The 72,089-nt window shown below is 39.5% G+C and overlaps 4 protein-coding genes and 1 long non-coding RNA gene across 6 annotated transcripts; 4 read left to right on the top strand and 1 right to left on the bottom strand.

Annotated features, from left to right (window-relative positions):
• Nucleotides 1-365: 365 nt before the first annotated feature.
• Nucleotides 366-1,013, top strand: LOC117279353 (uncharacterized). The gene has a single exon (XM_033658838.1). The coding sequence runs from the start codon at nucleotides 366-368 to the stop codon at nucleotides 1,011-1,013; it is 648 nt and encodes a 215-aa protein (XP_033514729.1).
• A 7,641-nt stretch (nucleotides 1,014-8,654) lies between these two features.
• LOC138899947 (uncharacterized) lies at nucleotides 8,655-23,495 on the top strand. Its single transcript, XM_070186649.1, has 7 exons — nucleotides 8,655-8,823; nucleotides 9,833-10,174; nucleotides 10,469-10,528; nucleotides 10,637-10,778; nucleotides 16,591-16,878; nucleotides 19,629-19,697; nucleotides 22,856-23,495. The coding sequence occupies exons 1-7, from the start codon at nucleotides 8,655-8,657 to the stop codon at nucleotides 23,493-23,495; spliced, it is 1,710 nt and encodes a 569-aa protein (XP_070042750.1).
• A 1,657-nt stretch (nucleotides 23,496-25,152) lies between these two features.
• On the top strand, nucleotides 25,153-26,984 carry LOC104106931 (uncharacterized). The gene is made up of 3 exons (XR_004509766.2): nucleotides 25,153-25,405; nucleotides 25,920-25,975; nucleotides 26,834-26,984. It is a non-coding gene; the product is annotated as an uncharacterized lncRNA (long non-coding RNA).
• Nucleotides 26,985-27,725: 741 nt separating this feature from the next.
• LOC104106930 (phosphoglycerate mutase-like protein AT74H) lies at nucleotides 27,726-33,691 on the bottom strand. 2 transcript variants are annotated; one of them, XM_033658837.2, is made up of 3 exons: nucleotides 32,295-33,691; nucleotides 29,721-29,786; nucleotides 27,726-28,389 (listed from the first exon to the last, which is right to left on the bottom strand). In XM_033658837.2, exons 1-3 carry the CDS (start codon nucleotides 32,839-32,841, stop codon nucleotides 27,974-27,976), a joined length of 1,029 nt encoding a protein of 342 aa, XP_033514728.1. In that variant the 5' UTR covers nucleotides 32,842-33,691; the 3' UTR covers nucleotides 27,726-27,973. The 2 variants fall into 2 exon arrangements, with proteins under 2 accessions (XP_033514728.1, XP_009613887.1); XM_009615592.4 differs by lacking the exon at nucleotides 29,721-29,786 and having other exon boundaries at nucleotides 32,295-33,267.
• Nucleotides 33,692-35,338: 1,647 nt separating this feature from the next.
• On the top strand, nucleotides 35,339-37,579 carry LOC138899948 (uncharacterized). The gene is made up of 5 exons (XM_070186650.1): nucleotides 35,339-35,612; nucleotides 35,970-36,515; nucleotides 36,730-36,798; nucleotides 37,050-37,120; nucleotides 37,226-37,579. Exons 1-5 carry the CDS (start codon nucleotides 35,339-35,341, stop codon nucleotides 37,577-37,579), a joined length of 1,314 nt encoding a protein of 437 aa, XP_070042751.1.
• The last annotated feature ends 34,510 nt before the right edge of the window (nucleotides 37,580-72,089 follow it).

Consider the following 72,089-nt stretch of genomic DNA (forward strand, 5'->3'; position numbering starts at 1 on the left):
ACTATATCAATTGGCAGAATATGGTGAACACGTGTGGCAGTAATATGAATCGGGAAGCTGCTCCTATACCCGATGCGGCTTCGGGAGGGGTACCCGCTAGACCTAGGGACCGACCTCTAAAGTCTACAAGAGCACGAACTGTGCCAGTTCCAATGTCTCTAAGGATGGTCCAGGAGCTCGAAGAAGAAGTTGATGAGGCACCTGCTCCACTTTCAGAGCCAAATCACTTGGAGAAGAGCCTCACTAATATTAGGAAAGCTATGGATGTTTTTGCTGACCTCATGGCTATGCAGATCTAACAGAACCTTCGAGTGGGTATTTAGGAACTCCAGCAAGGAGGGATGAGAGCACCAGCGGTTGAGAACATGGCGCAGTTGGCGATGAAATTTGTGAGACATGGGCTGCTAGTTTTAACTGGTACAGATCCTACTGTAGACCTTCAGGACTTCTTGGAAGAAGTTGAGAAGGCTACTACTTTGCTGGGAGTTAAAGACAACTGGGTGGTTCAGTTGGCATCCCACCAGTTGAAATACATTGCTGACCGCTGGTTCAAAAGGGTAGAGAAAAGTCGACCGGAGGATGCACCTCCAATGATTTGGGCGGAGTTTAAGAAGATCTTCATTAAGAAGTGGTTACCACCGGGAGTGAGAGCCGCCCTTGTGATATTGTTTGAGATCTTAAAGAACGATAACATGACCGTCTTAGAGTATAGCATCAAATTCGAGAAGTTATCCCATTATGCACCCCACCTCATCCTCATTGAGGATGAGAAGATTGATCGTTTTGCTCGTGGCTTGATTTTGGGAATCGGGAAAGATACATCTAGTGGGAGAAGAAACACTACCTTTACTGACTTTGTGGATCTTGCAATGGATCTCGAGAGGATTTATCAGGAGGAGAGGTCCAATAGGGATCAGGACAAAAAGGCCCGGACATTGGACACTTTCAGTGTAATGCCTAGTTCAGGCAAGGGGCAGAGCAGCAGAGGGCCATGGAGCCCACAGTGGGAGTAGTGCAGGAAAGGTGCCACAGTCAGCTGCTACTTCTCAGGGGACTCATCCTCGTTTCTATGCCATGCCTACTCTCCCTATTGCAGAGGCTTCTGATGATGTCATCATAGGTATACTTGTTGTTTTTGCTCTAGATGCTTATGCTCTTATGGATCCCGAATCTACTTTTTCCTATGTTACTCCGTACTTTGCTTTGGATTTTGGGATAGAACCAGGACATATACTTGAACCATTTTTTGTGTGTGTCGACTTCGGTGGGAGATTCAGTTATATCCTCTCGCGTCTATAGGAGTTGTGTGATTATAATTCAAGATCTAGAGACTACGACAAACCTCATTGAGCTAGAAATGGTTGACTTTGATGTGATCATGGGGATGGATTGGTTATACAAGTGCTATGCCATTCTTGATTGTCGTGCTAAAGGGGTCAGGTTTGAGTTTCCCCATGAATCGGTTCACGAGTGGAAGTGTAATATTACCGAGCCTCGAGGTAAGTTTATTTCTTACCTTAAGGCAAGGAGGATGATCACGAAGGGATGTCTCTATCATTTATTCAGAGTCACTGACACGGCTGTTGAGGTACCAAGCATTTAGTCTTTGCCAGTTGTTAATGACTTTCCTAATATTTTTCCTGATGAGCTTTCGGGTATCCCACCAGATCGGGTCATCGACTTTGGGATAGATGTGGTGCCAAATACTCAACCGATATCTATTCCCCCATACCGAATGGGCCTAGTTGAGTTGAGAGAATTGAAGGATCAATTGAAATATTTATTGGATAAATTATTTATTAGACCTAGTGTATCGCCTTGAGGTGCGCCAGTATTATTTGTGAAAAATAAAGATGGTTCTTTGAGGATGTGTATTGACTACAGGCAACTTAACAAAGTGACCATCAAGAATAGGTACCCACTACCTCGGATAGACGATTTGTTTGACCAGTTGCAAGGGGAGAAGTACTTCTCGAAGATTGATTTAAGGTCGGCGTATCATCAATTGAAAATTCGAGATAAGGATATTCCCAAAACATATTTTTGGACCCGCTACGAGCATTATGAATTTTTGGTGATGTCATTTGGGCTAACAAATGCACCCGCAGCCTTTATGGATCTAATGAAACGTGTTTTCAAACCATTTCTTGAAAGGTTCATGATTGTTTTCATTGATGACATATTAGTCTAATCGCGAAGTCAAGAGGAGTGTCACGCCCCAAACTCGGGGAGCGCGACCGGCACTCAACCGAGTGAACCCGGCCGAGCAAGCCTGTTAGATTTTCTTCTACCCAAACTTATCCGTGAATAAAGAGAATACCTATTTTCATTAATAAAACAATAAAGTAATCATGTCTGCAATACCAATCCTTACCATTTGCTACTTCATTTTAAAGTGACAAATTTCAGACATATTTTTCATAATCTGAAGTGGAATAAGTAATTCAAACACAACATAACTAGTTTGACTTCCCCAGCACCAATATACAACCTACACTATGTCTACAGAGCCTTTTCAAATACAGAAGAGTACTAGGATAATGCCGGCGACAAGGCCCCGGCTATACCTCAACCACAAAGTACATGAGAAACAAAAGATACATGACCCCAAAGTGAAGTGGGGCTCACTAAGTCTGCTGGGAAGAGAGTGTACCACTATCACTGATCAATGACGCCTACTATGGAACCACCTACATTTTTTAAAAGATGCAGCGCCCCCGGCAAAAGGGACGTGAGTACATATGGAATAGTACTCATATGAAAGGCAGACAGAACAACATTTAAAAATACGGCAACTCAAATAAGAGGCATTTAAAGTACATCAAAAGACTACAAAACATCGCGTAGGTTCAAATATCAAACTTTATTATACTTGCATCATTCTAAACATCTTTTAGGGTCAACCGAGCCATATGATCTATACGTGGAACACATAATATAATGTAATTGAAATAACATGTACAAACGAGGACAACGAAAGTGGCACCTATTGTCTACATTACTAATGCGTCTCATTAAACCGTCCTTAGTGTTCACAAATCATATTATACACTTATGTGTTTCATAGATCTTCCATAGTGTTTATTCATACTGTATACCTATATATCTCATACACAATGCACCTATGCATTTTATAGACCATCCACAGGATTTCATAACATAATATACATATGCGTTTCATAGACTGTCCACAGGATTTCATAACATAATATACCTATGCATTTCATAGACCGTCCACAGGATTTCATAACACAATATACCTATGTGTTTCATAGACCGTCCATATGATTTCATAACACAATATACCTATGCATTTCATAGACCGTCCACAGGATTTGGACCGTCCACAGGATTTCATTCATTATTCCTCTTTTGGCAAATAGCCACAATTCATGTTCTTACTATCACTTACTTGTACTAGTTACGGGTGATCATAGAACATTAATGACTTTATTATATAAAGGAGCTAAAACTCATCTCATAATGTTCACACATTCTTTCATTTCATTGGCACTATTGGCCACATATGTAATTCTCATTCTGGGCACGATGGCCACATTTAGTATTCCATACTCACCCTTTTCACCTTTAAACATCATCATCATCAACAACAACAAGGCATTATAAATCAATGTTTTTAGTACACATGTGAGCAATTAAGAGTCTTAGGCACCTAGAGGTTTTTTCACAAAATTTGGCATAATATCCTTCGTTTGAACTTGACTTGAAGTTGCAATATTATTAACGCGCAGCCCATACTTTGAACATATTCTCAAATGATAACATAACATAGTAAAATCATCTTGGGATACATATTGTACATATACCTTTCATCACAAGCTTATTCGGAATAGCCACTTTCATAATGAACAACTCGGGACTTTACATAAATTGCATGAATATCGTGGGGTTTAGTTATAGGATAGGAGTTTAGCCAACATACCTCAATGGAGCTTCCTTAAACTCTAAAATGTTCCGGAATTCTTAGCAACTTCAATCTATTTTAGAAATATAACAAATTGAACCAAAATTAGGAAGATGATCATGGTTCTAGCTCATTTGAGCATTTTATCAAACACTATATGTGTATTAAGGTTTCAAGGTCCTTTTATGGAGGATTCCTTCATCCCACAACACATTCTTTACCATTTTTAGCTCAACAATCTTCCTACACCCTTTGATAACACATGCATATAAGATGGACAACTCTCATGCCCAAAATTATCTTGCTAATTACACAATTCTAGACAAAATTCGAAATTGAGGGTTAGGGTGTAGAATCTTACCTTAAGGATGAAGACCTAATGAGTTTTCCTTGTTAATCTTCCAAGATTTGAGCAAGAATTGAAGAACAATTATTGAGGAATACCTTCTCACTCTAGGGCACTCTCTCTCACTCTAAAATGTCAGATTTTTGCTCAAAAATGGCCCAAAGCGTGTATTTAACGAAGTAGGGTCGGGTTTTAAAAATCCAAAAATGAAACTCCGGAACAGGTTCAGCAATCGTATAATCGATATGCGGACCGCATATCGGCCGCATAATTCGAGTGACAAAACTGAAAAGGAACTGACCAGGTCTGCGGTTACTATGCGGCCCGCAGACCTGTTCTGCGGTGGCATAATGCACCGCATAACTATTCTTCGGTCGCATAGTGCACCGCAGAACCTCCCTCCAAGAAATCCCAAAGCTGGGTATGCGACAAGAATGCGGCCCGTGAAGTGGTTATGCGGTCGCATAATGGCCGCGAAATTGACACCAAAATGGCCCAGAAAACTGACTCACTCTGCGACCATTCTGCGGTCGCAGAATGGGCTGCAGAAATGCCTACTTCTGCCCAACATTTTCCTTCAACTCCCCAGCGCACTGTTCAATCCAAAAAGTCCGAACCGCGGCTCAAAAGCTCCCCGCGAAGAATTTATATAATCCTCAACACGTAAAACCAATTCGGTACCATAAAACATTATTTTCTTTTTGCAAAATTTTACGGGGTCTTACAAGGAGCATGCCAATCATTTAAGAATAGTGTTGCAGACGCTTTTGAAGAATGAGTTGTATGCCAAATTCTCAAGTGTGAATTATGGCTTGAATCCGTAGCATTCTTGGGTCATGTGGTAACTCGTTAAGCTATTAAGGTTGATCCTCAAAAGATTGAAGTGGTTAAGAGTTGGCCTAGACCAACTACACGGACAGAGATCCAAAGTTTCTTTGGATTAGCAGGCTATTATCGACGGTTTATTAAAGGATTTTCAACTCTTTTATCTCCGTTGACCAAGCTGACACAGAAAGTTGCTAAGTTTCAGTGGTCCAATACTTTTGAAAGAAGCTTTAATGAGTTGAAAGCTAGATTGACTACAGCACCGGTGTTGACCTTGCAAATAGGTTCAGATGGCTTTGTGGTGTATTGTGAAGCCTATAGAGTGGGTTTGGGTTGTGTCTTGATGCAGAAGGGCAAGGTTATCGCTTATGCTTCTAGACAGTTGAAGATCCATGAGAAGAACTATCCGACCCATGACTTGGAACTTGCCATTGTTGTGTTTGCTTTGAAGATTTGGCGGCATTATTTGTACGGTGTGCATTGTGAGGTGTACACCGATCACAAAAGCTTGCAATATATATTCAAGCAGAGAGAACTAAATTCGATGCAACGAAGGCAGTTAGAATTGTTAAAAGACTATGACTTGAGTATCCTTTACCATCCAGGAAAGGCGAATATTGTAGCCGATGCGCTAAGTCAAGAGTCAGGAGGTACTTTGGCACATTAACCTATAACTAAGGAAATTGTGGCTGGTGCAATAGCACGTTCCTCTCTTATTGTGATGACACAAAATGTCATCTTTAAATTTAATAATTAATTCTGTGTTCTAAGACCTTGAAAAGCACTATTTTTTATTTCTCAACTTGCGTGCGCAGTCCGTAAATTTTTTCGAAAAGTTTTTATGTGAAAATGGATTTAAAATGTGAATTAGAGCTTTAAAACTCAACTGAGTTGACTTTGGTCAACATTTTATGCAAACGGACTCGGATCAGTGTTTTGACAGTTCTGGTAGTTCCGTATCGTGATTTGGGACTTGGGCGTATGCCCGAAATCAAATTGCGAGGTCCCTAGCCCGAGATATGGAGTTTTGATAAAAAATTAAAAGTTTAACTTCAAATAGTGACCGGATGTCGAATTATGTGCAAACGACCCCGGAATAGAATTTAGATGATTCCAACAGCGCCGTATGGTGATTTTGGACTTAGGAGCATGATCGGAATTTTATTTGGAAGTCAGTAGTGAAATTAGGCTTAAAATGGCTAAAACAAGAATTTAAGTTTGGAAGTTTGACCGGGGAGTTGACCTTTTGATACCGGAGTCGGAATACAGTTCCAAAAATTTTCATAGCTCCGTTATCTTATTTATGACTTGTGTGCAAAATTTGAGGTTTGATAGGTTTAGACTTCGAATGTAGAAGTTGGAAATTTTAAGTTTCATTAAGCTTGAATTGGAGCATAATTTGTGATTTTAGCATCGTTTAATGTGATTTGAGGTTTTAAATAAATTCGTATGATATTTAGGACTTGTTGGTATATTTTGTTGAGGTCTCGAGGGCCTCGGGTGAGTTTCGGGTGGTTAACGAATCAAAAAGTGGACTAAAACAGCTGCTGCAATTTTTCTCTTTTGCTGGAAATTCTGGGTTGTGATCGAGCCCAAGATCGAGGCTCATGATCGAGCTCCCATGATCGAGCTCCCATGATCGAGCTCCCTGATCGAGCTCCCTGATCGGACTGGACATATCTGTAAGTTATAAAAAACAAGGGCATTCGTCCCATTTGCCATTTTTTACGAACTTGAGCTTGAGCAGAGGCGACTTTTGACAGATCTTCAAGGAAAGACATTGGGGTAAGTGATTCCAACTCGGATTTGGTCAATATACACGAATATATCATTATTTTTACCATTTAATTAGTGTTTTGAGATGGAAATTTGGGAAAATTTTAGAAATCTCATAGAAACGAATTTTTGAGATTTCGGTGTCGATCCGGAGTCGGATTTGAGTGAAATTGGTATGGTTGGACTCATAATTGAATGGGTTATCAGATTTCGTAACTTTTACCGGATTCCGAGATGTGAACTCCACGGGCGAATTTTTAATTAATTTTGGGATTTTTATTGAAAATATAGTATTTTCTTATAGAATTGATTGCGATAAATTTTAGTGATTGTATCAAATTATTTTTGGTTAGATTCGAGCCAATCAAAGTTGGATAATCGAGGAAAGGGCCTTCTAGTGGATTAAATTGGAGCAAATTGAGGTAAGTCTCCTGTCTAATCTTGTTAGGGGGAAATTTACCCCATAGGTGATTAAATTAAATAATTGTTGCTAATTGCGGGGGCTACATACGCACGAGGTGAAGAGAGTCTGTGCATAGCTACTATTAATGCTAAAGTCCGGGTAGTTTAGGACTCAAAGCATGAATTACTTGTGTAAATTATATTCTTTATTAATTAAATTATTTGATGTATATATTGTGAATTGTCATGAAAGGTAGTAAAAGATGAAATTTTCATATGCTTAAATTTTGTTTAGATTAATTAATTATCGAAATAAATTATTATCCTCTTGAATAAATTTTATAATAAATACTCTTATTCCGGAGGTACATAAGAAAATGTCTTATTTTCTTGTGGATCGGAGCGAACGCCTCGGTAGAATAGATGCATCTATGGATCGTGTCGCACGTCCCTCGGCAGTGTACACAATACTCTGGATCGGGTCGTACGACCTCGGCAGAAATCGTGCTTAATAATAATAATTACACGATAATTTGATAGTTTATTTCAGCTTGTGAAGCTAATTGATAAATTGAAAATTTATTGGAATTGAAGGAATTTAATTAATATATTGAGGATTGTTGCATTTAAAAGAATTTAATTATTTCTGCTGGTTAAATAAATTATTGTAAATTCTGTGAATCATGCTGATTTAGATATTCTAGTTTTATTTTAATTTTTATTATTGACCCATAGTGAGTGTCAAAGTCGTCCATCTCGTCTCTACCACTTCGAGATTAGGCTTGATACTTATTGGGCACATATTGTTTACGTACTCATACTACACTTGCTGCACTTTTTGTGCAGGATCTGAGACATGTATTAGTGGAGGACCTATCATCACATGTCCACGTCATCCCGAGGCATAGTGGTGAGCTGTCTTTCTGAGCCATTCTGCAGCTACCAGTGTCTCTTCTTATATTTACATTCTGTCTATTTCATTTTAGACAGTATTTGGAGTTTTGTATAATCTACTAGATGCTTATACACTTGTGACACCAGGTCTTGGCACGCACATTGGTAGAATTTGGTATTTTATTATTTTTCTTGGAATAAAATTTTAATCAATATATGTTTAATTTATTAGTTGGCTTGCCTAGCTGTAGTGTTGGGCGCCATCACGACCTATATGTGAAATTGGGTCGTGACAACATGGTTTCAGAGTACTAGGTTCACGTAGGTCTCACAAGATATGAGCAGACCTAATAGAGTCTTGCAGATCAGTACGGAGACGTCTGTACTTATCTTCGAGAGGCTATATGGTGTTAGGAAACTACCTTTCTTCATATTCCATCGTGCAATTAATGTAGTACTAAATATCCTTCTTTTAGTATCTCACAGATGGTGAGAACGCGCTCTAATGAGGTTCCAGACCAGGGAAGAGCTACTCACCCAGTTGTTAGAGGCCGAGGGAAGGCTCCAGCAAGTGGTAGAGGGAGAGGACGTCCCAGGACTGTTCCAGTTATGCTGCCAGTGGGTCCAGCAGAGAATCCCATTATTGAGGAGCAGGGTGAGTTGCCTGTGGCAGAGCTAGCTCCGGTGGATTTCACATCTACACCGGGATTTTCAAGATGTCATGGGTCGTATGCTGCAGTTCATGGACAATATGACTCAGGCTGGTTTATTTCTGGCAGACCCAGCCACATCTTAGGCGGGCGGGGGAGCACATACCCCTACCGCACAGGCTCATGGACAGGCAGTTGTTGTATATCAGACCCAGGGTGCACTACCTGTGGGTGGAGCCCAGCCAGTGGCAGCAGCTACACCTGAACCCAGGCCAGCTGTAGTCGCTGATCCGCAGAAACTATTGGACAGATGGACTAGACTACATCCTCATGTCTTTGGGGGTGAGCGACATGAGGATCCCCAGGATTTCATTGATCAGTGCAAGGATAGACTGTACAACATGAGGATATTGGAGTCTCATGGGGTAGACTTTGCTACTTTTCAGCTAGAGGGCAGAGCCCGTAGATGGTGGCAGTCTTATATTCTTGGCAGACAAGCAGATTCTCCTCCCATAACTTGGGACAAGTTCACCAGTATCTTCCTGGACAGGTATATTCCACCCTCCCAGAGGGAAGAATTGAGGTTTCAGTTTGAGCAGCTCCATTAGGGTCAGATGTCAGTGACCGATTATGAGGCGAGATTTTCTGAGTTATCTCGCCATGCACTTATGATAATCCCTACTGAGGCAGAGAGAGTGCAGAGGTTTTTTGCAGGTTTACATACTGGCATTCATGCCACTATGGCTCGAGAGGTTGAGATGGGTACTTCTTATGAGCTAGTCGTGGAGATAGCCCGTATGATTGAGGGTGTACGTCAGCAGAGCCGAGAGAAGGGTATGAGATATAAGCAGTTCAGGTATTCTGGAGAGTTCAGAGGTGCTCCGTCTGGGGGCAAAGCTCGGTTCGTGAGAGGGTAGTCCAGTAGGCCCCCATATCCAGCACCACCGCCTCCTCGAGGTGCTCCAGTACGACCTTATTTCAGTGCTATACCAGAGAGTTCTTATCACCCACCAGCTATTCAGGGTTCTTCCAGTGGGTATTCAGGTCCCCAGGGCCAGACTGTTAGTCAGCGGCTTATTGCACCGCAGAGTTGTTATGAGTGTGGGGTTCCCAGTCACATACGGAGATTCTGCCCCAGGCTGCAGGGTAGACCAGTGCAGCAGGGTCAGCAGCCTATGATTACCGCCCCAGTTACTCCACCAGCCATTCGACCACCTACAGGTGGAGGACAGGTGGGTAGAGGTCGTCCTAGAGGTGGAGGTCAGCCAGGTGGAGGCCAGCCAGTTGGCGCTCCAGCTCGATTCTATGCTTTTCTGGCCAGACCAGGTGCAGAGACCTCAGATGCTGTGATTACAGGTATTATTTCTGTTTGTGGCAAGGATGCCTCAGTATTATTTGATCTAGGATCCACGTATTCATATGTGTCATCTCCATTTGCTCCATTTTTAGGTGTTTCTTGTGAGTCCTTGAGTACTCCTATTTATGTGTCCACTCCTGTGGGCGATTCTGTTATTGTGAACCGGATCTACCGGTCCTGTATTATTACATTCTGTGGTTATGAAACTAGAGCAGATCTCCTATTTCTTGAGATGACCGATTTTGAAATTATTCTGTGCATGGAATGGTTATCTACATATCATGCTATTTTAGATTGTCATGTCAAGACTGTTACCTTGGCTATTCCAGCATTGCCTAAGCTGGAGTGGAAGGGTTCGTCAGTTAGTTCATTTAATATAGTTATTTCTTTTATAAAGGCTCAACACATGGTTGAGAAGGGTTGTTTGGCTTATCTAGCCTATGTTCGGGATACTACTGCAGAGACTCCGGCTATTGATTCAGTGCATGTAGTTCGGGAGTTCTCCGATGTATTTCCTTCAAATCTTCCAGGTATTCCATCTGCTCGTGATATTGACTTCTGTATTGACTTGGCTCCAGATACCCAGCCTATATCTATCCCATCGTATTGCATGGCTCCGAAAGAATTTAAAGAATTGAAGGAGTAGCTTGAGGAGTTACTAGCCAAAGGGTTCGTCAGACCGAGTGTATCGCCTTGGGGTGCACCAGTATTATTTGTGAAGAAGAAGGATGGAACAATGCGGATGTGTATTGATTATCGCCAATTGAAAAAAGTCACTATTAAGAACAAGTACCCGTTGCCGCATATTGATGATCTTTTTGACCAGTTACAGGGTGCTAGGGTGTTCAATAAGATCAACTTGAGGTCGGGGTACCATCAGTTAAAGATTCGGGATTTGGATGTTCTGAAGGCTACTTTTCGGACTAGATATGGTCATTATGAGTTTCTGGTGATGTCCTTCGGATTAACTAATGCCCCGGCAGCGTTTATGGATTTGATGAACAGGGTATTCAGGCCATATAGAGATTTGTTTGTCATTGTCTTCCTTGATGACATCTTGATCTACTCGCGCAGTAAGGAGGAGCACGAGCAACATATGAGAATGGTGCTTCAGACATTGCGGGAACAAAAGCTATATGCTAAGTTCTCTAAATGTGAGTTTTGGCTAGAGTCTGTAGCATTTTTGGGGAATATTGTATCGGGAGAGGGCATTAAGGTTGATCCCAAAAAGATTGAGGCAGTTCATAATTGGCATCGTCCTACTTCGGCGACTGAGATCAGGAGTTTTCTGGGTTTAGCAAGTTATTATCGTCGGTTCATGGAAAGTTTTTCATCTATTCCAGCACCTTTGACCAAATTAACCTAGAAGGGTGCTCCGTTCCGATGGTCCGATGATTGTGAGGTGAGATTTCAGAAGCTCAAGACATCATTGACTACAACACCAGTATTAGTGTTGCCTTCCGGTTCGGGGATGTATACATTGTATTGTGATGCTTCACGCGTTGGTTTGGGTTGTGTATTGATGCAGGAAAGGCGAGTTATTGCATATGCTTCACGTCAGCTGAAGCCCCATGAAAAGAATTATCCGATACATGATTTGGAGTTAGCTGTGATTGTTCACGCTGTTAAGATTTGGAGGCATTATCTTTATGGGGTGTCTTGTGAAGTTTACACCAATCATCGCAGTTTGCAGCATTTATTCAAGCAGAGGGACCTAAATTTGAGGCAGCGAAGATGGCTGGAGTTACTAAAAGATTATGATATTACTATCCTATATCATCCGGGCAAAGCAAATGTGGTTGCAGACGCCTTGAGTAGAAAGGCGGAAGAGTATGGGTAGTTTGCTTTCATTTCAGCAGAGGAGAGGCCGTTGGCTTCGGATATTTAGTCCTTGGCTAACAGACTTTGTGAGGCTGGATATTTCAGAGCCCAGCCGAGTTCTTGCATGTGTTGTGGCCCAATCTTCACTATTTGAGCAGATCAAGGCTCGCCAGTATGATGACCCAAACTTGATGGTTATTCGAGAAACAGTACTATGAGGTGGTGCCAAGGAAGTTACTATTGGTGCGGATGGTGTTCTGCGACTCCGGGGTCGTTTATGTGTTCCTAATGTGGATGGACTAAGGAAAAAGATCCTAGAGGAGGCACACAGTTTCAGGTATTCTATTCATCCGGGTGCTACGAAGATGTATAAATTGTCAGCAAGTTAAATATGAGCACCAGAGGCCAGGTGGCCTACTTCAGCAGATGATATACCGGAGTGGATATGGGAACACATCACTATGGACTTTGTAGTTGGGTTGCCGCGGACCTTGCGAAAGTTTGATGCAGTTTGGGTCATTGTCGATAGGTTGACCAAGTCAGCACATTTCATTCCGGTTGTGACTACGTATACTTCAGAGAAGTTAGCCCAAATTTATATTTAGGAGATAGTTCGGTTGCACGGTGTGCCAATTTCCATCATATCAGATAGAGGTTCTCAGTTTACTTCACATTTCTGGAGAGCAGTACAGAGTGAGTTGGGGACCCGTGTAGAGCTCAGCACAGCTTTTCATCCACAGACCGATGGGCAGTCAGAGCGGACAATTCAGATTTTGGAGGATATGCTCAGGGCATGTGTGATTGACTTTGGAGGTCAGTGGGATCGTTTCTTTCCTTTGGCCGAGTTTGCTTATAACAACAATTACCAATCCAACATCGAGATGGCTCCATTTGAGGCTTTGTATGGTTGGCGATGTCGTTCGCCCATCGGATGGTTTGAGCCCGGTGAGTCTAAGTTATATGGTACTAATTTGGTGAAAGATACCTTGGAAAAGGTAAAGTTGATTCAGGAGCGACTTTGTACAGCACAGTCCAAACAGAAGAGTTATGCGGATCAGAAAGCGCGAGATTTATCATTTATGATGGGTGAAAAAGTTCTCTTGAAGGTTTCACCGATGAAGGGAATCATGAGATTCGGGAAGAAGGGCAAGTTGAGCCCAAGGTTGATGGGCCCATTTGAGGTGTTGAGACGAGTTGGGGAGGTTGCTTATGAGCTTGCATTGCCTTCCAGCCTATCAGGAGTTCATCCGATTTTCCATGTATCTATGCTCCGGAAGTATCATGCCGACCTATCACACGTGTTAGACTTTAGTACAGTTCAGCTAGATAATAGCATGAGTTATGAAGAGGAGCCAGTTGCCATTGTTGATAAACAGGTTTGCCAGTTGAGGTCCAAGAGGGCTTCTGCAGTAAAAGTCCAGTGGAGGGGCCAACCAGTCGAGGAAGCGACTTAGGAGGCCGAGGAAAACATGCGGAGCAGATATCCACACTTATTCAGCAGTTCAGGTATAATTCTAAACTCGTTCAAGGACAAACGTTTGTTTTAGAGGTGAAGAATGTGATGACCCAAAATGTCATCTTAAAATTTAATAATTAATTCTGTGTTTTAAGACCTCAAAATCACTATTTATCATTACTCGACTTCCGTGCACAGTCTGTAAAATTTTTCGAAAAGTTTTTATGTGAAAATGGATTTAAAATGTGAATTAGAGCTTTAAAACTCAACTGAATTGACTTTGGTCAATGTTTTGAGCAAACGGACTCGGATCAGTGTTTTGATAGTTCTGATAGGTCCGTATCGTGATTTGGGACTTGGGCGTATGCCCGGAATCAATTTCTGAGGTCCCTAGCCCGAGATATGGAATTTTGATGAAAAATTAAAAGTTTAAGTTCAAATAGTGACCGGATGTCGAATTATGTGTAAACGACTCCGGAATAGAATTTTGATGATTTCAACAGCTCCGTATGGTGATTTTGGACTAAGGATCGTGATCGGAATTTTATTTCCGTAGTGAAATTAGGCTTAAAATGGCTAAAACAAGAATTTAAGTTTGGAAGTTTGACCGGGGAGTTGACCTTTTGATACCGGAGTCGGAATACAGTTCGGAAAATTTTCATAGCTCCGTTATCTTATTTATGACTTGTGTGCAAAATTTGAGGTTTGATAGGTTTCGACTTCGAATGTAGAAGTTGGAAATTTTAAGTTTCATTAAGCTAGAATTGGAGCATAATTTATAGTTTTAGCATTGTTTAATGTGATTTGAGATTTCAATTAAGTTCGTATGATGTTTTAGGACTTGTTGGTATATTTGGTTGAGGTTTCGAGGGCCTCGGGTGAGTTTCGGATGGTTAACGGATCAAAAAGTGGACCTAAACAGTTGCTGCAACTTTTCTCTTCTGTTGGAAATTTTGGATTGTGATCGAGCCCAGGATCGAGGTCCATGATCGGACTCCCAAAATCGGACTCCTCGATCGAGCTCCCATGATCGGGCTCCCATGATCGGACTCCCTGATCGAGCTCCCATGACCGGACTCCCTGATCGAGCTCCCTGATCGAGCTCCCTGATCGGACTCCCTGATCGAGCTCCCTAATCGGACTCCCTGATCGAGCTCCCTGATCGGACTCCCTGATCGAGCTCCCTGATCGGACTCCTTGATCGAGCTCCCTGATCGAGCTCCCTGATCGGACTCCCTGATCGAGCTCCCTGATCGGACTGGACAGATCTGTAAGTTATAAAAAAAATAGGGGCATTCGTCCCATTTATCATTTTTGACGAACTTGAGCTTGAGCAGAGGCAACTATTGACAGATTTTCAAGGAAAGACATTGGGGTAAGTGATTCCAACTCGGATTTGGTCAATATACACGAATATATCATTGTTTTCACCATTTAATTAGTGTTTTGAGATAAAAATTTGGGAAAATTTTGGAAATCTCATAGAAACAGATTTTTGAGATTTCGGTGTCAATCCGGAGTCGGATTTGAGTGAAATTGGTATGGTTGGACTCGTAATTGAATGTGTTATCGGATTTCGTAACTTTTGCCGGATTCCAAGAGGTGGGCCCCACAGACGAATTTTTAATTAATTTCGGGATTTTTATTGAAAATGTAGTATTTTCTTATAGAATTGATTCCGATAAATTTTAGTGATTGTATCGAATTATTTTTGGTTAGATTCGAGCCAATCAAAGTTGGATAATCGAGGAAAGGGCCTTCTAGTGGATTAAATTAGAGCAAATTGAGGTAAGTCTCTTGTCTAATCTTGTGAGGGAAAAATTTACCCCATAGGTGATTAAATTAAATAATTATTGCTAATTACGGGGGCTACGTACGCACGAGATGACGAGAGTCCGTACGTAGCTACTATTAATGCTAAAGTGCGGGTAGTTTAGGACTCAAAGCATGAATTACTTGTGTAAATTGTATTCTTTATTAATTAAATTATTTGATGTATATATTGTGAATTGTCATGAAAGGTAGTAAAAGATGAAATTTTCATATGCTTAAATTTTGTTTAGATTAATTAATTATCGAAATAAATTATTATCCTCTTGAATAAATTTTATAATAAATACTCTTATTCCGGAGGTACATAAGAAAATGTCTTATTTTCTTGTGGATCGGAGCGAACGCCTCGGTAGAATAGATGCATCTATGGATCGTGTCGCACGTCCCTCGGCAGTGTACACAATACTCTGGATCGGGTCGTACGACCTCGGCAGAAATCGTGCTTAATAATAATAATTACACGATAATTTGATAGTTTATTTCAGCTTGTGAAGCTAATTGATAAATTGAAAATTTATTGGAATTGAAGGAATTTAATTAATATATTGAGGATTGTTGCATTTAAAAGAATTTAATTATTTCTGCTGGTTAAATAAATTATTGTAAATTCTGTGAATCATGCTGATTTAGATATTCTAGTTTTATTTCAATTTTTATTATTGACCCATAGTGAGTGTCAAAGTCGTCCATCTCGTCTCTACCACTTCGAGATTAGGCTTGATACTTATTGGGCACACATTGTTTACGTACTCATACTACACTTGCTGCACTTTTTGTGCAGGATCTGAGACATGTATTAGTGGAGGACCTATCATCACATGTCCACGTCATCCCGAGGCATAGTGGTGAGCTGTCTTTCTGAGCCGTTCTGCAGCTACCTGTGTCTCTTCTTATATTTACATTCTGTCTATTTCATTTCAGACAGTATTTGGAGTTTTGTATAATCTACTAGATGCTTATACACTTGTGACACCAGGTCTTGGCACGCACATTGGTAGAATTTGGTATTTTATTATTTTTCTTGGAATAAAATTTTAATCAATATATGTTTAATTTATTAGTTGGCTTGCCTAGCTGTAGTGTTGGGCGCCATCACGACCTATATGTGAAATTGGGTCGTGACAACATGGTTTCAGAGCACTAGGTTCACGTAGGTCTCACAAGATATGAGCAGACCTAATAGAGTATTGCAGATCAGTACGGAGACGTCTGTACTTATCTTCGAGAGGCTATATGGTGTTAGGAAACTACCTTTCTTCATATTCCATCGTGCAATTAATGTAGTACTAAATATCCTTCTTTTAGTATCTCACAGATGGTGAGAACGCGCTCTAATGAGGTTCCAGACCAAGGAAGAGCTACTCACCCAGTTGTTAGAGGCCGAGGGAAGGCTCCAGCAAGTGGTAGAGGGAGAGGACGTCCCAGGACTGTTCCAGTTATGCTGCCAGTGGGTCCAGCAGAGAATCCCATTATTGAGGAGCAGGGTGAGTTGCCTGTTGCAGAGCTAGCTCCGGTGGATTTCACATCTACACCGGGATTTTCAAGATGTCATGGGTCGTATGCTGCAGTTCATGGACAATATGACTCAGGCTGGTTTATTTCTGGCAGACCCAGCCACATCTTAGGCGGGCGGGGGAGCACATACCCCTACCGCACAGGCTCATGGACAGGCAGTTGTTGTATATCAGACCCAGGGTGCACTACCTGTGGGTGGAGCCCAGCCAGTGGCAGCAGCTACACCTGAACCCAGGCCAGCTGTAGTCGCTGATCCGCAGAAACTATTGGACAGATGGACTAGACTACATCCTCATGTCTTTGGGGGTGAGCGACATGAGGATCCCCAGGATTTCATTGATCGGTGCAAGGATAGACTGTACAACATGAGGATATTGGAGTCTCATGGGGTAGACTTTGCTACTTTTCAGCTAGGGGGCAGAGCCCGTAGATGGTGGCAGTCTTATATTCTTGGCAGACAAGCAGATTCTCCTCCCATAACTTGGGACAAGTTCACCAGTATCTTCCTGGACAGGTATATTCCACCCTCCCAGAGGGAAGAATTGAGGTTTCAGTTTGAGCAGCTCCATTAGGGTCAGATGTCAGTGACCGATTATGAGGCGAGATTTTCTGAGTTATCTCGCCATGCACTTATGATAATCCCTACCAGTGTCTGAGCCGTTCTGCAGCTACCAGTGTCTTTTCTTATATTTACATTCTGTCTATTTCATTTCAGACAGTATTTGGAGTTTTGTATAATCTACTAGATGCTCATACAATTGTGACACCAGGTCTTGGCACACACATTGGTAGAATTTGGTATTTTATTATTTTTCTTGGATTAAAAGTTTAATCAATACATGTTTAATTTATTAGTTGGCTTGCCTAGCTGTAGTGTTGGGCGACATCACGACCTATAGGTAAAATTGGGTCGTGACACTTATTGAGCGTGTTAAGACTAAATAATTTGAAGATCCATGTTACATCCCGTACTTTAATATTAGGATAAGTCGTAGTAATCCATATAAGCTTGAAGGGACTAAAACCATTCATGAGATTGTAGAGGATTTGCGACTATGTTCTTATAAGACCCCGTAAGTTTAACAACCTTGATACCGTTATATATATATATATATTTGATATGATATTTTGAGTGGATCATTTTTGAAAAAAAAAAGGGTTGAAAAATATGTTTTTTATATAGTTATTAATATTACTTCTTTCGAATATGCTTTAAATTATATACATTATATGAGAAAGTTTATGAGATTTCTTAATTGTAAGAATAAATTTTATTTTCTTACAAGAAAAGAAGGTTATCTTTTTACCATTTTAAAAATTAAGCGTACGAAAATTTGTACTCCTTATATGAGATTAGAAAAATTATAAGTTGAGAAAATATATGTATTTTTACATAGATGTTTTAATGAAGTATTAGTGTATGTATTAATTTTATATGGTACCATGATTTATTATTTTAATAGTAGTACTTTTGGATAAGGGGAAGATACTTGGTAAAAGTGCCATATACGTGTATGTATATTAGTATCATTTTCTATGAATCATCCACTCCAAAGGGTTGTTAAATTAAGTGAATAAGGATGGTAAAGGGGTTGCCACATGGCATTAAGTTAGGCCAAGGGTGGCACCAATATGCACATGAGTCATAGCACTTGATGTGCTTTGCTTACACGTGAAAGGCAAGCCTTAAGCTTTCATGTTATTCTTTGGCAATTTGAGAGATAGAAAGGAGATTGCAATCTTTCCTTCTATTGTTGGAGTGGATAAGCATTTATGTGGCAGCCCAAAGAGGCATTAATAATGACTCTTAACTCTCATTACAAGGTGGCATTTTAAGAGAATATTTGATGCTTAGTCCCCTAAAGTAGGGCCCACAACCAAACGTCTTAAGACAATCTTCCTACATCATTATTTACTACATTATTATTATGGAGAATGGAGATATATGTGCTAGGAATGGATTGTAATTCAACATGGAATGGAAACGCTATTGCTTCAGCAAGGAAAGCCATACAAGAGTGTGATCAAATTCACCAAAATAGAGGTGTTCTACATTTACCAAGTAACGATCTTCAACAAGGAATTCATGTGAATTTATACGACATAATAGTAACGGGATTTGCGATTCTAAGGGAGTACGGTGCAATCTTTCTCAAGAGAATCGGCTTAGGTATGCTAAGGTTATCCCTTATTTTCTTTTGGCATGACCCAAGTAACGATACATAAACGTAATGTTATTCCATAAGTAGTTCTACTCTTAGATGTTAAGGATGTCTATGTTATTCATTCTTGTAAAGTTATATTCAAGTATGTCTAAGTACGTTCCTAAGTCTCTATTGAGGTATATGATAAAGATGTTAATGTTTAGAATATAGTGATACATGTATCTTCATGCATTTACCACTGTGCTACGGACGGTTGGGCAGACATGCATCTACATTTACCACCGAGCTACAGCCGGTTGGGCAGACATGCATATTCATTTACCACCGTACTACGACAGGTCGGGCAGTCATGCATTTACCATCGAGCTACGGCCATTTGGAAAGTTACACATTTACCACCGAGCTACGGCCAGTCGGACAGTCATGCATTTACCACTGTGCTACGGCCGGTTAGGCAGTCATATATTTACCACCGTACGATGGCCGGTCGGGCAGTTACCACTGATCAGTTGGGCATTCATGCATCATACGATATGGATAATAGTCTCAAAGAGAAGCATTATATATATAAGTATAATAAGTATGCAAATACGGTGACACTTCAGAGATTCAGGTTTATTCTTATATGTGTTTAATTAATGTTGACTTATGAATATGTTTCAGTACTGCCTTACATACTCAGTACATTATTCGTACTGACGTCCTTCTGTTGGGGACGCTGCATTCATGCCTGTAGGTATAGATAATCAGTTTGACGAGGCCTCATAATAGACGAGGTTAGCATTCAGCGAAGGATCGGTAAGACTCCATCTCATTCGGAGTGCAGTCGAGTCTATGAGTCATCGTGTCAGAGTTTTGCTACAGACTTATGGGTAGGCCGGTACCCTGTCCCATTTGATGTTGAATAATCTTAGAGGCTTTGTAGACAGGGGTTCATTTTGTAAAGTATGTCAGAGGCCTTGACGGCCCATATGTATTCATGTTTTAAGAATGATGGTTCATTGATATAGTGTTTGCTCACTTATAGTTATACATTACGAGTTGTGGCCATGTTGGCCCTTGATAGTTATAAGAAACAAAGTTACAGAGTGGTTCGCTCGGGCCAGTACGACACCGGGTGTCAGCCACGCCTCCCTAAGTTTGGGGCGTGACAAAGTGGTATCGGAGCAGGTCGTGTCCTAGGGAGTCTATAAAGTCGTGCCTAGTAGAGTCTCACTTATGGGTGTGTTGCGCGCCACATTTATAATTGAGAGGCTATAGGGCATTTAGGAAATGTTACCCTTCTTTTGTTTCGAGATCGTGCCATAGAGCTGAGTCGTAAGAAGTCAATATGAAGCTTTTGCCAGATTTTGTATGCACTAGAGGTGCAGGTATTATAGTAGAGCTTTACGGCGTAATTTCCACCTATGTTGAAGGGAGATTATGAAAGAAACAAAAGATACGATGCGAGATTGGAAGGTAAGTAAGGTAAAGGTGAAGAAGATACCATATATTCAAGTACAGAAGGTTGTGAATAGTCGAGACTTCATATATAGTTTGGGTTTTAGTTTAGTTTACAGAGGAGACCTTAGCAAAAGTTTTGTAAATCTCTAAGAGTTAACATTCGAGGACGAATGTTTCTAAAACGGGGAAGGATGTTGCATCCCGTACTTTAATATTAGGATAAGTCGTAGCAATCCATATGAGCTTGAAGGGACTAAGACCATTCATGAGATTATAGAGGATTTGCGACTATGTTCTTATAAGACCCCGTAAGTTTAACAACCTTGATACTGTTATATATATATATATATATATATATATATATATATATATATATATATATTTGATATGGTATTTTGAGTGGATCATTTTTGAAAAAAAAAAAAGGTTTGAAAAATATGATTTTTATATACTTATTAATATTACTACTTTCGAATATGCTTTAAATTATACACATAATATGAGAAAGTTTATGAGATTTCTTAATTGTAAGAATAGAAATCATTTTCTCACAAGAAAAGAAGGCTATCTTTTTACCATTTTAAGAATTAAATGTACGAAAAGTTGTACTCTTTATATGAGATTAGGAAAATTAGAAGTTGAGAAAATATATGTATTTTTACATGGATATTTTAATAAAGTATTAGTGTATGTATTAATTTTATATGGTACCATGATTTATTATTTTAATACTAGTACTTTTGGATAAGGGGAAGATACTTGGTAAAGGTGCCATATACGTGTATGTATATTAGTATCATTTCTTATGAGTCATCCACTCCAAAGGGTTGTTAAATTAAGTGGATAAGGATGGTAAAGGGGCTGCCGCCTTAAGTTACACATTTAACACCGAGCTACGGCCGGTCGGGCAGTCATGCATTTACCACCGTGCTACGGTCGGTTGGGCAGTCATACATTTACCACTGTGCGACGGCCGGTTGGGCAGTTATCACTGATCAGTTGGGCAGTCATGCATCATATTATATGGATAATAGTCTCAAAGAGAAGCATTATATGTATAAGTATAATAAGTATGCAAATACGGTGGCACTTCAGAGATTCAGGTTTATTCTTATATGTCTTTAATTAATGTTGACTTATGAATATGTTTCAGTTCTGCCTTACATACTCAGTACATTATTCGTACTGACGTCCTTTTGTTGGGGATGCTGCATTCATGCCTGCAGATATAGATAATCAGTTTGACGAGCCCTCATAGTAGACGAGGTTAGCATTCAGCGAAGAATCGGTAAGACTCCACCTCATTCGAAGTGCAGTCAAATCTATGAGTCATTGTGTCAGAGTTTTGCTACGGACTTATGGGTAGGCCGGTACCCTATCCCATTTGATGTCGAATAATCTTAGAAGCTTTGTAGACAGGGGTTCATTTTGTACAGTATGTCAGAGGCCTTGACGGCCCATATGTGACATGTTTTAAGAACGATGGTTCATTGATATAGTGTTTGCTCACTTATAGTTATACATTTCGAGTTGTGGCCATGTTGGCCCATGATAGTTATAAAACAAAGTTACAGAGTAGTTCGCTCCGGCCAGTACGGCACCGGGTGCTAGCCACGCCTCCCCAGGTTTTGGGCGTGACAATCCAAACATGGTGAATATTTGGAATGGTGTACAATCTAAATATATTCTTGCCTTTTCTCTTGATGAGGATGGAGTGTTAAAAATGAATGGTTGCTTGTGTGTACCATATGTTGATGGGCTTCGTGATGAGATTATGGTTGAGGCACACAGTTTGAGATATTCTATACATTCGGTATCTACAAAAATGTATAAAGACTTGCGGGAAATCTATTGGTGGAATAGAATGAAGGAAAGTATTTCTGACTTTGTGGCTAGGTGTTTAAATTGCCAACAGGTGAAAGCCGAGCATCAGAGGCCTGGTGGATTGGCTCAGAATATTGAGATTCCACTTTGAAAGTGGGAGATGATCAATATGGACTTTGTGGTGGGTTTGCCTCGCACTCGCTTGAAGCATGACTCTATTTGGGTGATTGTAGACCGACTTACGAAGTCGGCGCATTTCTTACCGGTAAAGATGACTGACATGGCACCACATTATGCTAAGTTGTACTTGAAATAAATCATCAGACTTCACGGTATTCCAGTTTCCATTATATCTGATAGAGGGGCCCAGTTTACTGCTCATTTTTGGCAGTCCTTTCAAGAAGGATTGGGTAAAAGTGTCAATTTGAGTACCGCTTTTCATCCACAGACTGACGGATAAGCTGAGAGAACTATTCATATGCTTGAGGATATGTTGTGGCTTGTGCCCTAGATTTTGGTGGGAATTGGGATAAACACTTACCTCTGATTGAATTTGCCTACAATAATGCTATCATGCTAGTATCCAGATGGCTCTATGAGGCTTTGTATGAATGACGTTGTAGATCACCTATTGGGTGGTTTGAGCCGACTGAAGTACAACTACTTGGTCCCAATCTTGTACATGATGCCTTAAAGAAGGTGGCTTTGATTCGACAACGGCTTAAGACTACTCAGAGCCGACAAAAAGGCTATACATATGTACATCGACGTAAGTTGGAGTTCAATGAGGGTGATCAAGTTTTCTTGAAAGTATCGCCAATGAAGGGCGTTATGAGATTTGGGAAGAAAGGCAAGCTAAGTCCTAGATTCATTGGTCCATATCGAATCTTGAAAAGGATTGGTGAAGTAGCCTACAAGCTAGAGTTACCTGCATCGATGACTTTGGCTCATCCTGTCTTTCATGTATCGATGCTACGGGAGTATGTGCCCGATCTTGCTCACATCATCTCACCGGAGGTAGTAGAAATAAATGACGATTTAACTCATGACGAAGAACCGGTTGAGATTCTTGATAGGCAAGTCCGTAGGTTGAGGACTAAAGACATAGCTTCAGTTAAAGTGTTATGGCCTAATCATGACGTCGAGGAGGCTATTTGGGAGGCCGAGGAGGATATGAAAATCCGATACCCCCACTTCACTACTAAAAATCTAATAAAAATCGACCAAAACAACCGACCAACTTTGGTCGGTAATGGCCAATAACCGACCAAACCGCGACCATTTACGTGTGGACGATATTTTAGGGGTCGGAAAGGCATACCGGTAAATGTTGGTCGAAAATTACCGACAAACTTTGGTCGGTCAATTAAATTCGAAAAAAAAAATATTGCAAAAAAAATCGATCAAAGTTGGTCGGTTTTTTCCGACCAAAGTTGGTCGATATTTTAATTATATAATCAAAAGATTCACCATCTGGGAATCGAACCGGGGTCTGTACTGTGGCAGGATACTATTCTACCACTAGACCATTGGCGCATTTTATTTTAAGACTGTCGTTTATTTGATTTATACTCTTTAATTATATTTTCGCACGAAAATAACCGACCAAAGTTGGTCCGTTTTATTAAAAAATAAAATTACCGACAAAAGTTGGTCGGTTTTTTAAAATGATCGGCCGAATTAACCGACCAATTTTGGTCGATTTGTTTAATATTAATTTTTATTTATTTTAATTGAAAAACCTACCAAAGTTGGTCGGTTTCTTGGAAAATAAATTTCGTGGGACTCAAAAATAGGTTCCCGCATTTTTGCGCTAAAGAAAACCGACCAAAGTTGGTCGGTTTTGTAAAAAAAAATTAAAAAAATAAAATATTTTGAAAAACCGACCAACTTTGGTCGGTTTTTTGGCCGATTTTTTGATCGACCAAAGTTGGTCGGTCGACCTTAGTCGATTTTTGCCGAATTTCTAGTAGTGCTTATTCACAACTTCAAGTATGATTGTTTCCTTGAAATTTCGAGTTTGGAGTTTATCATGCTTTAATTCCATGGAACGAGTGAGCAAATTATTTATCATACTTATAAGTTGGAATTCGGTACGATTTTCTGACATGATTGATTTATCTATTGCGCATGGTTGTTAGACTTGTCTTATGTTAATAAATTTTATTGTTGTGATGCCGGGAGAGGCTATGTAATGGTGTTTGGAGATATATGAAGTCGCGGATGCATTCATTGATGTAGTTGTGATGAGTAGAGTCATGTGGGACCTTTTATATTGTATTCTTATGGCTCACTGTCAGGTTAAACTTTTGGGATAAGCCTATTAATTATTAACAAAGGAACTCTGACGAAATTTTTTAAACATTTGGAGAGTTAGTCGAATTTCGGAGCCTTAAAGAGTTAAGGAGTAAGGAAAGACTCGGAGATTACGCTTTCAAATTTTAACACGACCAAGGATTTACATTCGAGAACGAATGTTTGTAAGTGGGGGAGAATGTAAAGCTCCGTGAATTTTTGTAATTAATTCGGTCTAATTTCGGACATAAGGATATAATTCAATTAAATCTAAGCTACATAATAATTCGAGTGAAACAAAGTTATTAGAATGCTTAGGGATAATATCAATAGTTAATCATTGAATTAGTGGAGGTTACAAGGTCATCAAATACATTTGGAGTATATCAAGTTTCTATGACACAAATGCTGAAATTATGAGAACTCAATGGCACGTAACTAACTTGAAGAATTGGAATTTAATAAGAAATAAGGATTTAAAATCCTAGCCTTCAGTTGGCAACGAATATGGAATTAGAAATTAGAAAAGTTATTGGCTAACAAGGAGACAAAGGGGACAAGGATATTAAATGGGGGAGACAAAGTCACAACACAGATTAAGTTGGGAACAATTTGAAAGAAGATCAACTAAACCAAAAATGCATGCTTTAGGGATTGATGCGGCAGTTGGTGCGTCGCATCCTCCCTCACATCCAATTATTTTGGAGCCCATCGTGAGGCAGTGAAGTGCAGCGAAGGCATCCAAGTTGGCATACGAAATTTAAAACCCACAACTAAAGCTTTTATAGGTCTTTCGTAGAGAGAAAAATTATATTATTTAAAACTTGTTCTTGGGGGTTAGAGAGAAGGATGATCTTTACCATTAATACATCTTCAAGGTAAGAATTAAATGCCTTTATTTTATAGATTTGGTTCATTTATTACATCTCTTAACCTTCCAACATCATGGAATTCATAAATGTTTGAAGAATATCTCAAGAACTCAAATCTTCAAAGTTCTAGGGTTTGACAAATAGGTAGTCTCTTCACTCCAAACTTATATATTATACTCCATGGACGTAGTAGAGTATACTTATGAAGATAGATTTGTATTTAAAATATCTATTTATGAAACCCTAAAAACTAGTCTTGAAATTGAAGAGTTGGTTGGTAGGGATGATGAATAGTGTTGGGTCTTACCTGAAGGTCTCTTTTTGAGATTCTAATGGAACACTTAGATACCATGATATGTTTAATGAAGGATTTAGAGTTAAAATTCAAGGGTTGACCTTCAAATGATGAATTGGGGATTTTTGCTAAATTTATGAAATTGGATCTAAGTGTTAGACACTTAGTTGGCTTAGTTGGTATTGTTGTGATGCATTATTGAGTTATGTGAATTCATATATGTAGATTGTGACTCATTGGCATTATTGGATCATTTGGGATAAGGTTGGAAGCAATTTGAGGTACGTTGAAACTTACTACCCTTGGAGCTTTTCTCCAAACTCATATTGAAACGCTATTAAATAGAAATTCTAAATGTGAGTCCTAACTTGTGGGGACGAGCGTGTTGGGATTGTACCACTTCTTGCATCATAAAAGATTTAAGTGCTATGAATATTATTTTCTTGAAATATTTTATTTTAATTTTAAAACTAAATGAAGGAGGAATAGCACTTGTAGTATTTTTTGAAAGGAAAATACATGAGTTGTGAAATATCTTAGTTTTAACTATTCTCAAATAGTTGATTTGGCTGTGAGCACCACTATTGATAAATGTAAAGGTTTTGGGAGTTAAGTTCACCGAGATTGACCTTGGATACTCTTCCTCATTAGGTCATGAAACTACACGTGCCGGTGTAAGCGTAGAACTTACCTTACGGTTGGGAACTACGACAGAGTACTTCCCATGGGTGGGGCAGATACTATTGTGCTACTTTATTAGCATGGCTGAGTCGATTCGTGCGGCACAACGATGAGACGGCCTAAGCAAGTAGAGTATATGATACTTGCCGCTAGGTACATAACCTAGTTAACTTTCTTCCGTGTCGGTGATGGTATAGTACTCCCGGCAAATGAAAAATCTAACATGATTTTGTAAAGGTTAATGCTAAAGGAAGACTTTGAAATATGTTTTACCTTATTATTTTATTTTATTTTTTAAATTGTTAATTGATATAAATTTTTCTTTCTTATATCAATTGTTATTGCATATCTTATATCTTTTTAAGTCTTGTCCTTTTTCTTTTTGGTAAGCGGTTCATGATTCGTACTAGGCATGTGGAGCTTAGGCCTTTCGGCCACATTTCCATTTCTGTTTTCAGGGACTGGACCTGAGCAGCTTGTGCCATATGGATAGGACAGCTCTACATTTTCTGTTGACGCTTTTTTTTGTGAGACTCCACACTTGTACTCGTTGAGGACTTTATTGTATTATTATTCTTTTGAGCCACTGGGTTTTGCCTTGATTGACTATTTCATTCTGTGTCATAGAGATTCCATAGACAATAGTAGTATTCATTTTTGGGTTCTAATCCTATGGCTACTCATATGGCATGCATGAATGAAACTCTCTTTTACCCTTACGAAATTCTCTTTCAAAGGAAAATATTTATTTAAAGATATTATTGATGTTTTGTTTTATATCTTAAAATGATTATATTTGAAGAGGCTTTCGCATCCCCGTATTAGGCATATAGATGAGTATTAATTTATGGGATGGTTCACTCGGGTCGGGGTAGAATACAGAGTGTCGGTCACGAAATTTTAAGGCGTGACAGATGGGGTGGGGTTAGGAGGGGATGCCGTAGGCGTAGGCCAAAGAGGGGGTGGTGGGGTGGTGGGGGGTGATGGGGGTTTGAAATAGAGTGGGGAAGGTTGAAAAATATTCTCCTTTTGGTAGGAAAAACAAGAGGAAAATGAGTTCATAGGAAAAATATTTTCCAAAACATTTAAGCCAACTAAACCTAGAAAAATTAAAAAATATTTTTGAGAAAATGTATTCCTTCGTAACAAACACACCCATAAAGGAAATTGTACGATTTTTGAAGGCTCCGATTTCTTAGTGTCTAGCATCAGACCTGTTCATACTAATAAAAGAAAAACTTTTGCGTAGCTAGGGAACATGATATCTTATAGAAGTGGTGAAAGAACAAGACCCCCCTGTGGTGTTTTGAGGACATCACGTGGAGGTTACGGTGGTTTCAATTTTGCAAGTTCTCTGTCAAAACAAACCACAGTTTGCTCATGATATAAGAGAATGATTTACAATTGTTTAAAATTTACAATGAACTCTTTAGTTGACGTTACTGAAAACGAATGCTAAACAAACGCTTTCTGGCCCCAAAAGTGGACTACCGCATGAAAGTAGAAAGGATCTTACCAAAAAAGATAACCAAACTAATCAATCATCTAGGCTATATAATGTAAAGAATCAGAACAAAAGCACACAAAGCAGCACTAAACTAGTCGGAGAAGTTTGATTTCACTTCGTCATAATCGTCATCATCTGAATTAGCTAGGTGGTCAAAGAAAGCATCAAGGTACCAAGGGCATTTGTCGTTCCATGAACTCCTGTTAGCATGAGCTCGCCATTTTTGGTCTGAAATCATTTCAGGTGATAGTCCCCATTCTAGCATCTCTTCTTCAGTATGGTGGACTGCTAAACTGTATTCGCCACCAAGTCCTAATTGTATAACTCGAAATTCACAATTCCCTAAATTGTTTAGGTACTCAAATTGCTCAACCGTCCACTTGAACCACTTCATCAGAAAGACACGACTAGCTAGCCCATGGGATATAATCACAAGATTCAAATCGTCATTAGGGTCATGGTGGAGTCTGTTCATATCAATGTCCCTCCAAAGAGATTCAAGAAAACCTGAAAGAAAAAGCTTTCAACATGCAATTGACAAAAATACTACCAAAAGTTCATAGAATTAACACTTCAAACTGAAGAATTGCATCTCAATTGAGAAAGTTCTCGCTCCTTTTCTCTTCTTTTTTTTTTTGTAAAAATATTTAAGCACGGTGCATTGAGCAAGTTGCCACACTCTGTTTCAAGTAAAAACTTAAAGAGATGACCCAACTATGACCAGAGTAGAAGGAATCTTTAGAGACACATAATATGATGGTACAGTATTCTTTACACCAAGTTCAGCATCATCATTAGCTGAGCCTATTTTATTTCGGGATCAAGGTATAATTAGTTTAGGCCAGATGATCCCTAATCCTTAATTCAAATTTAATCCAGTAAAACCAAAACAAGATCACAGATTGATTTCAACAAATAAGGATCTATTGCCAAACTTGGATTAGCAATTCAACTTGCTTGTACAATATGAAAATTAGTTCAGACACCAAATTATTGAATAAACTATCTCAAATGAAACACCAAATACAATAGCAAACAGATTGAAGAACCATCACACTCCGTATATATTAAAATAATAGATAATTTTTCATCAAATTAATTTTCATTTACCACCTAAAGAATATGCATATGTGCAGGATCCAAGGAATTTTCAGGTATTTGTGCACTAACAGTGTGTATAATATTCACTTCCAAAGGGATCAAAAATCTGTAAAGCTGTCTCTGCCATTTAGATCGTTTTGCCAAAATCTGATAATAAGGTAGTCAAGCGACTAGAACATCTTATCTCTGGCCAGAACATCTTATCTCTGGCCAGCAGTACCCCTTCGAGTAAATCTAGTAGTATGAATACCAGAACTACCGAAAATCTGTAAATAACATGATATGTATAGTGCACAAATGCAAATATACACATTTGAACACAATTAGTACGGTAAGATATATGAGGACTGCAAAACAAAACAAGACGCGCAACTCCCTGCATTTTTAGTGCTTGAAAAATTGATCATTCAGCTATAATCCTTTTCATCAAATACTGACCTCAAATTGAATATCTCAAAGCTGAAAAAGCTTCTTATCATTGTGATATTGCAATTTGCATGAAACAGTCAGTTCTCTTCAATAGATAGTTCAAGAGAGGTGAATGTCAAAGAAAGTGGACGAGCGGAGGGAGACGTTGAGTAACACAAGAAAAGGAGAACATTTGTTTAACCTTTTTAGGCAAGGAGAAAGCTCTGACCAGAATTTCATCTCTAGAAACAGCTTCACTTTTCACGCTGCTCCCCCCCCCCCCCCCCCCCAAAAAAAAAAAAAAAAGAAATGGAGAAACAGCCCTTTACCTGTACTATAATTGGCCTGGGAAATCCTAAGAGTGTTTTCTTCTTCTTTTTTTTTTTGGATAAAGCCTGGGAAATAATTATAGTAAATAAAAGAAGTATGACTACCATGAACATGATATGTGTGACATATCATAAGGTAAGAGTATGACATAATATTAAATTGAATTTCCCACACATGACATGATATGTGTGACATAAGGTAAGAGCGTTATCCCATAAAAGCAGGTCAAGAACCACTTTATCACATAATGGAACAACAAAAAGTATTATGTTACATGAAGACTAAAATTTTTTACAAGTGAAGATTATATTATTTATATCGTAGTATAGTCTAAAAGGCATCAGAAAGATGTAAGCAGTCCTGCTATCATATTCTTAGTTAAGAATGAAAAAGAATTCTTTGTATACCAAGCTCTCTTTCATCCTGGCCAATATGCTGGAAGGACCAAATCTTATATATTCAGCTTTACATCAAAAAAAGGCAGGAAACATCTTGTAGACAACAGCACTTCTTCTGGTTAATAACATCTAGTGTGTTGGATGAAATTAGCCATCTAATGGTTGCATATTTAAGGAGTAGCATGCTTTCAATCACGAAAAACATTGACATAAACCAATACACAACTGTAAGACAGACAGGATAATTTTGGTCACCAACAGATATGATAACAACCAGGAGCTCCAATAATAATTGAGAATACTGGACAGGATAAGTTTCAGGTAATTCCTCTGAACAGTCAAAACATTGAAATGCAATAACAAGGAAGAATCAAAGAGTAGAAAATCACAACCTGGCCATCTTTTCCCCACCTTACCCCTGATGGCTGTAATCAGTGGCTTACACTTACAACACTTTTCTTCTGCTTTTCTTTGTTTTCTGGTACTACTTATTATCAGGTTCAATGTTATGCTGAATTACGTTCACGCACGATATAAGGAACCCATTGCAATGTAAAATTACTATCATGAATATGTTTAACATGGGCATTACCTTAAGGGGTGGACATACTAGAACCTATACTGCCTCTTTGTGATCTCATATCAATATATGCCCATGCTGGTGATAGACCTCAGTCATGGTTTGATAATCTTTGGTGTAAAACTTAACTGGATAAGGTTACTCTAGGAAACGGCAGTTCTCCAGGAGATGGTGTCTAATCATTCCCAGATCAGCATAGCCATCACACACCTGCCTTTGCTACGGGTGGGAAAAAAAGCCTATGAAAATTATAGTTCCACTTTTATGTCTAATCGTATACACCACACGGAAGTGCAATGTTCCTAACTAATTTGAGAAAATCAGCTAAATATATTAAAAGCAGAGATCAAATTTGAGCCATCAACAAGGGTATTCATTCTCAAGTTAAAAATCAAAATAAAAGATAACAAACTCTATTACACCAGATCTAACAGTACTATCCAACAATCAAGTATCCAATTTCTACTGTGTTTGACTACAACAACAAACATGAACAGACAGCCTCTGAGACTCCAATCTGCAGGGCATTCACATGAATCAGCATTTGAGCCATAAAGAGTTTAAATCCACTGGGAAAAAGGAAGAAGGAGAACAAGAAGAGGAAATATGTCTGGAGCAAGAAGGAAAGAGAGAGGAGAGAAGAAGAGAGAACCAAATAAGAGTAGAGAAGGAAAGGGAGAGAGATTCAGAGAAGAAGTATATCAGAGATAGAGAAGAACAGAGGGGAAGAAGAAGCATCGAGAAAAAGATGCTCTCAGATTTTCCATCTTTTCTACACTATAGGTTCCTGGTATTTATACATGAATTGTATGGCATGTCGGTGGACGTAAAGGGAAATGCATGAGCTGTTGTGTTACTTTCTGTGTCCCATACTTTCTGTGTCCCAATTCAACTTGCATTGCCTCTCACCACTCCAAACTTCTGAATTTGTTTTCTAGGTACATATTGGGTTCAAAACAAAAAGAATTGCACCTGAACTTATCTATCTACTTAGTGTCTTAGAACATGGCGAAAAAAGTCCATAGGCTATGCAGTAATTCTTATATGAAGCCACTCCAAAATATAATTAATCCATCAAAGTTGAATCTCGATGAAGCTTAGTGACATTAATCTTGGTCAAAACTTGATCAAATGTGTCTTAGCAACCAAAAACAATTTTGTCACAAATACAACAGAACATCATACACTAAAATAACTAATTGAGTTTAACTTTTGTGCCCCGACATTAGCATTAGCCAAAACTCATTCTATTACCCGATCTTAGGCGGACGATTGTTTCTATTTTTTAATCTCTGTTTAGGGACTTGTATGGATATGCAGAAAGGGTGCTCCTCCGGGGTGGGGGGTGGGGGGGTTGTGAATTGTGTGTGTTCACAAGAAACATATCTTCAGGTTAAGGTGACATGCAACCACAACTAACTGTTTATAAGTAAGTGTCTATAGTAAGCCTAATTTGATAATTAACTTGCAATAACTTTTTTTAAAAAAGAAAAAAACTTTGGCCGGAGAGGTATACAAAGTTAAATCTAATTATATAAACATCGGATACACAGAATGAAAAAGATGGGGCGTGAAGGAGAGAAAAAGGATCTTACTGGAAACTCTGTCATAAACATCAGCAGCTGATTCTCCCTCAGGAAATCGATAAAAGAAGCGGCCAAATCTCTCGCGAGTCTCCTTAATGACTTTCATGCGCTCCGCCACCTGAAAATTCCCAAAATCTTGTTCTCTAATTCGGCATTCTTCCCTGACGCCAAGCACCCTCCGTCTCGAGAATGCCCTGCCCATCTCCCGTAGCGTTGAACGTGTTCGCACGTAAGGGGAAACGTAAAAGTAGACCTTCCAGTTATCGGACGTGCCATTATCAGAAATCACGTCAAAAATGCGGGACCCAGCTTCCTTGGCTTGACCAATTCCCTTGGGAGTTAACGGGATCCTATAATCGGGCGTGACGGTGTACATGGCGTCGTCCCTATTCCCTTCGCTCTCGCCGTGGCGCACCAAAATTATGCGCTTTGGTAGGCACTTGGGTATGGGTTTCTGCGGATTATTATTATGACTATCAAAATGGCAACAATGGCAGCGATGTTGGTGATCAGGAATTTGGGCGTGGCCGTTGTCATCAACGGTACTATTTATCATTATTCTTTCTATTACCTTTCAAAATCGGGTGAGATTATGAGAAAATGTGGACATTAAGATAGGGTTTTGGGGAGGGAAAAATGGCGGATTGGATATGGATCACTGCCAAATTGATTGATTTTGAAAGTCGTTATTTGGGAAGGAGGTGACTTGGATTTCTTGCTTACTTGGGAATATGGGGGATAGATCAAAACTGGTCATCCCCTATAACCTAATCTAGGGTGTTCGGTTCGATCTAAATTTTATTTTAAAAAGCAAGTATATACACCAAAATTAGATCGAAGAGTTAGTTATAACAAATGCAAATATAATTATTTTCATTCAATCACTAGAGTTACGATTGTAGATGTAAAATTATCTACGGTCAATTTAGGAGTAAGATATATAGCAATGTGAAAAAGATAGTCTAGGAGGTTCAACTACATGCGTCTGATTCTTCACTATTCATCCTTCTTTCGATATTTATAGTTGTCCATGCCCCTTGGAGTCCAAGTCTGCCTAAGATATTTGAGTAGTTCGTTGAACTGAATTAGCCATCAGGTTCGATATCCGCTCCATTAGATTCTCGAAGTCGGATGAGAAATTTATTAGATGTGCGCCTTATCCTCTTAGACTCGGTCAAAAGAGGGTAGACATGGGCGGTAGGTAGTGAGGTTGGATATATGGGGATGGCCTCCTGTAAGCCGCATTGCCTCATCCTGAACGTATAGATACAATTGGACGAGGAACGAACCATTAGCTGAGAGGTCATTTGTAGGGCTCGTTCTGAAGCACTGCAAGATCAGTCCGGAGATCGTTCCTCCAGGCATGCACCAGGCGCATATATTTTTTAACCGCTATAGTTAACTCCCTACTTGCTAAGGCCGAACATCTTTGCCTCTAAAAGTGAATACCCCCAAAAGCAAAAAGAGGTAATCACAACACTTGTAACTCATAAATGTGTATACATAGGATGTTTATGGGTTCTATTTGTGGTTGGAGTAAGTTTGGGTGAACCTTAGATGTGGGTCATTAGTGGAGGTGGTTAAAAAGTTGGAGAAGATAATGAATAATTGCTGGAAGTATTAAATGGGTCTTGTAGGATCCCAAATAAATTAGTAGGAGTGGTATGCGTGAATTTTGCCATATGGATTGAAATTGAAGGTTTGGGTAACTTAGGACCAATATCCAATACCACAGTGGATTGTCTTCAGTTTAAAATAACGTAAATTTGATTGTAATTGTGTAGCTGAACATTATTAGAGTTATTGATGTATTGGAATTTACGAAGGAATACCATAAGTACGTGGAAATCTAACCTTTCTTGGAGCTATTTTCTCAAATTCATATTTTCAAAAGTTTATGAATGTGGTTTTGATTGTGAGCATGTTTCGTGCTGACGAGATAACGTGTATTACACCATGTTTATGAATAAATAACATTATTTGCTATCTTGATTACAGAAATATATATTAGGTGATTTCACGCTCTATGAACTATTTTCTCAACATAGCACATGGTAATAAATATTGTGCATGTGTCTGCATGAAAATATTACACGGATACGTTTTTTGATATGATCATCGTGAATGTTATGAAAGTTATAGCTTAGATACTCGTATAGAAATTTTGTATTATGTTTAAGAACTTATATTATGTTTCCATAATAAAAATGATATGATGATGTCATGAGTATCAAGATTTATGGAAATAACCTATAAGGAAATCAATGCCAAGTTTGAAGTTATGAATGAGGTTGATAGTGCCACATATGATTGATGTGCCGAGAAATTACACTATTTTTTCTACCATTTGCATAAACTTTTTTAATGTCCTTTACGCACATATTATGTTATTTTGTGTCTTTAGCAATTTGGAGATAAAGTATCAAGAATTGCCAAAAGTGAGAAAAGACTACTTTTCTAAGGTTTTGCTGACTGTAGAATAATTTTATGGATTGCAAAATGGGTCACAAATTAGAACATAAAGTGTGAAAAATAATTCAGAATTTTGCTAAGACTTTTTGCTAACCACTGAATAATATTAATAATCGCAGAATGGTTTTGTTGACTGCGAAATATGTCGCGGATTTAATCGACTGAACGTAGATTGGTTTTACTGACCACATAATAGTTTTGCCGATCATAAAATAGTTTTGCCGATCATAAAATGGGTAGCGGATTGGATATGCTAGCCATGGAATGGATACGCATATAGCAAAATGGACAAGAAATTTAACTAAACAAAATTTAATAGAAGGGACTCCATCTCCCACCTAGGCAGCTAAAGGAGGGCAACCTGCAGCTACAGGTCGCCCTAGAGGAGGGGGCAGGTAGGTGGAGGTCAGACCGGTGGCGGTCAGGCTCGTTGCTATACCTTCCCGTGTAGACCCGAGGCAGTGGCCTCATAGGCTATGATCACATGTATGGTTTCAGTCTGTCATAGAGATGCTTATGTGTTATTTGATCCAGGGTCTACCTATTCATATGTATTATCACATTTTTCTCCTTATTTGGACATGTCTGATGGTTTTCTTGATATTCCTCTTCATGTATCTACATTTGTCGGTGATTCTGGTGGATCATGCATATTGTCTGGTGTGGTTACTATTGGGGGTTATGAGACGAGGGTTGATCTTCTATTTCTAGATATGGTAGATTTTGAGGTGATTTTGGATATGGATTGGCTATCTCCGTATTATAGTATTCTGGATTATCACACTAAGACTGTGACGTTGGCTATGCCGAAATTACCAAGGTTAGAATGGAAAGGTTATCTTGGTCATACCCCAGGTTAGAATGGAAAGGTTATCTTGGTCATACCCCTAGTAGACTGATTTCATTTCTGAAGGCTCAAATGATGGTTGATAAGGGGTGTTTGGCGTATCTAACTTTTATTAGAGATATTAGTGCTAAGACTACTACTATTGATTCAGTCCCAGTAGAGAGGGAGTTTCTAGATGTGTTCCCTGCAGACCTGCCGGGCATGCTACTCGATAGGGATATTGATTTTTGTATTGATTTGGTACGGCACGCTTAGCCCATATCTCTTCCACCGTATCGTATAGATCTGACTGAGTTGAAGGAATTGAAGGAGCAGTTGCAAGAGTTGTTGGATAAGGGATTCATTAGACTGAGTGTTTCTCCTAGGGTGCACTGGTGTTGTTTGTGAAGAAGATGGATGGTTCTATGAGGATGTTCATTGCTTACAACAGTTTAACAAGGTCACTATAAAGAATAAAAATACATTACGTCGTATTGATAATTTGTTTGATCAGCTTCTGGGTGTTATGGTGTTTAAGAAGATTGATTTGATATCGGGCTATCATCAGTTGAAGATTAGGACTTCAGACATCCCTAAGGTGGCTTTTAGGACTCATTATGGACATTATAAGTTCTTGGTGATATATTTTAGTTTGACTAATGGTCTAGCAACTTTCATGCATTTGATGAACAGTGTGTTCAAGCCATATTTTAATTCTTTTGTCATTGTATTCATTGATGATATCTTGGTATATTCCTGTAGTAGGGAGCATGAGCATCATTTGAGGATTGTGCTTCAGATTCTGAGGGCGAAGAAGTTGTATGCTAAGTTTTCAAAGTGCGCATTTTGGTTGGATACGGTAGCATTCTTGGGTCACGTGGTGTCTAGTGATAGTATCAAGGTTAATCCGAAGAAGATTGAGGCGGTTCAGGGTTGACCTAGACTCACTTCATCTACAGAGATTAGGAGTTTCTTGGGATTTGTTGGCTCCTATCTTCATTTTGTGGAGGAATTTTCATCTATTGCAGCCCCATTGACCAAGTTGACGAAAAAAAGGAATTCCTTTTAGATGGTCTGATGAGTGTGAAAAGAGCTTTCAGAAGCTCAGGACTACCTTGACTACAACTTTAGTGGTGTTGCTCACAGGTTCAGGGCCATACACGGTGTATTGTGATGCTTCACGCGTTGGTCTTAGCGCAGTGTTGATGCAGGATGGTTAGGTGATTGCTTATGCGTCACTGAAGTTGAATCCCCATAAGAAGAAATATTTTGTTCATGATTTGGAGTTGGTGACTATTATGCATGCACTTAAGATTTGGAGGCATTACTTGTATGTTGTGTCATGTGAGGTTATACTGGTCATTAAATTCTTCAACACTTGTCTAAACATAAGGATTTGAATTTTAGGCAGCAAATGTGGCTTGAGTTGCTTAAGAATTTTGATATCACTATCTTATATCATTCAGGTAAGGTGAATGTGGTGGTAGATGCCTTAAGTAGACAAGCGGAAAGTATGGGTAGCTTGGCATTTATTCTAGTAAAGAAGAGGCCTTTTTCTATGGATTTCAGGCCTTGGCTAATATATTTGGGACATTGGAAATTTTCAAGACTAGTAGAGTTTTTGCTTGTGTTGTTTGTGTAGTCATCCTTGAGTGAGCACAGTAAGGCTCGTCAGTATGATGATCCCCATTTGCTTGTCCTTAAAGATACAGTGTTACGACGTGGTACTAAGGAGGTGGTCATTAGAGATGCCAGTGTATTGCGACTTCAAGGTAGGATTTGTGTACCTAATGTCGATGGCTTGAGGGAGTTGATTCTTGAGGAGGCTCATAGTTTACGATATTCTATTCATCCGGGTGCTACAAAGATGTATCGTAATTTGAAGCAGTATTATTGGTGGCGGAGGATGAAGAAGGACATCGTTGGACATGTCTTGCGGTGTTTGAATTGTCCGCATGTCAAGTATGAGCATGAGAGACCTAGTTGTTTATTTTAGAAGATAGATATACTGGAGTGGAAGTGGGAGCTTATCACTGTAGATTTTGTGATAGGGTTGCCACAGACCTTGAGGAAGTTTGATGCTATTTGGGTCATTTTGGATAGATTGACTAAGTCTGCGCATTTCATTCCTGTGATGACTTCTTACACTTTAGAGAAGTTGGCTCAGATCTACATAAAAGAGATTGTCCATTTGCTGTTGTGCCTATTTTTATCATATCGGACCGGGGTACTCAGTTCACATCGCACTTTTGGAGAGCTATCAGTGAGACATGGGTACGCGGGTGTAGCTTTGTCACGACCCAATCTTCCCTATAGGCCGTGATGGCGCCCAACATCGTCGCTAGGCAAGCCAACGGTGAACTAGCCATGTATTTATTCTTTTTAATAATTTCAAAGTAGTTAATTTTTATTTATTAAGTAAATGAGAAGTGAAAAATTTAATAAAGTAAAGCGTAAACTAATAAAAGAGCAAATATGATGAAATAAACATTCAAAATCCATAAAGTATCTACTAGTGTATTCCCAAGACCCGGTGTCACATGTGTATGAGCAATTAGTATAATATACAAAACACCTATGCTACTGTCTGAAATAGGATAGATAGAAAGTAAATACAAAAGAAAGACTACGGGTGCTGCAGAACGGACTCAGAGAGTAGCTCACCACTATGCCTAAGGATAACAGGGGTGCACGCCTGAATGAACACCAGATGCACCTACCTCAGATCCTGCACGATTAGTGCAGAAGTGTAGCATGAGTACCTAAACAACATGTACCCAGTAAGTACCCAGTTTAACCTCGAAGAAGTAGTGACGAGGGGTCGACGTCGACACTTACTATGGGCCAGCAAATAAAATACAAAAATTCTAAATAGGCATGGAATATGTGAATAATAATAATAACACAATAACAAGCAGTGAATAAATGGTTCTTTAACTGATAGTAACTTTCAAAGTCTCCAACTAACACTTACTAGTTCCAAATCAATTTCGGTCATTAAATAAATTATAACCTCTCAAGCCAAAAAAAAAATATCAGGTGTAATCGGGATCCGAGCATTATCACGCACGATTTATGCCGAGGTCATACGGTCCGATCCAAAATAATGTGTGCACTACCGAGGGTCGAACGGTACAAACCATAGATGCATCTATTATACTGCCGAGGCGAACGTGACCGGGGAGCGCGACCGGCGCTCAACCGAGATACCCCGGTTAAGCAAGCCTGTTAGATGCCTTCTACCCAACCTTGCCCATTAACAATATAAGAACCAGTACAGGTGATAGACATGAGAAGAGTCAAGTGTTCCACAATATTTTCCATTACTAAAGGATATTTATTTTTGATTTCCAAAATATTACAAGTTTATAGATATGAGGAAAAACATATTTGCCCAAATACCAACACTTACTAGTTTAATTTCCAACATCATACACCACCCACAACCTGTCTACGGAGCCTCTAAGTACAACAGAAGAGTAGTATGGAAATGCCGGCGACAACGCCCCGGCTATACCTCAAAACATAAAGTACAACGTCAAATGACATGAAGCCCGAAACATAGTAGGACTCACCAAAATCTGCTGAATAGAGAGTAACTGCTAATGAGGATCAAAACCGCCCGCTGACGAACCACCTGCATCCATTGAAGATGCAACGCCCCCGGTAAAAGGGACGTTAGTATATATGGAATAGTACTAGTATGTAAAGCTAAATGTCCTCTTTCAAAATAGAATGCCAATATAAGAAAGGGAAACCATAGAAACAACAATTCACAATCAACAATATCCAAATGCCAGTTAAAACATAACAATTTTCAAATTATGACAATAATATATATTTTTGGTTGGGAGATCATTAACACCGATATACCACCGTGTTTTTAGCATGGAGTCCGATCATGCCCGATCGGCTAGGCCATCTCCCCATGAACAATGTGGTTTGACATGTGATGCGGAAAAAAGGTGTTGCCAAGAGTAGTACCACCATGTGCGCAACATGGCGTCCGATCACCACCCGACCAGCTAGGTCGTCTCCCCACATATGTCGTGTGAGTCGACATTAAATCTAAGGCTATCAACAATCTCATCCCAATTAAGGGGCATAATCACAATCACATCAATATTTCAATCTCATCCCAAATAAGGGAAATAATCACGATCCACTCCTACACCGGCACGTGTAGTTTCGGGTGTGGGCCTTACGACCCACCCTTCCTCGGTTTGCTAATGATACTCCCAAAAATATTTTTGTTTTGCACACAAGGGAAACAAAAGTACAAACATATGTTATATTCACGTCATTATCTTTCACACTATGAATACCTTCATTAGTACTTTCAACCATTCACAACATCATTATTTCCTTGTCTCTCTTGGCCATACTTATGATTCTTCATCCATGGAATGTTGGCCGTATTTCATATTCCATATATTCATTTCTTTAATTTCATGGATCATCATCATAAATATCAATAAATAGAATATTCCGAAAATCACAACTTTAGGTTTATTAGTAATGAAGATTTAAACACATTGGTATTCTTTCCAAGAAATGGAGTAAAATGATTGGCAATCGAAGTACAAGTTAAAATCATAAACGAGTAACGCATCATTTATTTTTGAAATGCTTTTCCCCCAAAAGGCAATACACAATTTAACTCATAAAGATATAAGAGCTTAAGACATATTGGCAATACTTACGAATCATAACATTAGTTAAAACAACCACAATTGGGCATAACTTGGGTACATAAGCTTTTAGGAAAATCTATTTTCGAAGTCAATTTGGAACAGTTGAATCAAGGCCTATTTCATAACCTTTCTCACATCATTTAATTTCCTCGGCACTATTGACCACAAGTATAACTTTCATTCTTGGCACGTTGGCCACACTTTATATCTCCAACCCATTTCTTTCACTTTCAAGCATCCTTATAGATTACCAACAACAAGGCATTTCTACTCAAGACTTTAAATACATATTTGAGAAACTAACCAAATTAAGGGTCTTAGGCACATGTGATTTCTTACACAATTCGGCATGCTAGTTTTCATTAGAATCACGTTTTCAAATCATAACATATTAACACACAACCCATGCTTAATCACCTTCTCAAATAGTAACTCAACATACAAGAGCGTTTGGAATACAAATTGAACGCATATATCTTTTGACATAAGGCTTATTCAGAATAATCAATCTACAATGAGCAACACGGGACTTACAAGGCCATTATGGGGGTCCAATTCTAAAAGAGGGGTTTAGCCAACATACCTTGTTTGAGCTTTCCTTAAGTTACTATAACGTCCCAACACTTCTAGCAATAACAATCTATAGGAAGATAGCGAAAATCGGATAATAATTAGAAGGATTCACATGGTATAACTCTCTTAGGAATTTTGTCAAACACCTAGTTTGCAAAATAGACTATAAAGCTCTACAATGGTAATCCCTTCCTCCCTCAACCAATTTCAACAAGAAACTACACAAACTATTTCATTAACCCCACATACTACAACCTATTGTCATATGCATGGCCTATTTCCAACCCTCACAATATACTTAAACTTATAACCTCTTGCATGAAAACTTAGGAGTAGGACTTACCCGGGTAGATGATAATCTAGTGATTGGCTTCCTTGATTCTTGAAGATTGGTGCAAGAATGGGTGATTAGAATGTTAGGTTTCCTCTTTCTCTCAATAAAATGCTCTTACCTCTCTCTAAAATCACCAGATAATCGCCCCAAAATAAGTCCCAAAGGCTATTTATCAAAATGGGGTCGGGTTATAAAATAGGGAAAATAGACCCTCCGAACTCAGGTATGCGGTCGTAGAATGGACCGTTTTAACAGATATGCAGTTCGCAAAATGGACCGCGAAACTGATGCCCAAAAATTAGAATAGTCTGGACCGGTCTGCGATAGGTCTGCGGTCCGCATACCACTTATGCGGCCGTAGAGTGGACCGTAGAATCGCCCAATAAAATTCTTCATGCCAAAATCTGCGATGGATGTGCGGACCGCAAAATGGATATGCGACCGTAGAATGGGCCGCAAAACGACCTTCAAAATTCAACCATTTTTCTGCCCAACTTTGCGACGGGTATGCGGCCCGCATAATGGATCTGCGATTGCGAATCTAACCGCATAACTGTCCCTTCAGCAAAATATTTCCACCAACACCTCGAAGACTTTCTACAATCCTCAAACACATAAGCTTATCTCGGCACCACGAAACCTTAAATTCCTTTATGGGGCCTTACATCCTCCCCCACTTAGGATCATTTGTCCTCGAATAAGGAGTAGAGTCCGCCCAGAACACTCAACATATTTCATTTTTTTCCATTCACACATCACAAGCCCCCAAATTTTACTAACTCCCAAATTTTTCAAAAATTTCGGTAGAGTCTCCCCTATAATTGGGCATAACCACCTGCTAGAGTAACACCAAAACCACCCTAACAAAACATCCACAACTCAACAAAGCATCACAATATTTATTAATACCATCGACCTCAACATTAAGGGCATTACATTAACAGAAGTAGTATCTTAACATGAATTGTACACATTTAAATCATAATACATAGAAAGTACCTTTTGAACCACAACCATTTGGCTCTACAAACGAGTGAGAATATTCCATTTCCAAAACACTCTCGGCCATTGAGGCGACCTCCTCGACTCACAGACTTAGCCATAGCACTTGACGGAAACATTCTCAACTTCCGGACTTATCTAACAAGGATGACAATTAGTTACCCCTCATAAGCCAATTACCCATTAGCTTTACCTTCTATAGCTTCCACCGGAACGATAGACAAACGATTCCCAACACATAAGCCTACCTCAGTACCACGAAATCTTAAATTCCTTGGTGAAATTTTATGGGGCCTTACAGAACGGCCCGCTCCCATGAGAGTAGAGAAGTTTACCTCGCTCGCGGAACTACTTGCAACGCGAGAGGACATGGGTTTCTCAGAGTTATTATGTATTTCCTCAATTCTTCCCAAAAATAAGAAATCTAAATTTAAAATTTGCAACTTTAAAATCCCTAGCCTCAGCTCTATTCAAAATAATTAATATGCATAATAAACACAATGGTACAATTAAGGCATGATGTGGATCTAAGACTACTCGAACATATCATGAAATATAGCTACGCACGGACTCTCATCACCTAGTGCGTAGGTAGCTCCCCACACAAGTAATACACAACAAGATACACCTAAGGGGCTGAGTTCCCTTTTACAAGGTTAGGAAAGAGACTTACCTCGTTTTCAAGCTCACTTCCGGTCCACAAGTCTGCTCTAAATCCTCAACTTGGTGCCAAACAACCCGAAACTAGCCAAATATTATATAAATTAATCAATATACACTCACAAGTTCATAATTTAACAATTAGAGTAATTACCCAACCCAAATTGGAAAATTCCTAAAATTCACCCCAGGACCACTTGCCCGGATTCCAGAAATTTTCGAAGATAAATGTTACTCATAACCTCACGAACTCAAATATATAATTTTCACTCAATTCCATAATCATTTTCGTGGTTAAATCCCATTTTTATCAAAATCTAGGTTTTTCAACTAAACCCATAATTTCTCCAATTTATATATTAAGAATCTACCCAAAAATGCATGTATTAAACTCATATTGTTTAGAAATTACTTACCTCAAAGTACTAGGTGAAAAACCCTCTTCAAAGAGCTCTAAAATCGCCCAACAAGTGAATGAAAATGATCCAAAAAGCCTAAGTCCCGATATTAAATGAACCTCACTATCCCAGCAATTTTCGCTTCTGCGGACGTTGGGGCGCACCTGTGACGCCGCACCTGCGGAAATATCTATTGCAGGTGCAGTCCTCACCCAGCTTGGCCAGCTCTGCTTCTGCAGAGAAGAATGAGCTCCTGCTCTTTCGCTTCTACGGAGCTGGTCCGCATCTGTGACATGCGCCTGCGGGAGGTCGCCCGCACCTGCGACTATTTTCCCCGCACCTGCGAGCTCGAAGGTGCGGTAAGGCCTCCACTTCTGTGACCACCAAGCAACTTGCTCTACGCTGCTTCTGCAGTTGATGGGCTGCTTCTGCGAAGTCTCACCTGCTGCCAAAACTTCGCAGGTGCGAACGCACCAAAACTGGGGTACCATCACTTCCCAATTTCAAAGTTCCAATCCGTTTTCGATCCAAATTCCACCCGAGGCCCCCTGGAACCCCGTCTGAGCATACCAACAAGTTAGTAAACATAATACGGACCTGCTCGAACTCTCGAAACATGAAAAACAATATCAAAACTAAGAATCATACCCCAAAACCAAATCGAATCAACCTATGAACTTCAAATTTTTCCAACTTACCCCGAACGCGCCAAATCATACTTAAACCACTCAGAATGACACCAAATTTTGTGTGCAAGTCAAAAATCACCATACGAAACTATTCCCAGGCTTGGAATCCCAATCGGACCTCAATAACACCAAATCCTACTTCAAACTAAATTTAAAGAACTTGAAAACCTTCAATACACCAACTTCCAATATTAAGCGTCGAAACTCTCCCGGATCATCCGAAACCCGATCCGAACATACGCCCAAGTCCAAAATCATCATACAAACCTATTGGGACTGTCAAATTCCAGTTCTGAGGATTTCAACCTGAACCCTTCCAAACCCGAACTAACCATCCCCGCAAGTCATAAAACAGTAAAAGCACATACGGGGAGTCTTAATTAGGGGAACGAGGATCTAGAAAGAAAAATGACCGGTCAGGTCGTTACATTCTGTCATGCCCCAAACTCGGGGAGCTCGACCGGTGCTCAACCGAGTGAATCCGGTCAAGCAAGCCTATCAGATACTTTCTACCCAAACTCACTTATGAATAAAAAAATACTTATTTTCGTTAATTAGACAATAAAGAGATCATGTATACAATACCAATTCATTACCATTAGTTACTTCATTTTAAAGTCTCAAATTACACACACTTTTATGGTCTAAAGTGGAACAAGTAATTCAAACACAACATAACTTATTTGACTTCCCCAGCACTAATATACAACCCACACTATGTCTACGGAGCCTCTAATAGATACAAAGGAGTACTATGATAGTGCCGGCAACAAGGCCCCGACTATACCTCAAACACAATACACAAGGTGTAACACCCCGAAATATTTCGAAGTACTTAAGTGTAAAGCCCGATAAAATTTGCAAAGAAAATAATGTTTCATGGTGCCGGACTTGGGTTGAACGATGCACCAGAAAGTAAAGAAAAATATTTGGGGGAAAAGTGCATTTCTGCGGTCTATTATGCGACCGCAGAACCACTCTGCAGACCGCATAATGAGGTAGTTAATTAGGTCAATTGGAAGCAACTATGCGGTCGACTATGCGACCGCATAACTGTTATGCGGTGCATTATGTGACCGTATAATAGTTATTCGGATCGCATAGTGACCGCATACACAGACGGTTCTTTTGGCTATTCACAGGATTACATATACAATACAAATACACCTGTGCGTTTCATAGACCGTTCAAAGTGTTTACTTACACAATACACCTGTACATTTCATAGACCATTCACATGATTACATATACAATACAAATACACCTGTGTATTTCATAGACCGTTCAAAGTGTTTACTTACATAATACACCTGTACATTTCATAGACCATTCACATGATTACATATACAATACAAATACACCTGTGCGTTTCATAGACCGTTCACATTGGTTACTTACATAATACACATGTGCATTTCATAGACCATTCACAGGATTACATATACAATACAAATACACCTGTGCATTTCATAACACAATATACCTATGCGTTTCATAGACCGTCCATAAGGTTTCATAACATAATATACCTATGTGTTTCATAGACTGTCCATAGGGTTTCATAACACAATATACCTATGCGTTTCATAGACCGTCCATAGGGTTTCATAACATAATATACCTATGTGTTTCATAGACCGTCCATAGGGTTTCATAAAATAATATACCTATGTATTTCATAGACCGTCCATAGGGTTTCATAACACAATATACCTATGCGTTTTATAGACCGTCCATAGGGTTTCATAACATAATATTCGTATGCGTTTCATAGCCCGTCCATAGGGTTCATAACACATTATTATGCACATAACAATATATAAAGTCAAAGCGACATGATTAACACTACTTTTAAGATCGTAAGTTCCCCGATCATTGGGACACTTCATATTCATGCTCATTATGGAGAAACATTGCTCGTTACATTAGCACATGTATGGTGAATCAGTAAGCCAATTTCAGTGGCACATGGCCCAAATTCGTTTTCATAAGATTTATCATCATTTAGCATAGGACATCTCTCTTCCACCACATATATACCCTCTTATCAACTTATGGTCATTAGCTATGTTCATGATTCTTGGGGACTTAACATCGAAGTCATTTACATTAATTCTTTTAGTAGCATACATACTATGATAGAAACCATAGAGACATACAACACCTCATAATTCTCATTTTGGCAAACGGCAACCTTTCATGTTCATACCATCATTTATTGTACTTGCCATAGGTGATCATAGGACATCAAGAACATTTAAAATATTTAGGAACACTATAGCCTCTCCTCATGAGGGCGTAAGAGCTTATAACACATTGGAAACATAAGTACAAATACATTCGTCTCACAACTTTCCCCATCATATATCACTTCACAATTTCTTTCAACTACTTACAACATCATTATTTTATTGGCTCCCTTGGTCATACATATTCTTATTCATTCATGGCACTGTGGCCGTATATCATATTCCACACTTTTATTTCTTCCCTTTCATAGATCATCATCATAATTATCAACAAGTAGAATATTCCGGAATTCACAACTTTAAGTTCATTAGTAATGAATGCTTTAAACACAATAGATTTCTTTCCAATAAATGGAGTAAAATGATTGGCAATCGAAGCACACGTTAAGATCATACACAATTTCTACTCACGAATGTGTAAGAACACAAAACACATTGAAAAATACTTACAAAGTATAGCATTAGCTAAAACAACCACATTTGGGCATCCCTTGAGTTCATAAGCTTTTAGCCAATTATATTATCGAAGTCAATTTTGGAATAGTTGAGTCAAAGCTCATTTCATAATATTTCTCACATTATTTCATTTCATTGGCACCATTGTCCACAAGTATAACTTTCACTACTGGCACGTTGTCCACCCTTTATATCCCCAATTCACTTATTTCACTTCCAACCATCTTTATAGGTCATCAACAATAAGACATTTCCAATCAAGACTTTAGGTACACATATGAGCAATTAAGAGTCTTAAGAATATTGAGCTCTTCTGACACAATTTGGCATACTATCTTTCATTGAAACACTACTCAAAGCCATAACATTTTAATACACAACCCATACTTTGAACATCTATCTTTCGACATACGGCTCATTCGGGATAATCAAATTTATAGGGAATAACCCAGAATATAGCAAAAATTATGGAATTCAATTCCAAGAGAGAAAGTTTAGCCAACATACCTTGATTTGAGCTTTCCTTAAATTACTACAACGTTCTGAAAATTCTAGCAATCCCAATCTATTTTGAGACATAATAAAAATTGAACCATTATTTGGAAGATATTCATGATCTCAGCTCATTTGAGCATTTTATCAAACACTAGGTGTGCAAATCTAATTACAAAGTTCTTCTACAAGATTTCCTTCACTCCACAACCCAATCTTTACTATTTGAGCTCAACAATCTTCCCACAAACCTTATTAGTACAAACATGTATAAATAATGCTCTTATACCCAAGAATCATACTCCAAATCAATCATCTTTTACCCAAATTTGAAATTAAAGATTAGGGGTTTGAATCTTACCTCTTGGATGAAGAACTTGTGAGATTTCCTTGTTGATCTTCCAAGATTTGAGCAAGACTTGATGAATAATTAGCCTAGGGTTTCCCCTCTCTCTAAAACACTCTCCCTTCTCTCTAAAAATATCAGATTTTTGGCCAAAATGACTTAACCCCTCTCTATTCCCGGCATTGGGGTTATTTAATGAGTTCCCACGTGCGCGGCCACGGATTTGGCCGCGGATTTGAGGCAGAAACTCTCAAATATGCGCGGCCGCGGATTTGGCCACGCATCTGGCCACGCATATGACACATGTCCAGTAAGATGGCCATAACTTTCTGTATACATATCCAAATGACAAACGGTTTGATGCGTTGGAAACTAGATTCTAAGGAATTTAATCTGATAGGTTATACACCATATAAGTCATTATATTGAGGGAGTTCTATTCATTTGAAGTTGGATATTGTGCCAATTGAAATATCCTTTCCACTTAATGTGTCCAACTTGTTCCACACAAGTTCTTGCCATTCCCAAAACTCCTTAGTATGTTCCAATACACCTTAAACATACATTATCAATTCAACATGATGTGGCTCTATCCCATAGGTCTCCTTTAATATTCAAATACGTTATTCCCAAATACCGTTGGCGCACTTTAAAAACTTAAATCATTAGGAAATTTTTACGGGGCGTTACATGCTAGGCCATCTCCCCACGAACAATGTGGTTTGACATATGATGTGAAAGAAAGTTGTTACCAAGAGTAGTACCACCATATGCGCAATATGGCATCTAATCTCCACCGGATCAGCTAAGCCACCTTCCCACATATGTCGTGTGGGTTGACTTTTCCAATCCACAAAGGTTCCAGTTTTATCCCAATTAAGGGGAATAATATCACAATTTTCAAAGGTTCCAATTTCATCCCAAATAAGGGGAATAATCCCAATTCACCCCTACACCGGCATGTGTAGTTTCAGGTATGGGCCTTATGACCCACCTTTCCTCGGTTTTGCTAATAATGCTCCCAAAAATATTTTTGATTTGATTTGCCAATAGAAATATCATAAATACCATTGTACTCACCTCAACATCTTTCACATTGTATAAATTCTCATTAGTATTTTCAGCCATTCACAACGGCAATATTTCCTTGGCTCATTAGGCCATTCACAAAATTCTTTATTCCTGACACGATGGCCGTATTTCATATTTCACACTTTCACGTCTTTCAATTTCAAAGACCACCATCAAATATCAACATATAGAATATTTCAGAAATCATATACTTCAAATCCATTTGAAATTGGAACTTCAAACACAAATGGTTTCTTCCCAAAGAATGAGGCATACCAATCAACAATAGAAACACACATGAAAAATCATTAACAGTCTATACACCATTTACTCTTGCAACACTCTTTCCCAGAAATGCCAATGTACAACTTCAACACATGAGTATATAGAACTCGAATCACACTAGATATATTTATAAAATAAAGCATTAGTTAAAGCAACCACTAATGGGCATGAATTGAGTACAAAAGCTTTTAGGCAATTCTATCTTCGAAGTCATTTGTTTAAACAATTGAGTCGAGGCTCATTTCATATTCTTTATCGCATCTTCACAAATCATTAGCACTACTAGCCACAATCATAACTTAAATTCTTGGCACGTTGGCCACACTCTATATCCCCAATTAACTTATTTCACTTCCAACCATCTTTATAGATTATCAACAATAAGACATTTCCAAATCAAGACTTTAGGTACACATATGAGCAATTAAGAGTCTTAAGAATATTGAGATTTTCTCACACAATTTGGCATACTATCTTTCATTGAAACACGACTCAAAGCCATAACCTTTTAATACACAATCAATACTTTGAAACTTACAGAAACATTATGGAATTCAATTCCTAGAGAGAAAGTTTAGCCAACATAGCTTTCCTTAAATTACTACAACGTTCCGGAAATTCTAGCAATCCCAATCTATTTTGAGACATAACAAAAATTGAACCATTATTAGGAAGATATTCATGATCTCAGCTCATTTGAGCATTTTATCAAACATTAGGTGTGCAAATCTAACTGCAAGGTTCTTCTACAAGATTTTCTTCACTCCACAACCCAATCTTTACTTATTTGAGCTCAACAATCTTCCCACAAACCTTATTAGTAAAAGCATGTATAAATAATGCTCTTATACCCAAGAATCATACTCCAAATCAACCATCTTTTACCCAAATTCGAAATTGAAAACTAGGATATGGAATCTTACCTTTTAGATGAAGATATTGTGTGTTTTCCTTATTAATCTTCCAAGATCTGAGCAAGACTTGACAAATAATTAGCCTATGGTTTCCTCTCTCTCTAAAACACTCTCCCTTCTTTCTAAAACATTAGATTTTTGCTCAGAAATGGCCCAAAGTGTGTATTTAACGAAGTAGGATCGGGTTTTAAAAACCCAAAAATGGAGCTCCGGAACAGGTTCTGCGGTCGTATATGCGACCGCATAATGGTTATGTGGACCGCATATCGGTCGCATAATTGGTGTCCAAAATGACCAAAATATCTGTCTGAGTCTGCGATCACTATGCGGTCCGCATAACTGTTATGTGGTCGCATAAAGCACCGCAGAATAGTTATGTGATCGTATAGTTGATCGCATAATTGCTCCCAGATTAACCCTCTCTTGCCTCACTTCTGCGGCCATTATGCAGCCCGCAGAGTGATTATGCGGTCGCATAATAGACCGCATAAATGTGCTTTTTTGCCAAAAATTTTCCTTTACTTTTCGGTGTATTATTCAATCCAAAAAGTACGAGCCGCGGCTTGCAAGTTCCGGCACCACGAAACCTTGAATTCGTTTGCGAAATTTTACGGGGCTGTACACTTAAATACTTCGAAATTTTCCGGGGTGTTACATCTAGAATCGTACCTGGAGTGCCGAATAAGTGTGGATATCTGCCTCGCATGTCCTCCTCGGTCTCCCAAGTGGCCTCCTCGACTGGTTGACCCCTCCACTGAACCTTTACCGCAGAAATCTTCTTGGACCTCAACTGGTGAACTTGCCTATCAACAATGGCAACTGGCTCCTCCTCATAACCCAGACTCTCATCTAGCTGAACTGTGCTGTAGTCTAACACATGCGAGTTGTCGGCATGATACTTCCGGAGCATAGACACGTGGAAAAATGAATGAACTCCCAATAGACTAGGAGGAAAAGCAAGCTCATAAGCAACCTCCCCAACTCGCCTCAACACCTCAAATGGGCCTATAAACCTTGGTCTCAATTTTTCCTTATTCCCGAACCTCATGATTCCCTTCATCGGCGAGACTTTCAAGAGAACCTTCTCGCCCACCATAAATGATAAGTCACGCACATTTCGATCTGCGTAACTCTTTTATCTGGACTGTGCTGTGTGAAGTCCCTCCTGAATCAACTTCACTTTCTCCAAGGCATCCTTCACTAAATCAGTACAATATAACCTACTCTCGCCGGACTCGAACAATCTGATGGGCGAACGACATCGCCGACCATACAAAGCCTCAAATGGAACCATCTCAATACTGGATTGATAACTGTTGTTATAAGCAAACTCGGCCAAAGGCAAGAATTGATCCCACTGCCCTCCGAAGTCAATCACACATGCTGTGAGCATATCCTCCAAGATCTAAATCGTCCGCTCCAACTGCCCATCGGTCTGCGGATGAAAGGCTGTGATGAGCTCTACCTGGGTCCCCAACTCATTATGTACTACCCTCCAGAAATATGAAGTAAACTGAGGGCATCTATTTGATATGATGCAACCGAACAATCTCTGAATGTAAATCGGGGCCAATCTCTCTGAAGAGTACGTAGTCACAACCGGAATGAAGTATGCCGAGTTGGTCAACCTATCGACAATGACCCAAACTGCATCAAACTTCCTTAAGGTCTACGGCAACTCAACTATGAAGTTCATAGTAATGCGCTCCAATTTCCACTCAGGTATAACCATCTGTTGTAGTAGGCCACCTGGCCTCTGATGCTCATACTTAACCTGCTGGCAATTTAGGCACCTCGCTCATACTCAACTATGTCCTTCTTCATCTGCCGCCACCAATAATGCTGCCTCAGGTCGCAATACATCTTTGTAGCACCTGGATGAATAGAATACCGAGAACTGTGTGCCTTCTCTAGAATCTTCTCCCTCAACCCATCAACAATAGGGACACATAGACGACCCTGGAGTCGTAGGACACCATCCTCACCGATAGTAACCTCCTTGGCACCATCCTGTAGTACCGTCTCTTTGAGAACCAACAAGTGCGGATCGTCGTACTGACGAGCCTTGATATGCTCGAACAATGAAGACTGAGTGACGACGCATGCAAGAACTCGAATGGGCTCTAAAATATCCAATCTCACAAGTTTGTTAGCCAAGGACCGAATGTCCAAAGCTAATGGCCTCTCCTCTACTGAAATGAATGCCAAACTCCCTATACTCTCCACCTTTCTACTCAAGGCACCTGCAACCACATTCGCCTTGCCCGGATGATAAAGGATGGCTATATCATAATCTTTTAGTAACTCAAGCCACATGCGCTGCCTCAAATTGAGATCCCTCTGCTTAAACAAATGCTGCAAGTTGCGATGATCGGTGTAAAACTCATAGGACACCCCATAAAGATAATGCCTCCAGATCTAGAGAGCATGAACTATCGCGGCCAGCGCCAAATCGTGCACGGGGTAATTCTTCTCATGGGGCTTCAGCTGATGCGAAGCATATGCAATAACTCGCCCCTCCTGCATCAATACACAACCCAGGCCAACGCATGAAGCATCATAATACACAGTATGCATCCCTGAACCAGAAGGCAACACTAGAACTGGTGTCGTAGTCAAAACTGTCTTGAGCTTCTGAAAGCTCGCCTTGCAATCATCAGACCACCGAAATGGAGCACCCTTCTGGGTTAATCTAGTCAAAGGTGTTGCAATAGAGGAGAAACCCTTCACAAATTGGCGATAATAACCTACTAACCCTAAGAAGCTCCCGATCTCGGTCGCTGTGGTAGGACAAGGCCAACTCTGAACTGTGGTAGGACGAGGCCAACTCTGAACTGCCTCGATCTTCCTGGGATCTACCTTAATACCCTCGCCTGAAACAACATGACCCAAGAATGCCACAGAATCTTACCAAAACTCACACTTGGAGAACTTAGCATATAGCTTCTGTTCCCACAAGGTCTGAAGCTCCACTCTCAAATGTTGCTCGTGCTCCTCCATGCTATGCGAGTAGATCAATATGTCATCAATGAAGACAATGACAAATGAGTCAATATATGGCCTGAACACCCGGTTCATCAAATCCATAAATGTCATAGGGGCGTTAGTCAAGCCAAAGGACATCACTAGAAACTCATAGTGACCATATCTAGTTCGAAAAGCCATCTTCGGAACATACGAATCACGAATCTTTAGCTGATGATGCCCCGATCTCAGGTCGATCTTAGAGAACACCCTGGTACCCTACAACTGGTCAAACAAATCATCAATACGCAGCAACGGGTACTTGTTCTTAATGGTAACTTTGTTCAACTAGCGGTAATCTATGTACATCCGCATAGTCCCATCCTTCTTCCTCAGGAACAACACCAGTTCACCCCAAGGTCACACACTCAGTCTGACGAACCCCTTTACTAGTAACTCCTCAAGCTGCTCTTTCAACTCCTTCAACTCTTTCGGAGCCATGTGGTACGGTAGAATAGAGATAGGCTGGGTACCTGGAGATAAATCAATACAAAAATCGATATCACGATCTGGTGGCATGCCTGGTAGATCAGAAAGAAACACATCGGAGAACCCCCGGACCACGGGCAATGAATCAATGGTCGGAATCTGTGTAGTAGTATCCCGAACATAAGCTAGATAAGTCAAACAACCCTTCTTGACCATGTGTCGAGCCTTCAGAAAAGAGATAACCCGTCTAGATGCACTGACAGATGAACCCTTCCACTCCAACCTAGGAAACTCCGGCATCGCCAAGGTAATAGTCTTGGCATGGTAATCAAGGACGGCATGATATGGAGACAACCAGTCCATGCCCAAGTTGACCTCAAATTTGGTCATATCAAGCAACAGAAGATCTGCTCTAGTCTCAAAACCACAAAAAGCCACGATACAAGACCGATAGATCTGATCCACAACAACAAAATTGCCCACTAGCATGGACACATATACAGGAGTAACCAAGGACTCGTGTGGAATACCCAGAAAGTGAGCAAACAGAGATGAGATATATGAATATGTAGACCATGGATCAAATAGTACCGAAGCATCCCTACCGCAGATGGAAATAATACATGTGATCACGGCATCTGAGGCTACTGCATCTAGTCTGGCTGGAAAAGCATAGAACCTAGCTGGAGCGCCACCTGACTGGCCTCCACCTCTAGGACGGCCCCAACCGACCTGCCCTCTGCCTCTGGGCAGCCGGACGGACGGCTGGTGTGGCAGCTGGTGCTGTAATCTTAGGCGGATGACCTTGATATACTGCATTGCCTCAAAGTCTGGGACAAAATCTCTTCATATGGGTAAGATCTCCGCACTCAAAACAACCCCTTGAAATGTTGACTGCTGACCTGAAGTATGACCTTGATGACCTGAATACCCACTGGAGGAATACTAAATAGCTGGTGGATGGTAGGAGTTCTCTGGAATGGCTCTAAAATAGGGTAGCACTGGAGCACCCCGAGGAGGCGGCAGTGCTGGATATGTGGGCCTGCTAGACTAACCCCTCACAAACTGACCTCTACCCCCAGATGGAGCACCACTGAACCCTCCAAAATATCAAAACCGCTTGTCCCTCAACGTCTTCTCTCAGCTCCGCTGACGAACACCCTCGATCCTCCGAGCTATCTCCACGACCAGCTCGTAAGAAGTCCCCATCTCAACCTCTCAGGCCAAAGTGGCCTGGATACCAGAGTGCAAACCCACAACAAACCTCCGCACTCTCTCTGCATCGGTTGGAAGTATCATAAGTGCATGGCGAGACAACTCTGAGAATCTCGCCTCATAGTTGGTCATTGACATCTGGCCCCGTTGAAGCTGCTCGAACTGAAATTGCAGCTCTTTCCTCTAAGAGGGTGGAATATATCTATCCAAAAAGAGCCGTGTGAACTGATCCCAAGTCAAGGGAGGAGAACCTGCTGGCCTACCGAAAAGATAGGACTACCACCATCTATGGGCCCTGCCCTCCAATTGAAAGGTGGTAAAGTCCACCCCGTGGGACTCCAATATCCTCATGTTGTGTAGTCTGTCCTGCAACGATCAATAAAGTCCTGGGGTCCTCATGTCGCTCACCTCCAAATACAGGAGGATATAGCCTGGTCCATCTATCCAATAGCTTCTATGGCTCGCCGGCTGCAGCTAGTCTGTGCGCAGGTATAGCTGCTGCAACTGGCTGACCTCTGCCCACGGGTAGTGCACCTAGGGTCTGATACACGACACCTGCATGCCCTGGAGCCTGAGCGGTAGGGGTATGTGCTCCCCCTCCTGCCTGAGATATGGCTAGGTTGCTGGAAATAAACTAGCCTAAGTCATAGAATCCATGAACCACAGCATACGACCCATGACTTCCTGGAATCCTGGTGCGGACATGAAATCCACTGGGGCCGGCTCGGTTGCAGGCACCTCGCCGTACTCCTCAATAACAGGATCCTCCACTGGATCCACTGGTGGCACAACTGGAGCAACTCTAGGATGCCCTCGGCCTCTACCTTGAGCTGGAGCCCTCCCTCGGCCTCTGCCTCGGCCTCTAGCAACAGGGGGAGTAGCTCCTCCACGGTCGGGTACATCTGTCACGCGTGTTCTCACCATCTGTCAGAGAATAAGAGAAAGATACTTAGCACAACATCAACTGCACGATAGGAGATGAAGAAAGAGATGTTTCATAATACCCTATAGCCTCTCGAAGATAAGTACGGACATCTCTGCACCGATCCGCAAGACTCTATTAGGCCTGATCATAACTTGTGAGACCTACATGAACCTAGTACTCTGAAACCATGTTGTCATGACCCAATCTCCCCTATAGGTCGTGATGGCGCCCAACGTCGTCGCTAGGCAAGCTAACGATGAACTATCCATGTATTTATTCTTTTTAATAATTTTAAAGTAGTTGATTTTTATTTATTAAGTAAATGAGAAGTTGAAAATTTAATAAAGTAAAGCATAAACTAATAAAAGAGCAAATACGATGAAATAAATACTCAAAATCCATAAAGTGTCTACTAGCGTGTTCCCAAGACCCGGTGTCACAAATGTATGAGCAACTAGTAGAATATACAAAATACCTATGCTACTGTCTGAAATATGATAAACAGAAAGTTAATACAAAAGAGAGACTATGGGTGCTACAAAACAGACTCAGAGAGCAGCTCACCATTATGCCTCAGGATAACGGGGGAGCGCGCCTAAATGGACAGCAGATGCACCTGCCTCAGATCCTGCAGGATTAGTGCAGAAGTATAGTGTGAGTACATTAATAACATGTACCCAGTAAGTATCCAGTCTAACCTCAAAGAAGTAGTGACGTGGGGTCGACATCGACACTTACTATGGGCCAGCAAATAAATACAGAAATTGTAAATAGGCATGGAATATGTGAATAATAATAATAACACAATAACAAGCGGTGAATAAATGATTCTTTAACTAATAGTAATTTCTAAAGTCTCAACCTAACACTTACTAGTTACAAATCAATTTCGGTCATTACATAAATTATAACCTCTCAAGCCAAAAATAATAATATCAGGTGTAATCGGGCTCCAAGCATTATCACACACGATTTATGCCGAGGTCGTACGACCTGATCCAAAATACTGTGTGCACTACTGAGAGTCGAATGGAACAAACCATTGAGGCATCTATTATACTGCCGAGGCGAACGACCAGCTCCCATGAGAGTAGAGAAGTTTACCTCGCTCGCGGAAATACTTGCGACGTGAGAGGACATGGGTTTCTCAGAGTTATTATGTATTTCCTCAATTCTTCCCAAAAATAAGAAATCTAAATTTAAAATTTGCGACTTTAAAATCCCTAGCCTCAGCTCTATTCAAAATAATTAATATGCATAATAAACACAATGATACAATTAAGGAATGATGTGGATCTAAGACTACACAGACATATCATGAAATATAGCTACGCACGGACTCTCGTCACCTAGTGCGTACGTAGCTCCCCACACAAGTAATACATAACAAGATACACCTAAGGGGATGAGTTCCCTCTTACAAGGATAGGCAAGAGACTTACCTCGTTCTCAAGCTCACTTCCGGTCCACAAATCCGCTCTAAATCCTCAACTTGGTACCAAACAACCCGAAACTAGCCAAATATTATATAAATTAATCAATATACACTCACAAGTTCATAATTTACTATTAGAGTAATTACCCAACTCAAATTGAAAGATTTCTAAAATTCACTCCCGGGCCCACTTGCCCGGATTCCAGAAATTTTCGAATATAAATGTTACTCATAACCTCACAAACTCAAATATATAATTGTTACCCAATTCCATAATCATTTTCGTGGTTAAATCCCATTTTTATCAAAACCTAAGTTTATCAACTAAACCCATAATTTCTTCAATTTATATGTTAAGAATCTACCCAAAAATACATGTATTAAACTCATATTGTTTAGAAATTACTTACCTCAAAGTGCTAGGTGAAAACCCCTCTTCAAAGAGCTCTAAAATCGCCCAACAAGTGAATGAAAATGATCCAAAAGTCTTAAGTCTCGACATTAAATGAACCTCGCTGCACCAGCGATTTTCGCTTCTGCGGATGTTGGGGCGCACCTGCGCACACGTGCCTGCAGGAGGTCACCCGCACCTGCAACCATTTTCCTCGCACCTGCGAGCTCGCAGGTACGGTAAGGCCTCCGCTTCTGCGACTACTAGATAGCCTACTCTAGGCCGCTTCTACGGTCGATTGGACACTTCTGCAAAGTCGCACCTTCGGCCAAAACCTCGCAGGTGCGAACGCACCAGAACTGGGGCACCAACACTTCCCAATTTCAATGTTTCAATCCGTTTTCGATCCGAATTCCACCCGAGGCACCCTAAAACCTTGTCCGAGCATACCAACAAGTTTGTAAACATAATATGGAGCTGCTCGAAATACGAAAAACAACATCAAAACTAAGAATCACACCCCAAAACCAAATCGAATCAACTTATGAATTTCAAGTTCTTCCAACTTACTCCGAACGCGCCGGATCATACTTAAACCACTCGTAATGACACAAAATTTTTTGTGCAAGTCACAAATCACCATACAAAATTATTCCCATGCTCGAAATCCCAATCGGACCTCGATAACACCAAATCCTACTTCAAACCAAATTTAAAGAACTTGAAAACCTTAAATGCGCCAACTTCCAATATTAAGTGTCGAAACATTCCCGGGTCATCCGAAATCCGATCCGAACATATGCTCAAGTCCAAAATCATAATACAAACCTATTGGGACCGTCAAATTACGGTAATCGAGGCCGTTTACTCAAAATATTGACTCAAGTCAAACTTAACCAATTTAAGCCAATATTAAGGAACTAAGTGTTCCTATTTCAACCTGAACCCTTCCAAACCCGAACTAACCATCCCTTCAAGTCATAAAACAATAAAAGCACATACGAGGAGTCTTAATTAGGGGAATAGGGATCTAGAAAGAAAAATGACCGGTCAGGTCATTACAAGCTTAGCACAAGTTTTCACCCACTGCCACGATTCAAAATCCCACCAACGGTCGTCATAGCGCCTACCCGGCTCACTAGGCAAGCCAACAATCAATCAACCATAATTTAAAGTAGATTATTTAAATCTTTAATAGAATCATGATATAATATGAAAGCGAAAATAGTCTCACAACTAATATCGTAAACATAAGTATCTAAGACAAGGTCTAAACACCACCACAACTATCTACATTCCCAAAACCCGGTGTCATAACTATCACAAGCATCTAACAAGGATAAAGAGTGTCAATTGAACAAAAATGATTGTTCGAAAAGAAATAGATAGACTCAATAGATAAGAAAGGAATAGGGGACTCCATGTACTACGGATCGAATCAAGTAAAGCATCTCACCACGAAATCTCCACAAATATCTCCTACTCCACTGGGTCAATACCACTAATACCAACCTCAGAACTTGCACAAAAATATACAAAAGTATAGTATGAGTAAAAATCACCATACTCAGTAAGTATCAAGTCTAGCCTCGAAGTAGTAGTGGCGAGGGATCGATATCGATGCTTACTAACAGTCCAAAAATCAGGTGAAAATATATATAAGAAACAGAATAAGAATTACTTCATCAAATAAATAGGAAAGCTCAAAACATAGTTCATACAAAATTTAGGAATGCTTTACAAATAAAGGGGATCAAATAAGATATCAACACCTCAATCCTCATATAAATACATGATACATGTCAATAACATTTATATAAAACTGCTGCATGAGTCAAAGTATATATATATATATATATATATATATATATATGCATGATCATGATCTTTTCTCAATACATCACAACACAACTCCATATGCTGACACAAGCCATGTGCCAAAAACCAAGCACCAAAAACCCGAGTGCCTACGCTCACAGGACCTAAATTAACAAATGGGTATTCACCTGACTCCGGAGGGACGAATCAATATCCAAGCATTGATCATTTTAAAATTAATGATCAATAATCAATACCCTCTCATAGTGGATGTAGTGCTAAATCTTCAACTTCCTCAATATCCAATTCTTTACTAATGCATCTCTGTACAAAACATATAATAAAAAAGCACCGGGCATAACAATAAGGATACGGATAAAAGCTCATATGGCTAAAATATGGATATGACTAATCATGTAATTCAATTTATCACAACGACTCAATTAGCTATTTCAACATGCAAAAGTCTAATTATATTATTTAACATGAGTAAAATAAGCCATATAACCCCCAAATCGTGGAGCAAATAAGACAAGTCTATGGCTACAGATTAATTATAAAGCTAAACATGATAAAAAAATATCATTTATTCCCAATTCAATAAGTTATAAGTTTAAGCATGCTCCTAAATCAAAATTTTGAATCATCAGGTAGACATAGTATCAATTGAAGCATGGATAATAATTTAACATAATCCAAGCAAGGCATATCATAAGCCAACACTACTAGATCTAGAAACCTTAACTATGCATATACTCTCATAACCTCGCATATATATATATATATATATATATATATATATATATATATGGCTCCTAAATCAAGCAATAAGTAACAAATAGATCATCTATGGGGAGAATTTCCTCTTACAAGAATAAACAAGAGACTTATCTCCACCCGATATGCTTCAACCTTATAAAATAGATATTCCTCTCAAATCCACCTCCAAATGACTCAAATCTAGTGAAATACAACTCAATAACATCAGACAAATCTTTAGGAACCAATCCCAAACAATAAAGCTTTAATCATTAATCAAAACCCCAAAAGTTAACAAAAGTCAATCGGGCCCACATGGTCAAATGAGTCAAGGGGTAGATCCCATCTACCTATAATCCCATGATTCCAAATAAGTTATTAGATTCAAAAACAGAGTCCAAATCAACTCTCAAATCCCCAAACCACGCCCTCTTAAATTGTAGACAAAAATCCCAAATTTCATTTTAAAATTTCAGGTTTTTGGTGTAGAAATCCATGGGAATCAAGATATATCTAACCAAATCCAAATGAAATTCATTACCTCCAATGTAGTAGTGAAATGTCTCTTCAAAGTCTCCTCCTCTCGAATTTTAGAGTTCAAAATATGAAAGAATGGGTAAAAATCTCGAAATATAACACTTAAGTGGTCTGCCCTGCACTACCCTTCACTAACATGGTCCAAGCCTCGTATTCGCGAAGCACAGGTCTGCCTCAGTCCAAAAATCTCTTCATGATCTCGGAAGCACCTCGCGATCACAAAGATTCGCCTAGCACACCTACGCGAATGCGACCTCACCGGGAATGCGACGTCTTCTTGCCCAGCATGCACCGCAAACGAAACTTCCCTTTTGTGACGCGAATGCCATCACCCAAATCCCAGCTCATGCATCGCGAATGCAACTACCCCATTACCAATGCAATGAAAAACTTTCCCCCATCTCCAAATAACTCTCCTCGATTCTGAAATTTGCTCCGCGATCGCGAAGCGCATCAGATATCAGCAAAAATCTGCAATACCTAACAAGCTTCGGGTTGTCAAAAACTCACCGGAGCCCCCCGAGACCCTGTCTAATCATACCAACAAGTCTATAAACACTACCTAGACCTATTAAAATCATCCAAACACATACGAAATCATCACGTATATGAATTAAAGACCAAACCTGTTACACCCCATATTTTTGTACGCAAAAATACGTCGTAAGTCAATTGACGTAAGCTCGGAAATATGATCCTCTTTGAAAGTATATAAGGTAATCTAATGATATTACATCCCGTATTTCCGTTCAACATACAAACGACTAGGTTGAGGACGAATGCACTTAAACATGAGAAAGGAGATTTTGGACAGATAAAAATGAGCTGCTTGCTTACCCAACGTGCCTGCTTCACCAACTTACTTTCCGTACTACTTGCTTGAGCTACTCCATGCATGTCTAAATTATTTGACGAGGATGAGACACATGTTTCAAAATTGAAAAAGAACCAACACGTATCACCTACTTGATTAAGTAAGTGACAAGTAGGTGCATCACCTACTTAGAGTTTGTGGACCAAATTAAAAAGGAAAGGAAAAGGATTGAGATGGGCAGCCCAACCCATCTGCCCAAGCCCAATAATAGGGAGATATATACATGGATATTTCATTTATAAAACAATTTAGAATCCCTCTCTCTCTATTGCAACATGAAGGAGCTCCAAAATATCATCCCAAGACCTCTCTCAACGTTATCCTGGGGTTCAAGACCAAATCCACAAGTTGGTAAGGTGATTTCTCTCTTGGAAGATCAAGACCACCTAGTTATCTCTCTACTTTGTTGTTAGGGGTAAAGAGCTTGTTTGAGCTTGAAGTAAAGCTTAGTTGGACAAGTATTCTTGCTGCCAAGGTAAGGTTTAACTTCTCCTATATGTATTTAAGATCATCTATGTATATCTAGTTGATTTGATAAAGGAGACTTGTGAAGTAGATTGAACTTTATGTTGAAGTGTTGTAGTTGCTGGACTATTTTGGAGTTGAATTCTTGATGTTTTATGGCTGGAAATTAGTAGAAATAACTTAAGAATACTATTGATATTGTGGTTGATGTTTTTGGAAGAAAAGAAGGCTTGGAAAAGTGCAAGTTAGGACTTGGTTATTGGGTGAGATAGTGTGGACTGTTTTGGTGATGTATTATAATGAATATAAGGTTAGATATATATATATATATATATATATATATATATTTGTTGACTTATTGTTTATATCATATGGTCCCTTATTGTTTGTTGTAGATTGAAGTACTAACAGGCTGAACCGATGTCGTATAGTTAAGTAAACTACAAAGGTATATTAAGGCTATCTCTTCTTTCCTTTTGGCGTGATCCATATGATACAAACAAAATGAGCAAACGCACAATTTTCACCAATGACACTATTCTTAGAAGTACTAGGGGTGCCTATATTCTTGATTCCCTATGTGTCCTATTATTTTATCGTTTGTTCATGTGTTACACCCAATGTTTTCATACGTGAAAGTACGCCATAAGTAAATTGATGAAAAATCAGAAATGAGATACTACATCCCGCATTTTCGTGTGTTAAAGTTTCGTCGTAAGTTAATCGACGTAAGTTCGGGGATGAGATTTTATTGAGATTATAAGCCCTCAATTTTGTGATTTTAATTGAAATTAGGTAATAAGCCAAGCAATTCTTGGGTGTGGGGGTTGTTTATTTTACATGCATGTACCATCAAGAGTAGTGGGAAGATTGTTGAGCTCTTTTGGGTGAACTTTGGGTAGTGGGGTAAAAGAATCCACCATAGGAGGACCTTGAAACCTTAATGCTCACCTAGTGTTTGATAAAATGCTCAAGTGAGCTGGAACTATGAACTCCTTCCTAATTTTTGTTCAATTTTGCTATATCTCTACATAGATCGAAGTGGCTAAAATTTCTGTAATATTGCAGTAATTTAAAAAGCTCGAGGCAAGGTATGTTGGCTAAACTTCTCTCTTAGAATTGAATTCCCACGATGTTCTTGTAAGTCCCGAGTTGTCCATTATGAATTGACTTTTATGAATAAGTTTGGTGTCGAAAGATGTATTTTATATGAATATGTTCAAAATGTGTTCCGGAATATTCTTATCATGTTTTGTTATTCTTTGGGAGTGTGTTCAAAGTATGAGTATGTATTAAAATATTGTGACTTCAAGTCAAGCCCAAATAAAAGTGATCATATCAAATTGTGTAAGAAATCACATGTGCCTAAGACCCTAAATTGCTCAAATGTGTGCTTAAAGTCTTGAATAGAAATGTTTTTTGTTGACAATCCATGTTAATGTTTGAAATTGGAATAGTGAGCATGAATTATGAAGTACAGCCAACGTGCCAAGAATGATATTGCGTTATGGCCAACGATGCCAATAAAATGAATGACATGTAAAAGAATATGAATTGAGTGGTAAATACTTTTAATAATAAATGCCTTGGGAGTATCATTTAGCCACCAAGGAAGGGTAGGTCGGAATAACCTAACCCTGAAACTACACGTACCGGTGTAAGAGTGATTGAGGGATAAATCCCCGTGTTAATGTGATGAGACTGTTTTCCCTTATATGGGATGATATAGGTATGTTGAGATGTTTCCCCTTAAATAGGATGAGATTATTGCTAGCATGATGTGATGTGATGTCGACCCACACGGCATTATGGTGAGACGGCTTAGACGATAGGGCTGAGATCGGACGCCATGTCGTGCACATGGTGGTATTGTGAGTGTATGTATTAGGGTGAGATGTCTTAACTGGTCGGGCTGAGATCGTGTCATGACCCAAACCGATGGGCCGCGACGGGCATCCGGTACCTTACTCAACCGAGTACCAATATAGCATATCATTCTTATCGTACTTTCATTGGCAAATGGGCCAAACGGGCCATCATGGACTAACCAGAATGAACATGGGGGAGTACTCCATATAGGACAACCCAACCTGATATAAAAACTTACACTGATACACTTATCATTCTCATAACCCATATCTCTTGCGAATACTTTAATATTCTCCTTTCCATTTAGACAAATGTTCTTTGAATAAATCCGAAGGACAGGGCACTCCCCCCTTTAGGCCTCTTTCTCACACCACGGTCTGTGGTCGGAATTTTTCCAATATCGTAACTCTTGCTACCTTGTGTCATGCAGCCTGTACGACTTTTTTCTTGTATGTGCGCCTATGCGACTCTTCTCTTCTTTTTTTTCCTCTAGCTTTTTGCCAATCTCTAGGCCTTAGTTTGTGAACATATACAGAATGTTGACAAGCTGTCCCTCTGGATGGATGCCTATGGCTTTACTACATCTAAATATGTCATACTATACCATATCTCTTACTTCGGCTTTGCTACCAAACTCCAGGTTACTCTCGTTGCTTATCTCATATGTATAAATCTAAGTCCTTTAATACTTCCTCATTACCGTTTATCTTAAGAATGACGGCCTGATCTCATCTCATACTGTTGAACTTTTATCCATCCATTATTGATTCACCTCAATATTGATCTACAATATACCCCTGATAACTTGAAACTTCTTATGTAATACCTTGCCACTAGGGCTTACGTTGCATCGAGGAATCTTTGAAGTGATTTTCCTGATCCACTTAGCGACAATATTGTACTTCAATAATCGTATTTTATAACATCCCAATGTGATTCTCCTTATGAGGATATTTTAATCCTTTACAATTCATCAAATCATTATTCAATCAAAGGCCCAAACGTCATCCTTTATCTATCACAATTACTCCCTTATTCTAATTAGCAGGGCAACATTCCATCTCTTTTAAATTCTACTAATCTTAGACTCCCTTGAGTATATTCAAGCTATACTGAGCTTTCTATAGTTCTTGTTCTCCTGGGTTTAATCTCGAGGACTTATCCCTTCTCGTCACCTTCTCACTTGCCATTTTTTATCCTTACTCTTGTCTTCCTAAAACCTTGTCGCTTTACCATACTTTAGCTTGCGACCTATACATATCTATTTATATTACTCGCAACCTTCCTTCGACTTGCTTGCACCATAGATTTCCTTGTGTTATTCTGGAACATCAAGCGAAACATCGCATCATCTCTAACTCTCTTTTACTTTCTTAACTAGACCTCTCGATATTTACAAACCATAGGTTGGAAGATATGCCACTGACGATGCCGTTATCATTCCTGAATACTGAATCCCAGCAGAGCCTTCTATCTGAAGTATGGATTATTCAAAATCTTTTGCACCTGAGTAACTCGTACATTGTTCACCTTTACCTCTTCTATCTCTTTTATGACCTCCCTTCTACATAGGTATAATTCACATCCACAACTTGAAGTTCTATTATAACACTTACACCTTTGGTGCATACACAATCCGGTGGGAGCTTCATATTGACTTTTTATAAGGCTGATACTCTTCTAACTGGCTTTATCGTAGAGCCGTTATAGAATATGGATGTTGTACTACCTCTCTTGTACCTTTGACATTAAGAGTGATTCTGCAGTATTCTCAATCATAATTTCTTCAGACTTCTGATTTGCTTGGTTGATGTAACTCTTTAGTTTACTCTTTCTTCTGATCAGCCTTTATGTAGGCTTTAGCTATCTTCCGATCTGTGGCTCCTGGTATTAGTTATTACTTTAGCCTTCCATGGGTGCTATAGAATATCCATGATACAATCTTCTAACAATTCAATCCTTTTCTTATACCCTGGGCTCAATTCTTTCTTTTAACTTATACCGGAGTCTTCTACGGCTGTATGACTGTCAACATATATGCTACATGGATATCACTCTAAAGTCTTAAGTGCATAATCCCTTTTGTTCCTTCCGAGCTTCCTTTAAACGTAAGCTATTACTTTTCCTAGTCTTTTTGCCCCTCTGTTGCATGTATACTTAGCTTATCTTAGTTCCCACACATGCCGAAATTTGTGTGCAACTCGCATGGTCTCGAATATTACTTTTGGTTTCATTTCCCGCTCATTAGCTCTGATAGGTGCCACTTTCATATGGAGTGCATACAATGTTGTAGTGAGACTGCTATTACAAGACCATTTCCTCTTCAAGTTGCTATGCTTAGGTTGAAACCTTTTTCCTTATTTCCTCAGCTAGTCTTTCGTTGTCATACTTAGGGAGGACCCTCTAACTCTTGTAAAGCTGCGAGCTTATTACATCATTTACTCAACGGAATTTTTGATGTCCTTCCTCGCCTATAATTATCCGTAGTTACTTACCTCTACGCCCTTGTGCTTGTAGGGTTACTTCTGAACTGATATTTTGACTGTCTTCCCAATGGCACTATCTTTTACTTCCATAGCACTCATACGGTATCTTTAACTACCCCAACTCATACCTGAATATTTCTCAAGGTTATAATGTCATATCTGCGAGACTGAATTCCCCATGTTGGGGTTCATTCTGTTTATCTTGCACGATCTATTGATTTGTCTGTATCCTCTTATTTAGCCATAACTAGGCTCTTCCTGAATCAACTACTAACTACTCGTTGGCCCATTCTTATATCAATATTCCGCATAATCTTTCTTGGGTTATTTCCTTTGTCTTAACTTACGTCTCGCACTGGTTCCTTATCTATCAATAACATCTCGGTTAGGAACCCTTACTTCCTCTCCTTGATGTCGTACTTGCATAATGTTCTAGAATCATAGAATATCTGTAGGATTTGAATGAGTGCACTCTCATCCCTTTCTCATTTTTTATCGCATTCTTTCTTTACCATTCCATAGTTACTAGAACCACTCAATTCTGACTTAATGCCACATCACACCATACCCCCGCCTTTCGGGGAGCACTAAGATTTAGTGCTACGATGATCTATGTATAGATGTTTTACCTTTTCATATTTGGAATCTTTTCACATCTTCGATGATCCTTACTTGCCTCGCGATAATCCTTTTGTACCAAGGATAACAAAATTCCTCAGTCGCGAGGGTGGCACATACAGTCTCTTAAACTTAACTTTTCTCACCTTGCTTGCTTTAGGGAAGCGTCTTCCTGAATGGCCTTTATGGCCTATACTCTTTTGTTGTCTCATGGCATGTCACCTCTCGTCTTTTCGTTCACTTGACTATAGACTCTGTAATACTGCCATCATTTGATCTACTATTGTTATCCATGTATCATATCTTACTCATAATGCTTCATTAACTCTTTTCTTATTTCCTGCTAGCATTTATGTCTATCACATTATTCTGAAAACTCGAATAAGACATTCTTTTGTTCTTAGCTCCCCTTTGCTCCATCCAGTGGCTCTTCGGGTTGCTTAACGTTCTTGCTCTACTAGGGACGTGAGCCACACTAAGGTAATATTTATCCCTTCCAGGCTTTTAGTGCCTATCTTCTGGAAAAAGAAAATTCATGCCAGTATTCACATCTAATTGTAATATTCTATACTGCACCATCTAGGTGCCTCACAAGGAGATCTATTAGTACCTTTGTAATATCCTTCGGAAATGCCAACTAACACAAACAATCCATCACCATTTTGGGTTACTCTAACCCCAGCCGGATCCTGATATCCCGTCCTTTTCTTAAACTACACCTGTTATCCCCCAATAGGGTATAACTGAGATGGTGTGGCCAATTATACATACCTCTGTTATTGTTGAAGGTAACTAAAATGGCTTATATTCCTCTGCCTGAATTGTAAATACTAATAATCTTCATTAGCTGGGCGCCTCGTACACTTCTTCCTCTTACTTCTTTTACCTGTTGAAACTTGTATCTATCTTCTGAATCTCTCATTGCCTTTCACCATAGGGTGGATAGATATTCCTGCCTTAAGGCTCCTTATCAAAAGGCTTACACGTCTTAGTATACACATGATCTGCTGAAGACCTTACATTTATCCATTATAAGCATCATGCAAAATCGAGTTCCTCTGACTCAACTCTTTCACAGCCACATGCAATCTCTTACCAACCGTCTTTCTAGATGCAGGCATCGTCGTATTGTGAATAAGATAGAGTTTAGGAAATTGAGTTCCTACAACTGAGCTCTACCACACGATATAGAGTAAAAAGAAAGAGTGACAGTCCGAAATGCCCTGTAGCCTCCTGCTTATAAGTGTGGTGCACAACACACCAATAAACAAGACTCTACGAGATACGGCTTGTAGACTCCCTAGGACAAAACTACTCTGATACCACTTTTGTCACGACCCAAATCGATGGACCGCGACGGGTACCCGGTACCTTACTCAACCGAGTACCAATATAGCATATCATTCTTATCGTACTTTCATTGGCAAATGGGCCAAACGGGCCATCATGGGCTAACCAGAATGAACATGGGGGAGTACTCCATATAGGATGACCCAACCTGATATAAAAAACTACACATGTGACATGCCTATAAGGCCAACACGATCATTTGTAAACTCAAAACATAGGCCGACAAGGCCATACAATCATCATATACCTGACATCTATCTAAAAGCCTCTAAGAGTACATAAATATCATAAAGGTCGGGACTGAGCCCCGCCATACCAATCAATACATGTCCTAATTATACTGACCAAATAAGCATCTCCAGAGCAAATGGAGCGCACCAACATCTTCCGCTGAGCTGATAGCCTACTTGGAAGACTCTCGACCTGTCTATCGGGACCTCCGGGCATAAACCGCAGCATCCCCATGCAAAAGGGACATCAGTACAAATAATGTACCGAGTATGTAAGGAATAGAAATCAATTAATAATAGACATGAGAGAAACATGGAGTAAAAGACTCGACATGTTCATCTGCATAGCTCTGTGAATTATTTCATTTTTATAATATCATGCATATGCGTATAAATGCCATACCATGCATAGGTATATGCGTTCATAACATCATCAAGCCTCTGAGGGCATCCCATCATATCATTTTGGCCACTATGGGCAAATCATCAACGTATACCAGCTGATCAGGTGGTGGTGCGTATATAATGCCGTAACCTTTTTCCATATCCCATATACATATATACGCATATATAATGCCATTTGATCATGGGTCAATGTACATGTATAAATGAATGCAATGCATGAGAAGTACGTTAATAAAATATTTCGGAATGTCATAAGACCATTATGTCTTTGATTAATATCATAAAATAAACTTTATCAACTATGTATTTTTCTGAGACCCATGAGCAGATGATAAAATAATTGGACATGATAGTATGATAAGAAGGATATGTTACGTTGGTACTCGGTTGAGTTAGGCACCGGGTGCCCGCCGCGGCCCTTTGGTTTAGGTCGTGACAAAACCACAAGTTGAACATCTTGAATTTCAAGAACTTCTAAACTTCAAACCAAGCATCTGATTCATACTAAACACTTCGTATCACAACAAAACTTTTAAAACATGTTCAAATCAACTAAAAACCTATATAGAGTCCTAAAATATCTAGCGGAACCTGATAACATCAAAGTAAACTATAAGTCAAACTTATTGTTGAGTTGTCCCACATTGGAGGGATTTGAGGTCCTTGGTCTCCTTATATGATCTTGGGCAATCCTCACCTCACAAGATAGTTTTTGGGATTGAGTTAGGACCAAGGTCCATTTATCATGGTATCATAGCTAGGCCCATCCCAATTACTGTTACCGATGTTAGGGCCCCATTTACTTTGTCAACGCTCCAATTTGCAGGCCTGAGTGTGAGGGGGGTGTTGAGTTATCCCACATCGGAGGGATTTGAGGTCCTTCGTCTCCTTATATGTTCTTAGGCAATCCTCACCTCATAAGCTAGCTTTTGGGGTTGAGTTAGGCCCAAGGTCCATTTATCACTTATGAACTCTCTAATTATTTAAGTTGCTAATTTTTGGCAAATAGAGCCAAAACCTTCTAAGAATCTCCAAATCCAAATCTAAATATATGCCCAAGTCAAAACTCACCATACAAACCAATTAAAACCATCAAATCTCAATTCAGAGGTCGTTTACTTAAAGGTTTAATCGTGGTCAACTCTAGCAACTTAAGCTTTCAAAAATGAGACTAAGTATTCCAAATCAGTCTGTAACTTTTATAAAACCAAACCAAACCATCCCCGTAAGTCATAAAAATAAACAAACATACGGGAAGCATCAAATAGGGGAATGAAGCTCAAATACACAAATGACCGGTTGGGTCATTACACCTACCGACAGACGGTCAGTCTAAGAAGACTATTCATATCCTTGATGATATGTTGAGAGCTTGTGTTATTAATTTTGGAGGTCATTGGGATTAGTTCCTACCATGGCGGAGTTTGTATACAACAATAACTACTAGTCTAGTATTCAAATGGCTCCGTATGAGGCTTTATATGGTAGATAATGTCATTCTCCTATTGGTTGGTTTTATCCTGGTAAGGCTAGGTTGTTGGGTATATATTTGGTTCATAATTCTTTAGAGAAGGTAAAGTTGATTCAGGAGAGGCTTCATATAACACAGTCTAAGCAAAAGTGTTATGCCTGATAGAAAGGTTCGTGATTTTATGGAGGGTGAGAAGGTACTTCTTAGATTTTTGCCTATGAAGGGGGTGATGCAGTTTAGGAAAAAGGAAAAGTTGAGCCGTAGGTATATTGGTCCATTTGAGGTTTTCGAGAGCTGGTGAGGTAGCTTATAGGCTTTCTTTCCGATTCAGGTTTCTATACTCCGAAAGTATCGCGATGAAAGGTCACATGTGTTAGATTTCAATCAGTGTAGGTCGATGAGAATCTGTCTTACAAGGAGGTGCCAGGGCTGGATAGGCAGGTTTGAAAGTTGAGGTCGAAGGAGATTGTAGTGATAAAAGTTTAATGGAGAGGTCAACTAGTCGAAGAAGCAACCTGGGAGACCGAGCATAATCTTTTTATCATCTCAGGTACGATTTTAAATATGTTCGAGGATGAATGTTTGTTTAAGAGAGGAAAAAATAATGACTCGACCGGTTGTTTTGAGTATTAGAGCCTCGTTTCCTTATTCGTTGCTTCTTGTAATTTATTTTGATGTTTTGTGACTTGAAGGAATAGTTGGTTTAGTTTCGGGAAGGTTTGAGACTGAATTGGAACACTTGTTCCATTTTTGGAAAACTTAAGTTATAGGAGTCGACCAAGGTTTGAATTTTGATTAGACGACTTTAAATTGGTGATTTGATAATTTCAATAGGTTCGTGATGATTTTGTACTTGGGCATATGCTCGAATTTGATTTTGGATATTCCTACAAGGTTTTGCCTCTATTTGTTGAAGGTTGGCAATGTGAAAAATTGGAGAGTTCAAAAGATTGATCTGAAGCTGTCATTGATGCAATTGGACTCCAATTGTGGGTTAGAAACAATGGATAGGCCCTAATGGTTGATATGAACTTATGTGCGAAGTTTGGTTGTGATCCAAAATATTAAAGTATGATTCAGACGCGTTTGGAGATATTGGAAAGTTTGAAAGTTAAGGAATGAATTTTGATCTTCGCTTCTTGGTTTTGATGTTATTCCTGGTGTTTCGAGTATTTGAATAAGTTTGAATTAGGTATACGAACTTGTTGTATGATTAGTGGGGGCTTAGGGAGCTCGGATGTGTTTCAGGATGGTTTTAGACCAGTTTGGAGTGGTTTGGGAATTTATGGTTTCTGGTGCATCGCACCTGCAATGGAAGGTACGCAGGTGCAATGGTTTCACCTGCGATGGATTTAGATCTCATTGCGAAGGATCCAGTTCTTATGATTGGCCGCACGTGTGATTGGGAGTGCACAGGTGTGAAGGCCGTATCAGCAAGGAATGGTGCGCGCCTAGGAAGGTAGGCCTGGAGATTGGAAGCATGTATACACAAAGATTTAAGTGCTCAGCGAGGATCCCACCTACAGTTTTGTTTTCACACCTACGTTATCGCAGATGCAAATGTGTTGGTCGCAGATGCGGAGGGGAGACTGAGGATCTAGGCTTGCAAATGCGATACTTTGCACTCAAAAATGGGGCCGCTTGTAGATGTGAGGTTTTTGGGCGCAAATGCGAAGATGGCTGGCAGGTTATGTATTTCGAGTTTAGCTCATTTTTCACCATTTTTGAGATTTGGAGCTTGAGAATACGTGATGTTTGGGGAGAATTTCACCACTACTTTGAGAGTAAATAATTTTTACTTGGACTTAATAATATATTGTTACACCTTGTATTCTGTATGTCGATTTCATTGCTAGTTAACTGAAATAAGCTCGGAGAGGTTATGATTCTCCTATAAGGTTAAGGAACATTTTAAACAAGAATTTTGTAAGGTTTCGAGGTTAAACGAGTCAAAAACAAATTCTTTTCGACGAAGTTCGCCAAAGAAAAGTGGATCGTAATAGCCCCTACTTTTGGGGTAAGACTAGGAGGTCTTAATATGC

The sequence above is a fragment of the Nicotiana tomentosiformis genome, chromosome 10, assembly GCF_000390325.3.
Source record: "Nicotiana tomentosiformis chromosome 10, ASM39032v3, whole genome shotgun sequence".
Lineage (NCBI taxonomy): Eukaryota > Viridiplantae > Streptophyta > Magnoliopsida > Solanales > Solanaceae > Nicotiana > Nicotiana tomentosiformis.

What these genes read in the sequence shown, in the direction of transcription:
- LOC104106930 (XM_033658837.2), bottom strand. Translation starts at nt 32,841, where the DNA reads ATGATAAATAGTACCGTTGATGACAACGGCCACGCCCAAATTCCTGAT. An exon ending in TGTTTATGACAGAGTTTCCA is followed by an intron (nt 29,787 to 32,294) that starts GTAAGATCCTTT and finishes ATTATTTCCCAG; the next exon opens with GCTTTATCCAAAAAAAAAAA. An exon ending in CCAGGCCAATTATAGTACAG is followed by an intron (nt 28,390 to 29,720) that starts GTAAAGGGCTGT and finishes TTTTTCTTTCAG; the next exon opens with GTTTTCTTGAATCTCTTTGG.
- LOC117279353 (XM_033658838.1), top strand. Translation starts at nt 366, where the DNA reads ATGGCGCAGTTGGCGATGAAATTTGTGAGACATGGGCTGCTAGTTTTA.
- LOC138899947 (XM_070186649.1), top strand. Translation starts at nt 8,655, where the DNA reads ATGGTGAGAACGCGCTCTAATGAGGTTCCAGACCAGGGAAGAGCTACT. An exon ending in TCCCATTATTGAGGAGCAGG is followed by an intron (nt 8,824 to 9,832) that starts GTGAGTTGCCTG and finishes ATCACCCACCAG; the next exon opens with CTATTCAGGGTTCTTCCAGT. An exon ending in GGACAATATGACTCAGGCTG is followed by an intron (nt 16,879 to 19,628) that starts GTTTATTTCTGG and finishes AATATGTTTCAG; the next exon opens with TACTGCCTTACATACTCAGT.
- LOC138899948 (XM_070186650.1), top strand. Translation starts at nt 35,339, where the DNA reads ATGTCTGATGGTTTTCTTGATATTCCTCTTCATGTATCTACATTTGTC. An exon ending in GAAGATTGAGGCGGTTCAGG is followed by an intron (nt 36,516 to 36,729) that starts GTTGACCTAGAC and finishes TGTTGCTCACAG; the next exon opens with GTTCAGGGCCATACACGGTG. An exon ending in CGCAGTGTTGATGCAGGATG is followed by an intron (nt 36,799 to 37,049) that starts GTTAGGTGATTG and finishes TATATCATTCAG; the next exon opens with GTAAGGTGAATGTGGTGGTA.